The sequence below is a fragment of the Macaca mulatta genome, chromosome 17, assembly GCF_049350105.2.
Source record: "Macaca mulatta isolate MMU2019108-1 chromosome 17, T2T-MMU8v2.0, whole genome shotgun sequence".
NCBI lineage: Eukaryota > Metazoa > Chordata > Mammalia > Primates > Cercopithecidae > Macaca > Macaca mulatta.
In genome coordinates this window covers 31,040,646-31,112,188 of record NC_133422.1, presented here as the reverse complement: position 1 = coordinate 31,112,188, position 71,543 = coordinate 31,040,646, and the positions used below count along the sequence as shown (strand labels likewise).

At 44.7% G+C, this 71,543-nt stretch overlaps 2 protein-coding genes across 2 annotated transcripts; one reads left to right on the top strand and one right to left on the bottom strand.

Moving 5' to 3' along the window:
* Positions 1 to 13,030: 13,030 nt before the first annotated feature.
* CCDC70 (coiled-coil domain containing 70) lies at positions 13,031 to 15,148 on the bottom strand. The gene has a single exon (XM_077973836.1). The coding sequence runs from the start codon at positions 13,879 to 13,881 to the stop codon at positions 13,183 to 13,185; it is 699 nt and encodes a 232-aa protein (XP_077829962.1). The 5' UTR covers positions 13,882 to 15,148; the 3' UTR covers positions 13,031 to 13,182.
* A 23,383-nt stretch (positions 15,149 to 38,531) lies between these two features.
* Positions 38,532 to 70,686, top strand: TMEM272 (transmembrane protein 272). Its single transcript, XM_028837578.2, has 5 exons — positions 38,532 to 38,693; positions 45,148 to 45,228; positions 57,505 to 57,564; positions 61,995 to 62,077; positions 66,956 to 70,686. The coding sequence occupies exons 2-5, from the start codon at positions 45,171 to 45,173 to the stop codon at positions 67,316 to 67,318; spliced, it is 564 nt and encodes a 187-aa protein (XP_028693411.1). The 5' UTR covers positions 38,532 to 38,693; positions 45,148 to 45,170; the 3' UTR covers positions 67,319 to 70,686.
* Positions 70,687 to 71,543: the final 857 nt, after the last annotated feature.

Genomic DNA, 71,543 nt, shown 5'->3' with positions numbered 1-71,543 from the left:
GGTAAGAAAAATGCTAAAAGATCTGGTAGAATTGTCAATTTAGACACATCAGAAAATAATTTGGAGAAATTTACCTCTTGGTTTACTGTTTCTACTTTCTTGAGCCTAAAGAAACAATCCAAAATTGGGACAAATATATTCATTGTAGTGATATTTATAATGAAGCAAATTTTAAAACAAGTATGATGTTCAATTATTAATACATAGCTTAGTAGAATGACTTAGTAAATTATGGTTCATTCTCTCAAGCACACAAACATTCATTGAGCACCTATATAAGCCAGGCTCTATGCAAGGAGCTGAAGGTACAGAGATGGACAAGGCAAAACCTAAGCCCTGCCTTCTAGTGTAATGCAGTATATGACTTGGGGAGAAAAGGCAGGAAGTAGACATTTATTGAGGGACTCTGTGTGCTTGGCATTTTACCTAATCTTCTGAAGTGTTTAGTTACACAGCATTTAAATGGTAAGTTGGGACGGGAAGGGGCCTTCAGAGGGGGTCACATTGTGCAGGTTGGACAGAGCTGTGTGCATCTTGCCAAGTTACTTGTTTTCTATCTCTGGTCCTCAATCCTTGCCTCTCATGTCACTCCTAGGAGCACTGGTGAGTGTCAAGGTTTTGCTGGAAGAAGGGGCATTAGCTTTGGGTCTCCCTTCTAAGCAAATCTTCAATTTCCTGCAGTGTAGAAATTCTGGAATTATTGCCAGCTGGAGGTCCCAGATTTTTCCTACTGGTTTCCAGATTTCCAGAGAAATCCCCCTCTCCCCATCCTGCTCTCCAGACTACATCTCAAACCCAAGAAAGTATTCTTCAAACAGAGGATTGTCTGTTTAATGGAATCTCACCTCCTATAAGATAGTTGGGGTTATAAACAGCAAAATACGTGTTCACATGCAAAAACAAGTGAGCAAACAAAGACCTTTAATGGTTTCCCAATACCTAATAACAAATTTACACACCAAAAATTGATTTTCCAGACCCTCTAGTATCTGCATTCTCACCACCCATTGCTCCCCAAAACATCACCTGCCTTCAATGATTCCATTTTAGAATCATGAGGATATAAGACCACACAATAATAAAATCAGAGTGTACAAATTTAACAAAAGTAAATAATATCCTAAATGCAAATAATGTGAAAAGAAGTTAACTGAGTATTAACCAAGACACAGAGCAGTGTTTGTAGCATGTGTGAATCTGTGTATGTGTAATGATTATTGAGAACCTAACAGGATTTCTGTACCCACAGTTAAGCTTCCTTTCAAACTGGTGAAATATGTGCTAATGAAATGATTTCATGACACCCTGAGTTACCTGCCTGAAGATCTCTTAATAGACCACTAGGGGCCACATAGTGGTCTGCTGACCACGCTTCAAAGGAAAATCCAACAGGAGCTATTAAAAGAGAACATAATTTGGAAAGAGGTCGTGGTGGAGTCCGGGGAGTTTGTGGAACATGTTCCAAAAGCCAAGAGACCAACGCACCAACAAATGGTTCCTGGTCACCCTCCAGTGATGTTTGTTCCTTTTTTTTTCTGGGAACAGCCCCAGGAGAGCTGCAAAGAACAAACTGGAGGGAGGGCACAGGGCTGAGGATGAAAAGGAGCCAGTCAGTGAAGCCACAACTTTTTCTAAGTTAGGAAACCTAGCAGACCAGAGGCAGAGAGGGAAAAGTAGCTAGGAGAGAACTGCCTTGGGTGAAGACCCAGGAGGGAGGAAGAGCAGGGGAGAAGTAAAGGGCTTTGGTTTTGGAGTTGGAGTTTACACTGATCTTTATGGCTAAGGAGGAAAAGACAGCTTCTCCCACTGGAGGCCTTCAGTGAGGTATGTCAGGTGGTTATGTACAGGCAAGTGGGAGCTGAGCCTGACCAGGAGGCTGTATGTGGGCTTGTGCTCATGCCCTGATCAGCATCTCCTGCAAGGAGGTTCTTTTCTTCCCAGTTCTGTGCTCGTTGCATAGCCGCAACCTCTCATCACCCCAAGCCAGGTCAAGAAATGACCCCTGGGCCAAGTCAGAGTCTGATTGACACTCCAGTGGGTTTGGAGAGGGGTAGGTGGGTAGGGTTCCAAGGGAACTGTCATCAGAATATCTTCTTGGTCATGTGTCATGTGTGATAAAGGCCTTGGCATCAAAACCAGGTCATCCGTGGATGCAGGCATTTGCGGTGTAAGTAGTGTGTTAAACTCCTTCACTTTGCACGCTGGCAAAGAAGCAGGTCTGTCCATTGGTGAGCTTCCTGCTTTAGCTGCTTTAAGGGAAAGGCATTTGAAAGTGGCTGTTGAATGGAGTATTTTAACTTGGTTGAGAAAAAAAATGGGTTCTGGAGCCAAACAGCCTAGGTCCAAATCCCCATTCCACCTTTTACTGGTTGTGTGACCTTGGGCTCCCTGTGCCTCAGGTTTCTCATTTGTAACCAGAGCTAACACTAGCACCACTTCACTGGGTGGTTGTGAGGATTGAGATATAATGTAGTGCACAGCATTAGAACAGTGCTTAAAGCAGAGTAAGCTCTCAACCAACATGAGCAACTGTTCTCTCTTCTCAAGGCTTTGCTGGGGTCTTTGCTCTGCAGCAAAGGTTTAAAGCCGCATTGGTTAGGGAAATGTGAGTCTAGAACTAGTTAAGCCAGCATCTCATTTTGTTGCTAAGCAACCAGCTCTGAGTTCTGCAAATGTGCAGCTCGGTGTGCAGTGACCGCCCCTAGCAATCCAGCCCCAGTCAGGCTGTCACGAAGCATTGTTTTATATTACTTAAGAGCTCATTTCAAATTGTGGAGGAGGAGGGAGGGAGGCACAGACAGCACAGCCATAAAACACGAGCAGAACCAGTGCTTCTGGCTGAAGGAGCTCACAGTGGGCATAAAAATAGGAAAACAAGTGATGAAGTGTGCTGCTACCCACCTGCAGCCGTGAGAGGCGGAATTCACCCGTGTGACTCGCCCTTCCCTGGGATTAAAGAGGTGATCATGATCTTCAGGACGAGATCCTCCATGGATCAAGGGGGCATCTTTCCTTTGCCTGCATTTGGGTGTGGGGTTATAAGGCCTGGATACAAACCTAGATGTGTGGTTCCTCATCGGGAAGGGGCAGGATGAGAAGCGCCTACTGTGGCCTCACATTCCTTCTCTCAGGGAAGTCAGAGGTCATCCAATATTCCTTCCTTCATTCATCTATATCATTAAACACGTATTGAGTATCTGTTGCATGCCGAAGTTTGCTAGGCACTGAGGATAAAACTCAAAACAAGACAGTTACTCTCTATCTTGGCCTGGTTCTTAGTTAAAAAAAGAGAAAGAAACCCACTCTTGCTAGCTTATTAGAGATGGCATTTATCGAAGGACATTAAGGAGCTCAGGAAATTTCCCCCACAGCCAGAGAGTGAAGGTAAGTGACTTCAAAGCCAGGAACATTATGCAGAAAACAGTTCTGGATTGCTCCAAAAGAACCCTTATTGCCCCTGCCGCTGAGTGTGGGCTCTGGCTTACACTACTGTCCCAGGCAGGGACCCCTCTGACAGGGCCTCTGTCCCTGCTGCTTCTAAAAGCTTGAGTTCCTGCCCTCACACAATGACTTTCATGTGGCATCTTTTTCTTCACTGAGGTCTGGCATGGATGCCTGTGATTGGTGGAGCCTGGGTCACATGTCTGAGTTCTGGCTGTAGGGGAGGCTGGGAAATAAATTTCTGACTTTCACAGATGAGATGGGAAATTCCCCAAACACAGGAAGGGTGTTCCAAAGATGCTGGGCAGCCATAAAGCCTTTGAGCATTCCCTGCATAGTCTCTGCCCTCTTCACCTTACAGTCTGCTAGAAGATTCAGGCAGGGTGACCAGTGCTGCGCCAGGGGAAGTACAAGTAGAAGAGGGACCCCAGAAGGATCACGAGGTCGGGGAAGGCTCTTCACCGTCAGCCATATCTAGGCTGATACTTGAAGGATGAACATGAGCTCATCCTGGTGAAGGCTGAGGGAAGAACATCCCAGCTGCTGGAGCGACACATGCAAGGGTCCAACATCACAAGGGAGTTAGACACTGCAGGGAAGTGAGAGATGCTCTGTGTGGCTGGAGCAGAAGGATGGGGCAGAACAACTGGTGATTTAACAAGCCCTCTGGTTGATCCTGATGTATGATGAAATTCAAGAAACATTGCTTTAAGTAATATGCTTATCTTACTGCTTTAAAAATTTTTAGTGTTAGGCATTATATACTGACTTCCCATAATTAAAAAATGAGCAGATTTCCCATCCCGTCTCTCATTCCAATATTGTGTATTGTAACTTGGGTGGATCACTATTCAGTGGTATTTATATTTTACGTAACTACGTAAATGCCATTCACAGCTGGGTATGCAGTAGACCATACTATTCTTCCTTTCCTGCACAACTCTTTGTTTGACGTTAATATGTAACTGTTGTTTTTCTCTCAGTTGCTGAGTTTTCTCCATACTTGCTACTAATTCACTCTCAAACTGTCCTGCAGCAATGTTCATCTCCTTTTAACACTTTCAGTTACTTTAGGAGTTCCATTAATTTCGTCTCGTCTTTTTTAATGACTTCCGACTGCTCCAGTCTAGACTGGGATTCTCTCTGGGCCTGGGCCACAGCTGTCCCCTGGGGTCTCCCCTCCCCTAACCACTGTATTGGATCTCCTGCTTCCTGATGCCACCTCTACCCCCGTCTTGCTTAACCCCCACATTTTGGTGGGGCTTCCCAGAAAAGGGTGCATTCATGTAAATTGAGATCGCATGTGCCTGAAAAATGCCTTTATTCTACCCTTGTTCTTGATAATTCGTCTAAGAATAAAACTTACAGTTGAAAATCATTTTCTCTCAGAATTTTGACATCAATATTTGCTTGTCCTCCATTGTTCTAGCATCCTCCAGTGGTGTCATTGAGAAATCTGAAGCTATTTTTATTGCTTGTCTTATTTTGTATAACTTTATTTTAATTTTTGTTACTTGCTCTTGTTCTGTCTCAGTTCCTCTTTTTCTCTGTAGGAGATTTTAGGCCTTCTCTTTGCTCCCACTATTCTGAAATCCCATAGTGATGTGTCCTGGTTGGATCTGTTTTCATCCACTCTTCTGGGCACTCCTGAGCCCTTTCGATCTGCAAACTTGTGTTCTGAGACATAGTCTTGAATGACTTTTTTGAGCATGTCTTCCCCTATGTTCTTTTCCTTTTCTTTCTTTTTTGATCTCAGTATGTGGAGGATGGAACTCCTGGTCTAAGCCTCTCTCTCTCTCCTTAAACTTCCCCTATCTATGTTTGTCTTTTTGCTCATCTTTCTCAGAGAGTTCTTCAACCTTATCTTCCAACTCACTTCTTGAAGTTTTCATTCCTGCTGTCATATTGTCCAATAACTCTCTTTTTTTTTTTGGTTTTCTGAATATTCCTAGCATTTTTTTCTTGTTTCAGTGATGCAATATCTTTCTTATCTCTCTATGGATATTAATAATAATTTATAATCTTTTAGAAGTTTCTTTCTACCTGTATATTCTCTATTTCCTCCAAGCTACAGTTATCTGTTAATTTTAGGCTATGTCATATTAGAAGCTTTCCAAAAGTGCCTAGTGATCCTTGGACATCTGCTCATATTTAACAGAGGAGCAATAAAACAGTTATTAGAAGCCCTATGTGCATAGGCGAGTCCCTAGAGTTAGCACTTCTGGCCTGTTCTCCTGAGCTGGTCAAATTCCCTGAGTAAGATGCTTCCATTCTCCTGCTAGAAGGGACAAGTTTGGCTGCCAGCATTCTGGGAGCTGAGTGAGGAAGGAAGGCTGGAAAGCCTGTGGGCATCTCTCTCTCTCTCTCTCTCTCTCTCTCTCTCTCTCTCTCTCTCTGTGTGTGTGTGTGTGTGTGTGTGTGTAGGGGGAGATTACTATCTATTTTTGCATAACAAATTACCCTAAAACTTAGTGGCTTAAAAACATAAACATTATTTTACAATTTCCACGGGTTAGGAATCTAAGAACAGCTTAGCTGGGTAGTTCTAGCTGAGGTTACAGTGAGGTGTGGAACAGCTGCAACCATCTGGCTCAGTCTGGAGGCTCTGCTTCGCAAGTGGCTCACTTACATTCCTGGCAAGTGGCAAGGGATGCTAGTTATTGGCAGGAGGCTTCATTTCCTCCCCATGTGTCCTCATGACATGGGAGCTGCCTTCCTCCAGAGCAAGTGATTCAAGAGAGAGCAAGGCAGAAGCCACAGTGTCTTTTATGATCTAGCCTTAGAAGTCATACTCTGTCATCCTGGCTAACATGGTGAAACCCCATCTCTACTAAAAAACACAAAAAATTAGCCAGATGTGGTGGCGGGCGCCTGTAGTCCCAGCTACTCGGGAGGCTGAGGCAGGAGAATGGTGTGAACCTGGGAAGCGGAGCTTGCAGTGAGCCGAGATCGCACCACTGCACTCCAGCCTGGGCGACAGAGTGATATTCCATCTCAAAAAAAAAAAAAAAAGAAAAAGAAAAAGAAAAAAGAAAAAGAAGTCATACTCTGTCATTTTTCTTATTATTCCGTTGGTCACACAGATCAGCTCTACTCAGTGTGGGTTGGGGTGGTCCAAAGGTATGCATACCAGAGGGGCAGAATCACTAGGAGTCATCTGGGAGGTCGGCTCCTATGGTGGGAAGGGGACCAGGCGGGAGATGGGGAGGAGGAAGGTCTCAACACGTAATGTACAGTTTTACTTTTTAGCCAATTTTTTGTGAGGTATCACCATCTTCTGCAATATCTGATATCTGCAGTTTAAGGACCCTGAGTTTTGTCCTCCCCAAAGAATAAACCTCCTATCTTCTACAAAATGGAGGAGCAGTTTGGAGGGGAGAGAATCTAAGAGTTTGCTTCTTGAAAATGTAGTCTTCCTGTCCTTGGCTCCATCTATCCCCGTGCTTCAGGAAGCACCTGGCCTGCTAATTTTCCAGCCTTGGTGAGAGGAAGGTGGCTCTGCAGTATAGTTGGGTTGTTTCCTGGCTTTTCCCACTGCCAGTTTAGGATTCAGCTTTATTATTTTTGCTAAGTCCATTACCACTCATTCCTCAGATTTTCTGCTTTCAAAATTGCGTTGCTGTTGGTTTCTTTCTGATTCTTTTTGTTCTTGTGGATTTATTTCTGATTTTTAAAAACAACCCCTTTTCTGTGTTTTATTGGGACTTAGGGAGGAAGTAGAAGCCAGTGGATGCATTTGCTTTGTATTGTTAACTGGACAGCCCCTCCTCTTCTCTTTCATTCTCATTTCTTCTGGGCTTTGCCCTTTAATTTGAAAATTATTCTCTTTTTTTCCCCTTTTTTTCTCCTCTCATAAAGCTTCTGAAATGGGCCAAGAACCTATTTTAAAAGCCAAAACCTGAATAAAGACCCTTTCTATGTGTATTTTTAACTTGTCCTAAAATGGATGGCTCTGGTTAAATATAGTCACACGCACAAAACAAAGAACTTTTATATATTTCAAAGTATTATCCAACCAGAACAGCACTATCATCCTCAGTGAGAAAGGGCATCAGGCAAGGGAAGATGTAACAGAAACAACAAAACTCATGCTGCTGACCAACAGTAGTAGGATGGGTGTTCTTGCATTGAGTCAGTTACACTTCACCAAACCTCGCTGCTTTAGTTCCTATGTGAAGGACAGGGCATACCCCTATGCAAAGAAGTAATTTGTACTGATTGACAGTGAGAGCTCATCCTCTTATCTAATTGAGAGATCACTGGTTCTCAAATGGGACAGAAGTGTCTCCCTTGGGATGTTTGGAAATGGGTGGGGGTAATTTTTAGCTGTCACCAAAGATTGGGCAGCATTGCAGACATGTAGTGGGGCCAGGGATGCTAAATGTCCTGCAATGCTGAGAAAATACTGTACAGTGAAGAATCATCTTCTCCCAAATGCCAAAGGCACCTTCATGGGGAAACCAAGCCTGGGATGGTAACTTCAATGGAGTTGAAATTACCAATACAGAAACTAATCCATAAAGTACTAGGGCTTGGTTAAATACATGCAGATCTAACAAAACATTAGAAGGAAATTTTAGCTGAAGAATTGAGAGGTGCCAAACCATATGCAGAATTTACCAAGCAACTTTCCAAAAATCATTTACATAACTCTTAGACTCTCACCCACACTGAAGATACTAAAGGGTCAAGAGTAGGAAATTTCTGGAGAATTTTGGAAGATTTATTTATAGAGGGCCTATATTGTGAATCCTTCTACTCCCATCAAGGGGAAAGACTTGGGAAGGGGCTACATTCTATCCCAAGTCAAGAGAAAGAAGGACTTTAGTATTGCATATACAACTTAAAACATGGTACCTACAGTTTGGGTAACTGGTGTTTCTGTGACTAAGTCATGCCTGCGAAATCCAAAGGGTGAAAGGCTGACTAAAGCAGCTGCCAGTATCAGAGTAGAGAGTTATGGTTTGAAGGGTAATTGCATTCCAGAGTTTGTTGAAGCCAAAATGAATGAATGTATGACCGTGGAGAAGACATAGGCTTTGCAAAAGAAAGAGAACCAGTGTCTTAGATCCTATGCAAGAGGATCTTCTGGGGAGGTTGGGAGTACCATGACTGTGTAAGGCTTTGATAAGTGTAGTAAGCAACCAGCTGAATAGTTACATCTCATGCTCATGGATGGGAGGGCAGGTAAGAGTGTCCTTCCTCGTGTGTGTGTGTGTGTGTGTGTGTGTGTGTATGTGTTGGGGGCATCAACCTATTTTATTGACAGGACAGAGAGGCTCTGACAAAAAAGAGTTTATTTGATAGTGACAGGGGATTGCCATCTAGTATATGCAAGCCATGATGATCTTGGTATATCTGGATAAATTAATGTAAAGGGAAACTTTTAAAAGACAAAGAAGAGGTTCACATGGGCTATTCTGAAACAAAAATCATTGGTCACAGGGGCTTGTGGCAGGAGCTGGTGTTCACTTATTGGTGGAGACAGCCATTGCTAGGCAAGTCTTGTAAGAGCAGCTTATCTGGAATGCCACAATCTTGCAGAATTTCTTGTGGTAGCCCTGCTACAGACTTGTGTTGAACAGGATGTGCAGGACATGCAGGATGTTCAGGGATTTGTGGGTTTTTAGAAGGTCCTTGTGTTCTTATCTCGGAAATATGTGTGTGAGATCCCCTCCTTCTTGACCTCCCCGGCTCCACTTTGCTTGGGCCTGATGTAAGTGACTTCACCTTGGCATCAACGACTTTCACAGGGGAAGGGGTAACCAAGGAACCACAAAAGCCTCCATAAAGAGTAAGAAGAAGCAGCTTTAAACAGCTGTCAAATCCAGAGAAGGTCAAAGCTCTAGAATAGGATCAGTCGTGGAAGAACTTTCCTGCTTCTCCATCCCCCCTACTTCCACCTTGGAAGGATCCAAACCTACATAAGCATGACCAGGAGAGAAAAAGAAGTATCCAGCCGTTTCATCTCCTCTTCAACGGTGGGATTTCTCATTCCTGCAGAGCCCACTAAGGGTCCAGAGCTTTATTACATGGGAGTGGAACATCTTCATTACTGAATTGAGGCCAGGCGCGGTGGTTCACACCTGTAATCCCAGCACTTTGGGAGGCTGAGGTGGGCCGATCACGAGGTCAGGAGTTCGAAACCAGCCTGGACAACATGGTGAAACCCCGTCTCTACTAAAAATACAAAAATTAGCCAGGCATGGTGGCAGGTGCCTGTAATCCCAGCTACTCAGGAGACTGAGGCAGGAGAATGGCGTGAACCCGGGAGGCGGAGGTTGCAGTGAGCCAAGATTGTGCCACTGCACTCCAGCCTGGGCGACAGTGCGAGACTCCATCTCAAAAAAAAAAAAAAAAAAATTACTGAACGGGGACTGTTTTTTTTAACTTAAAGTGACTGGAAGAATCTATGGTGTCTACTTGAGTTTTAATTTAGGGACAAGGGTGGAGCTAGCCCCATTGATACGTTCAAAGGGACAAGAGAATTCTCGACAGCACGACGTCTAATGCTGGCACATAAGACCTTAGGAAATGGTCCACCCTCCTCGCGGCAGTGAGGAATAGCTTTGCTGAGGTTAATAATGTGAGGATGGAGAAAGTAATAGATGAACAAGAGTCAGACCTTGGTCATGACACAGCTCCACTCCTTACCACAGCCAAAGTCTCTTCAGTGAGCATTGTTCCTTCATCTACAAAATGAGGGAGTTCAACTAGACAGCCAGTGGGATGCATAAGTCTAGGGATGGCAAGGTGGAGAGGGGTTGGGTGAGTAGCCCCTTTCCTGGAGATTATTTAAACCACAGATGGTTTAAACCAGAGAAGACACTGGAGAACCCACTGCATTTCAAAAATATTTCCTTGACCTCCTGGCAGCTTTGGGTAATTTGGGTAAGTGCTTCTGGCTGGAGGCACAGCTCAGGCTTTGTGGGGAAGATGAATTTAATGGTGAAACAACAGTTGTGGCAATAGATGCTGTTTCTGGCGCCTCTGAATCTTCCAGTATCTGCATTATGATTTTGGAATAAAAGATGATTCATTTTGAATCTGGAACTCAGCTAAATGAGCAGGACTCTGAAACAGCATAAATGACATTTCTCCCTGCCAGGAGCTCAAAGCAGGGAGGCTGAGCTTCTCCATAGATATTTGCCTGTGCTTCATCTTACGAAAGACCCAGGAACTCTCTCAGGAGTTCAGCCTTGCTGTCACAGGTGCTGGCTAAGGGAAGCCAGCTTTGGCTGCTGCTGAGGTTGTGGAGAAATCTATCTGTGTTTGTGCTAACAGTATTAATAAAAGCCCAGAGGTTAGGAAATGTTTCTGTGAATGTTATCTGCACTCTCTCTGTCTGTGAACCAGTGCCGAAGGGCAGGTGATTCCCAGACATTAGTTGTACACAGCTTACTTATCCTTAGGTTTCCTTTTGGCTAAAACTCAGTTTCATTCATCTCTATGCATCTTTGCATAGTGACATGCACTGCTGTAGTGCTGTCTCAGAGAGGCAGCCCCATGGGCCTCTTCCCTCCTAGCATTTGCCAAATTTTCCAAATAATGACATTGTGATTGTGTGATTATCTGTCTCCCCCACTAGACGGGAAGCTTCCTGTAGGCAAGAATTAGCTCATTCCCAAACATAGCATAGTGTTGGAAGGCACAGTGGTGGTGAATAAATACATAGGTGGATGATGAATTAACTGATTTATGTAGCAAAGGAATGCTGGCTGCACACCTTCTTGTTGGATGGCAGGGAACAAGAAGAAAGGTTGAGTTCACCCAAGTGCTGACCAAGCTTTGAGAACTTCCTTTCCATAGCAGATAAAAGGAGTCTGCAATCGTGGAGGTCTAGAGTACACTTTTCATCTCCCTTCACCCTGAGTTTTGTCTTTGGCAGAATCCCTGGGGATTTTTGAATCTGCAGCTTTTCTCTGCACTGGGGTTCCTGCAGTGTGAACACCATCCAGTGGCCTACACCATCCAGGTCTTGAGTGTGGGCCCCTGGCAGCCCTCTTGAAATGGAATTCTCTCCACCCTGCATCCTGTGCCCCATGGTTTGCTGAAGTCCTTGCCCTGGGACCCATGGAGAGCTGAGGATGGGTGTGTGTGTGTGTGACCAAGGAGAAAGCTGCTCCCACTGCTGTGGCCCTGCTTTCTCTGAGAATCAGAGGACTTACAGGGAACCCAGACTTTCCCAGGGCCAAGTTTTCCGTTGGCCATGCAGTGACCCAGGCTTTCCCACAACCATCTCCTGGGAGTCAGCCCACTCTCCTGGCACCAAGGGTGTTCGTTCACCATTGACTTTGTAAAGATCCCTGTCCTCTCCTTTCCCTATCTCTCCACCCCCAAGCCACTGTGAAATCCTAGTGTACTTTAAGGCTCTCCCAGTATTGACACCACTATCAGCCAAGTCACTTTCCATGACCCAGGGCTGTATTAGGAAAGGGCCACAATACCAAGAGACAGACACTGTGGGTTCTTGTCCTGGCCCTCCCATTTGCTACTTGCTGGACCACATGCACTCACATTGCTTCTTTAGGTCTCTGTTTCCTCATCTGTACAATGGGTTTATGCACCTTCCTGCCAGCCCACAGAGCTGTGGTGAAGGTCACATGAGGAGGTGCATGAGAAAGTGCTTGTCTAGTAGTAGGGGACCCACCACGGTGAGGTAAGTTGATGTGTTAATATAACAATGAAGGCCAGGCCTAAGGAAAGGGGAAGCAAGACACATTTGTCGTGGCGTTTCTTACTCCCTTACTCCCTCACTTTTGGTCATTTGTGTAGCATTCCCCATAAAGGCCATCTAATCTCCCCACCCCCAGGAGAAAAGTTGGGCACATAAGTTGCTTGACCACATTCATGCACATTCATTCAATGTACTACTTCCTAGGGTATTTTAATTTTAAAATAGATGAAAACAGGAAGCCCCCCAAAAAGAATGTATAATACAGAAAAACAGGGACCATGAGACTTCTGTGAGTGGGAATATGTGAGGGCAGGGGCAGGGAGCATGCCCGTGCATTGCCCAGGCCACTCCATGGGTCAGCTTGACTCCCTCGTCAGGGGCGTCAGTGCTCTTGGGGGCCGCACTCTTGAGTCTCAGCCCCCACGCCAAGGCCCCATTTTCATGCTGCCTGAGTAGGGCTGCTGAGACGTTTGGTGGAACTTGGAACTACCAGTGAGTGGGTCGTGCAGGGATTCTGCCTGTGTCCTCCACATGCCTTACCAGGGGAGGAAGAGGCACAAACAAAGAGTTAACAGCACGGAGGCCTTTACTGGAATGCTGTCAGCCCTCTCCAGGCCTCCAAGACTGCCCCAAGTGAAGAAGTGACAGAGACAGTGTGCCTACAGTGTGGCAGAGACAGTGGTATCTCAGCCCCTCTCCGTCCCTGTGTGTCGCTAGCTGGCACAGCCCAAGCCTCTTCTCCCCATTTTGACTCTTTTAAAGAGAGCCAAAGCGTCTCTACTTCCAAACACCCGCACAGGCTGGAGTCACTGGGAGCTGGCTGGGGCCGAGCTCTGTGGCCCAGAGATGGGAATATGACCTTGGAGCATCACAAAACCTGGAAAAAAATGCAGCCAGCCTTCCTCAAAGAAGTTGGATTTCCAAACCTTGTCTCAGGACTTTATTGGATCTTTCAAAACAAGGAGACCAATGAGTATGTTTTTTCTCCAGCACATGAGTTCACCCTGGACTTGAATCCCAACCCAGGGGAGTCTGGACCACAGGGCCCTGCACCTGCATGCTGGCTACGCCCTGCCTCGGGAGAAGGCCAGCGAGCGCCGCCCTCTGTTGGCGTTGTGGAGCTCTTCGAGCATCTGCTCCCTGGCAATGTGGCCATTGCTCTCCACCCAGAAGGCCCTCTCCTCTTCCCAGAGGGCATTCTCTTCCTCCCAGAGGGACGTTTTATCCTCCCACAGGGCTTTCTCCTCCTCAAGGAGGGCTCTTTCCTCTACCCACAGGGCCTTTTCTTCCTCCCACAGGGCCTTGTCCTCCTGAAGAAGGTTCCGGTCTTTTTCCCATAAGGCATTGTCCTCTTTCCAGAAGGCCTTATCGTCCTTCCAGAAAATGCGGTACTTTTTCCAAAAAGTTTTCTCTTCCTCCCTGAAAGACTTTTCCATTTCCCAGAAGGATTTTTCCTCTTTCCAGAAGCTTTTCTCCTCTTCCCAGAAAGGTCTTTCCTCTTCCCAAAAACCCAGGATCTGGCCCCGGAAAGCACGGATTTTGCCTCGGAAAGTCCACATTTCTTCCCTGAAGTCCTCTATTTTCTCACGAAAAATTTTCATCTCTTCGCGAAAAGCCTTTTCCTCCTGCAGCTTGTGCATTAGTTTCTTCTGGCGAATACTGGGAGAGGATGTCACCAGGGACCGGAAGCAGGCAAGCCCCATCCATCTGCTCACCTTGAAGGAAAACATCTTCCTTAACAGTCGGAATGGTGGGGTGGCCATGATGACAGGACCCTTGGCCAGGTCCAGATCGGCTGGTCAGACCCTGTAGGGGGAGCAGAGAAGAAAGGTCTGTGAGTATCACATGCCAAGGGACGGCCCTTGGTTCTGTAGTACTGGATTTGAGAAAATGTAATCACCGTTCTTTGTCCCCATGGTGGTGTTTGTGAGGGACAAGCTTTGGTTGAGAAACATGTGGGGTGGTCATGGCTTTGAGCTAGAGAGGCAGTCAGTACATTCAAGCTCAAGGCTGCTAAAAACATAGACGCTCAGCCAAGAAGGACAGTGGCTCTCAACTAGGGTATCAGAACACACAGGTGTGACATGACGAGGCCAAGAAGAATTTATGTTTGTTTAGTCAACCTGAATGAATTTAGGTTTTGGTGTACTCACTTGGGAATTGTTCCTGTCTGCCTATGGTCATGCTCACATGTGAATGTCCTCTATTATGAGCCTGGGACACAGAAGATAGGCCCACTGACCTCAGAGGGGAGGAGGACAGTGTATATTAGGAGAGGAGTTTATTTTGGGAAAAGTGGTTTAAAACAAAAAGGTGAGAGACAATGGTGAATGTTGCCAGGATCATGGAACAAGAAGACCCTCACGCAATATTGAGTAATATGGAACAATAAGAAAGACACCAGATGACCCAGCAACTCCAGTCCCAGATATAAACCCTGAGGAAACTTAGGAACTGTGACTAGGATACATGTACAAGTGTGTTCGAGGAGCTTTGCTTATAAGAGCTCAACTCTGGAAACAATCCAGTGACCATCCCAATAGAGTGGAATAAAAAATGGCACTATATCCACATGGCAGACAGCATGGCTGCCTACAACAGCATGAGTGAATCTTATAAACACTCTGCTGAAAGAGAGAAGCAGGATCAGGGAATTTCAAAGAATGAAGTTCCAAACAAGCAGGACTAAATGCCATGGTCTAGGGGAACATACTTCAGTGTTAACACAGAAAGAAAAGCAAGGAAGTGAGTCCCAAAGTCAGAGTAATAGTTGCTGGTGTAGGAGGATTTGGGGTGTGGGATGAGGAGGTGAGACTAAGGATTGTGATTAAGTGAGTACTTGAGAGGGGCTTCTGCAGTGCTAGCAGCATTCTGTTTCTTTGCTTGGTGGTGGTTTCATGTGTGTTGTTATAAAAACGTGTTAAGCGGTACATGGATATTTTATGTACCCCAGTCAATACAGTATATATCACAATAAAATAAAAGCTGGGGAGAAGAAAGAAGGAAAAGAAAAAAAGAAAAGAAAAAGAAAGACAGAGAGGGAGGGAGGGAAGGAGAAAGATCTTCAAACATTGCTATATATCTGAGGAATCAGATAGCAGACCTATCCGTAACAATCCCTGTAACTACAAACATGAATCAAGGGATGAGAAAAAGCAGTGGACATAGGAAGGTGGTTAGGGGGCAGTAAAGAGCTGTGTTGTCAGATAAGTGGTGCATGCATATGCTGAGAGCGTTGTTTTCCATTTTGTGCTTTCTCGAGGAAGTTGCCAGGGTCTGGCCCTCACTCAGTGGACCTCACTGATCCATCATCCATGAGACCTTTTGGGGAAATTTTCGGGGCTTTCTCTGTGTTTTTCCATTTCTGGTTTAGGATCAGGGAGTGGAGGAGGAGAAAAGACACAACTGGGGGTGTGTGTGTGTGCACGCGCGCAACCATATGAAGAGACAGTGGCTAGGCTGTGGACAGCTGGTGGCATCACCATCCGTCAAGTCACACAAACCAGAACCAGGGGCACATCCTTGACCTTTCCCTCTCCCTCACCAGACTTCTCTCCTCAACCATCAAGCCCGCCTAGCTGAGATCTTTAACATTTCTTGAAACCGTGCCCCTGTTCCATCTCCCCAACCACAGCCGGGTCAGGCCAGGATGCCTGAAATAGCCTCGCTGCTCTCTGTATTGATCTTACCCTCTTATCTGCCCCTGCACTGTAGCCCTACAGGTGTTTTCTAAAACACTTTCTCGTCCTATCACATCAGTTCACACACCTTCAAAGACCTTGTAGCCCAACGATCAAAGCTGAATGCCCTAGGAAGGCCCTGTGCAGCCCAACTCCAGCTTGCTTCTCCCTGTCCTTCCTACCCAGCCTGCACCCAACTCCAAATCTAAGGCCCAGTATGAATGAGCTCTATTCAGCTCTTGGCACCCTGCCTCCAGTTTCCTGCCTGGATGCTGAAGCACATGCCGCATCCTCTACTGAGAGCCCCTTTTCCTCCTATGGTGGGCTTGAATTCCTGTTCATCCCTTCCCCTCTGAAAGCCACTCGGACCCTCCAGACAAAGTTCCTCGCCACCTCCACGATGCTATCTGTCTGTTACTCCACTGTTACTTGTCAGACTTGATTGAAATTAGGTGTAGACATGTCTTCCTGACATCTCTGTAACCCAGGAGCTATTATAATATAAAGCCGTCTATATAGGAGGGAACTGGTGAAAATGTTGGTTGAATTGAACTGAATTTAACTGCATTTTGGAAATTTGATTTTCTATGTTGTATGGCTCTTTGCCTGGAATCTGTCCAATATGCAAGGTCCTCCCTCACTTCCATGTCTTGCTGGCCCCCTCTCCCTGGATAGCCTTGCCCAAGCTCACTTCAGTTCACCTAGCGAATCCTTCAGCACTCAGATACCTCCTCCAGGCAGTCTCTCCTAAGCTCAGACTGAGCATGTGCCCTTTCTGTCCCACTAGAAACACCTCATCTTCCATCTCTATGTCTGGCATCCCGCGAAACGTCCTGCCACAGGATAGGTGTTCAGAAAATAGCAGCTGGATGAATGGGCGTCTACTGGGTTAGGATGTTGGAAAAAATTCACCTCCAAGTTTTTCTCAAGTGAACACTGAACTTTCTTTAAGAAAGAAAGAAAACAAGAACCATATCAAATATGTAGATGTGTGTTAAGATATAAAGTACAACATAAAACTGTAGATGTGTATCTGTATAGCTATAAAAATGCACATTAAATAAACATGCCTAGTTTTCAGTTATACTGTAAGACTAGGAACTTCTTTTTAAGGAAAATATTATATATGACCTTATGCTTAGAACAAATACTATACAATCTAAAGCCAACAGTTACTTACTGCTTAGCTGCTTGCCAACGGGGTAGATCCTGTAGCCCTCAGAGGGTACAGGCGGCCATTGTCATGTGAGATCCCCGATGACGCTGCTTGCAGGCCTGCCCCAACAATGCTGACTGTGACCTGTCTGTGCCCTTTCAGACCTGACTCACAGGATGGAGACTCTAAGAAGGAGTCCCCTATAAAAGACTTTAAGGAAAGGAGGGGGCACTTGAAAGGTCTGAAAGAGTTCCTTTTCCGTCTTTGACTTCCCTGATAGGGCAGTGCTGTTGATGACTCACAAGTGATTGTTACCTCAGATTCTGTCGGCATTGGTTCCAGGAGCATGGTTCTAGGAAGTCATGGTCTGGGGAGGGCTGTGTGTGGGATGAATCACTTCTCTTGCTGCTTTCCAGATTCTTTGTCTTTGGCTTTTGATAGTTTGACTAGGATGTGTCTTGGTCTTGAGGTTTATTCTACTTGGAGATTGTTGAGCTTCTTGGATATGCAGATTTGATAGTTTTTCATCAAATTTCAGAAGTTTTTGGCCACTATTTCTTCAAATATTCTTTCTTCCATTTTCTCTGTCTCCTCTCCTTCTAGGGCTCATATTATGTGAATACTGGTAGCGTGAGGGTGTCCCCCAGGTCTCTAAAGTTATATTCATTTTTCTTCATTCTTTTTTCTTTCTGTTGCTTAGATTAGATAATCTCAGTTAACCTGTTTACAAGCTTGTGGATTTTTTCTTCTGTCAGTTCAAATATGCTGTTGAACTCCTCTTTAATTTTTCATTTTCAACTCCAGAATTTTTGTCACGTAGTAAAATTTTTAAATAGTCAAATAAATTAACATATCCATATCTCATATAGTTACCCTTTTTTGTGCACTGTAGCAAGAGCACCCAAAATCTACTCTTAGCAAAAATCCTGAATACAATGTTATTAACTATAGTCCCCATGTTGTACCTTAGATCTCTAAATTATTTATCCTATATATCTGCAACTTTGTACCCTTTGATCTCCTTCTTCCTGTCTCCTCCCCACACCGAGCAACCACCATTTTATTCTTTGTCTATGTATTTGACTTTTTTCTCTCTTTTTCTTCTTCTTCTTCTTTTTTTTTTTTTTTGAGACGGAGTCTCGCTCTGTTGCCCAGGCTGGAGTGCAGTGGCGCGATCTCGGCTCACTGCAAGCTCTGCCTCCTGGGTTCACGCCCTTCTCCTGCCTCAGCCTCCCGAGTAGCTGGGACTACAGGCGCCCGCCACCACACCTGGCATTTTTTTGTATTTTTAGTAGAGATGGGGTTTCACCGTGTTAGCCAGGATGGTCTCGATCTCCTGACCTCGTGATCCGCCCGCCTCGGCCTCCCAAAGTGCTGGGATTACAGGCGTGAGCCGCCACACCTGGCCTCTTTTTTTTTTTTTTTTTTTTTTTAAGATTCTACATATAAGTGAAATTGTGCAGCATTTTTCTTTCTGTGTCTGGCTTATTTCACTTAGCATAATGTTCTCCAGGTTCATCTATCTTGTGACAAATGGCAGGATTCTTTTTTTATGACTGAATAATATTCTACTTTATATACATGCTACAATTTCTTTATCTATTCATCCATCAGTGGACCCCTAGTCCATCCAGAATTTCTCCAGAAATTTTCACTGTGTCTCCAGAATTTCTGTGTGGTTATATAAAGAAAAGGATATATGTACTTTTATATATATACACACACACACTTTTCTATAATATATACTTTTCTATATATCTATATAAAAGTATATGTATATAAAGTGTGTGTATATATACACACACACAACATATATATACACACACACACACACACACTTTTCTGTCTCTTTTTGGTAAGGCATAGTTTTTAAATCTTTCCTTTAATGCTTTTTTTTTTTTTTTTTTTGGAGACATCGTCTCTGTCAGGCTGGAGTGCAATGGCATGATCTTGGCTAACTGCAGCCTCAACCTCCTGGACTCGAGGGGTCTTCCCACTTCAGCCTCTCAAGTAGCTGGGACTACAGGCATGTATCACCAGACCTAGCTAATTTTTTTGTATTTTCTGTAGAGATGAGGTTTCTCCATGTTGCCCAGGCTTGTCTCAAACTTCTGGGCTCAAGTGATCTACCCACTTCGGCCTCCCGAAGTGCTGGGATTATAGGTGTGAGCCACCACACCTGGCCTTGTTTTTCTTTCATTCTTTAGGAATGGTTTCTTTTAGTTCTTTAACTACGTTTGTAGTAGCTGACTAAAAATCTTGGTTTAATCACCCAATGTCTGCAATTCCTTAGAGACAGTTTATAACCAAAAAGACAATTACTCAGAGAATAACAATTTCAGGCCAGGCGTGGTGGCTCATGCCTGTAATCCTAGCACTTTGGGAGGCCAAGGAGGGAGGATGGCCTGAGCGTAGGAGTTTGAGACCAGCCTGACAACATAACAAGACCCTGTCTCTACAAAACCAAAATAAATTAGTCAGTTGTGGTGGTGCATGCCTGCAGTCCCTGCTACTTGGAAGGCTGAGGAAGAAAGGATCATTTGAGTGCAGGAGGCTGAGGCTGGGTGAGCTTTGATTGTGCCACTGTACTCCAGCCTGGGTGACAGAGTGAGACCCTGTGTCAAAAACATAAATAAATAAATAAAATAGAATAACAGTTCCTATTGGCTGCTTTTCCCCCTTTATATATAACTCTGTTTGCAATAAGTTTCCTGTTTCTTTGTACGCCTCAAAAATTTTTGTTGAAGTTGGACACTTAATATAATATAGTAACTAAAAATGAGATTCCCACTCCCAAGTTGTGTTGTTGACATTTATTGTTGTTGCTGTTGCTATTTGTTCATTGAGCAAACAAATTTAGCGAAAAATAATTTGTTCATTTCTTGGACAAGTTCTATTAAGTCTGTATTTTTTGTCATGTGTGGGCACTAAAGTCTGCTTATTAACGATCAGCTAAGACTGGACAGAGATCTCCATGAACTGATGTCTCCTTTCCTTTGCTGAGGGTGTGTGTGTGTGTGTGTGCGCACGAGCATGTGTGTGTAGTTGGGGGTGTGGGGGTGCAGGTTGGGCATACCTTTAGTGATCATGCAGGCAGTTTACGATTCTGCCTAGCCTTCACTTCCTTCTTGTGAGAGCCTCAAAGTCAACCTGAGGTGAGAGATTATGGCCATCTCAGGTCTTTCTCAGCCATGTGCAGAGTCACATGCATGTGACCCAAATTCTCAGGAATATATCAAAACTTTTCAAAGTTTCCGTCTTATTCTCCAGTTTTTCTTTTTCAGTTATTGGTCAAGCCTCTGGTTAACCCCAACTAGTAATGCCAAATCAGGCAGCTATGATATTAAACAATTACCACTTTTTTTTTTTTTTTTTAAACAAATGCCCTGAGGATAGGGTTATTTGCACAGAGTAAGCTCTGAGTCAAGTCAAATAAAGACAAGTTCTGTGAAGGAAGCTTTTCAGTGAACTGCCAAACAGGTCAAATAGTAACAATTCTTTGAGGATGGAGAGAATCCATCCTAACCCTTACTCAGTCATTCTGGAAGTCTCAATCATTGGTTTTTAACCATTCTTCTTTTCTAATATGTGTGCTTAAGACTATCAGTTTCCGAAACAGCCAAGTGAAAAGGGCTCCTGGGAGAACCTCCGACCTGCCACTGGGTGGATGGAACGGGACCTCGGGAAGTACGCACTGTTTGCAGGGGGAAGGAGCTTGGCCTCTCATGTTTCTGGGTGGCAACCTAGGATTCAATCTGTGAGATGAAGTCCTGTTAACAGGAACCCATTTCACTTTGCTGAGTTTTTTTCCCTTTACACCCAATACGTTTCATTTTTCTTACCCTTCTATGTGTCCACAAGCCTAATCTTTTCCTGGTTATGTGACAAGAACCCAAAGAACCCGATTTTTAGCTGAACTGAGGAGAAAGTCCTACAACACTTTCATTTAAGTACACTTACCTGCATCTCACATGTTTTGATATGCCACCTTTTAATTACCATTCAGTTAAAATATTTTCTGATATCCATTGGAATTGCTTCTTTGATCTGTTGGCTATTTACAAGTACATTGCTTAATTTCCAAATATATGTGGATTTTCCAATTACCTTTTTGTTACTGACTTCCAGCTCCACTTCACTATGGTTTGCACAGAGTATATGGTTTGTATACTCTGATTTCAATCATTTCAATTTGCTAAGACTTGCTTTATGGCCCTGCATACATTCAATTGTGGTAAATGTTCCATGTCCACTTGAAAATAATTGGTATTCTTCAGTTGCTTGATGCAGTGTTCTCTCTCTAGATGTGTCTGAGTTAGGTTGAATCTTTACCTATGTTGTTCAAATCTTCTATATCCTTATAGATTTTTCTGGCTGCTTGTTCTATCAGTTACTGAGAGAGATGTACTTACAGATCTATTTCTTCCAGTTAGGTCAGTTTTTGTTTCATATACTTTGAGGCTATATTATTAGATACATGCATATTTACAATTGTTATATTTTCTTGGCATAATGACACTTTGATTTTTATAAAATGCCACCTTTTTATCTTTAGTAATACTTCTTTCCTTAAGTTCTACTTTGATATTAGTATAGGCACATCAGCTTTTATTAGTGTTTGCATGGTGTATCTTTTCCATCCTTTTATTTCAACCTTTCTGTGCCCTTATATTTAAAGTGTATTTCCTGTGATTAACATATGGTTGAGTTTTTGCTTTTTCTATCTGATACAATCTGTCATTTATTTGGTTTTTAAAAGTATTTAAACTTTATATAATTACTGATTTATATTAGATTTGAATCTATTTTCTTATCATTTTTTTCTAGCCCTACCTGTTGAATGTTACTTTTCCTTTTTTCTTTTTGATTAATTAATTTTATTATTCCATTTTCCTCTATTATGTCATAGTTATATATTCTTTTAGCAATTATCCTAGAGATTACAATAGACATCCTTGAGTTGTTAAAGTCTAATGGATTTTTATCTTTACCACTTCTCTGATAATGCTAGAATCTTAGATGATTTTAATTCTATTTATACCCCTTTTACCTTTCTCATTTTGTTGTCATAAATTTTAATTCTGCGTATATTCAAGACTCCACAAGATTTTGCTGTCAATATACATTTGTAATTACACATGTTTTTGCCTTTTTTCATACTCTTCATTTCTTCCTGCATCTCTGTGCTTCTGTTTGGGATAATTTTCCAGGTACTCAAAAAATCATGTTCTTTAGTATGGCTCTTGTGATGGAATCTCTCAGTGTTTGTTTATTTTATTTGAAAATACTTTTGCCCTTTTTTTTTTATGCCAATTAACAGGTGTTATCAGTAGAATGGTTTGCTTAGTGTGTTTCCTCTGCTGTGTAAACAAATGCCACTTTCATTTTCCTGTTCTTTACATTATAGAGAATTTCATAGTAATATGATTTCAAAACATAGATAAGAAATGAATTTTAATCTCTGTAAACGATAGCAAAATCAACAATTGTCTCTGATGAATTTGTATTATCTAATATTGGCTCTAAGTTTTTAATAGAAAGGAGCAAAACATAATTAGGTTCTACACAACATGAAATCCAAACAGAAGTGCCTTTGTTTTCTTATTCAGACATATGATCCTTTGTAATCCCATTTGCCTTCATTTTTGAAGCATATTTCTACTGGTTAGAGAATTATAGTTTATTTTCTTTCAGTTAGTCTGGTTTCTGTTGTTTCGGTTGAGAAGTCAGCATCAATCTAATTGTTGCTTTTTGAAGGAAGTATGCTTTTTAAAATTCCAACCGATGTTAAGACTTTGCCTTTGGTCTTCGGCAGCTAGATGTGCTTTCCTTTGTATTTTCATGCTTGGGATTTGAAGCATTTCTTGTATGATTGAAACCACTTTGCAAAATTATGACGGTAAGAGAAATCTGACATAGTTGACTCCATCTTGCTTCTGACCTCCAAGATGTTATTGGTCATTCCTGGGTGTAAACCCAGATAACTTTGGGAGGAATTTATACTTTAACTTTGAAGCAAGGATGATGATAATCCCTCCCTAAGACAAATCCCCTCCCTGTTGGGGAACTGAAACCACCCTTTGTAAGACTAATGAAAGGCCACAAGATTAGGATTATGGGAGGGGGCTGAGTTCTGATAAAATGTAGGTATGGTTTCTATAATCCCTTACTGCTCAGGAGTCATGTGGCCTGAGGCCACAGGATTTATGACTTCCCAATTGTTCCTGTAGATAACATCACTACTGTAGAACCTAGATTGGTCTTTTGATAATTTTTTTCAGACTTTCTGGCAATTGACTGATTCTGCCTGAATCCATGATTTATAATTCCGCCAGTCCTGTGGCCCCACCCAAAGGCAGACTCAGTGCATGTGAATCGTTTTCAACACCCCTATGGTTTCATCCCCAAGCAAACAGAAGGACTCATTTCCTAGTCCCCTGCCCACCAAATCATCTGTAAAAACTCTAACCTCTGAGCCTCAAGAAGAGTGATTTGAGTAATAACTCCATCTCACATATAGCTGGCCTCTTGTCAATTAAAGTATTTATTTACTGCAATGCTGTGGTCTCAGTGAATTGATTTTTCTGTGCAGGGGCAGGAAGAACCCATCGGGTGATTACATCTCTGTATCTTATTAACCTTCACTTTTAGGACATTCTTGGACATATTTCTTTAAATAAGTCATCTCATCTTCTTCTCTTTCTCACTTAACAGAATTCCAATAACATATATGTTAAAACATTTTCACTGGATTCCTTATATTAACATTTTTATGCTCTTTTCTAATTCTCCATTCTTTTGTCTCTCTGCTTTAGTCTGCATATTTTCTACTGTCCTATAGTCCATTTCACTATTCTTTCTTCAGCGGTGTCTAATCTACTGTTTTGATTCAGTCTTTAATTTTATTTATTAAATTTTATTCCAATCTAGGATATTCATTTGGTTCTCAATTTTTCTGGTACCAAATTTATCCATCTTGATTTTTAATTCCATGTATTAATTGTAGTTATTTTAAAGTCTATGTCTTATTACTAGTCAAGATCTAGATCTTCTGTGGATATATTTCTCTTGTCTTTTATTCCCTCTTGGTTTTCTGTCAAAACTTATTTTCTTATTGGCTTGTTATTTTGATAGAATGCCAATATTCTTGAGGCTCTTCAGCATGTTACCCTCTTCCAGAGGTATTTATTTTTGCTTCAGGTAGGCAGAGAGGCTAGAAATAAATTACTTTAATCCAGTCAGGAATTGAGATAATTCTAAACTGGGCTTCACTTCTTGTGCGATATGCTTCTTTAGTTGATGCTTTCTTCAAACAAAAGCTTGTGATGTTTTTCAGAACCTCTCCTCCCTGATAGATCCTTATGTACAGTTTTATCCCTTAGACTCCTTTACATTGCTGAAATCTCTGTTCAGACGTCTCAGCCTTTCATACACTGCTTTCAATTTGAAATCAACAAATGATTTGAGGGAAATGAATCTTCATCTCCACTGTCTTTATTGCTTGTTCAGGTCTTGGTCTCAAAATTTTTCTCCCTGCCTAGGTATCTCTGAGATGTCCAGTTCCTCAAGTTGTTCCAAATACAACATTTTGCCCAAAACAACCTAATCAGCCTTTACTTAGAGCAACACTTGCATGGGGGTTATAACCAAAAGACTGACATAATAGAACTTGAGAATGTTGACCTAATCAAAAGGCCCAAAGTAGCGGTAAATAAATCAATAATAATAATGAAAATAACTAGCATTTGTTGATCATTTCCTTTGCACTCAGTCACTGTCCTAAGTACTTTTGCATATATAGCCCATTTGATCTTAAGAATAAATCAATAAATTAGGTATTAATGCCATTTCCATTTTACATATGAAGAAGGAAGTGCATAGAGAATTTCAGAAACTTGCCTAAAGCTACACAGAAGTAGAGCCTAGATTTGAACCAAGGCAGTTTTGCTCAGAGATCATACCTCTCTAAAGTAGAAGGTTACTATAATAACGTAGGCATCAAATAGCCTGAGTCACAATGAGCATTATAGCTGGGGAGTCAGAGAAGAACAGATTGCTACAATAAATATTTTGAAGAAAGATGCAAAAGGTGATCAAAAGGTTGCATGGCATGAAGATGAAGGAAGTGAAGGAAAGGTTTCAAGTACCCAGCCTCAATACCTGGAAAGTGATCATGCACTGATAGAAATGTGAAATTGAGCTGGAGTTGATTTAGATGGGTTGGGGAAGTATTCTTACATGAAACTTTGGGATCCTCAGTGATTCACAATTCATAAAATGTTTTCTATTTCAGTTAAGCCTTATAGCCTCTGGAGGAAATAGCAATAAGATTATTATTGCTGAGCATGAATGGAGTACAGAAAATAAATCCGTTAACATCAGCGAGCTCATGGGATTGAAAAGGATATACTTTCTCCCCCTGCCACACACTTTGTACCAAATCAGTATTTTCTGTTCACTCAAGATAGGCAGTTTAACTTAAATATTTTAAAATCAGTCCTCGTGAGTGACACAAATTTACTTAATTTTTTTCAATGCTATTATTTTAAAAAATAGTTTACCATTCTTGCCAATGTTCAAGGTAATGCATGTTCATTGTAAAAAGAAATAGAAAATAGAGCAAAGATGAAGAAGAAAATGAAAATCAACCATATCCCAATACTCAGAGGTCACCAGTATGAACATTTTGGGGTATATTCTTCTAATATATTTCCTATGCTTATGACTACATATATTCTATGCAATTGGTTTTATTCTGTGTATGCTGTTTTGTGGCTTGCTTTTTCATATATCATTCATGCTTTCCAATTTCTTTACACATTTTTGAGAACACAGTTTTTAATTACTGCCAGAGTGTACATTCCCCTATGTTGGAAAATTAATTTATTCCATTAGGGATATATTATGGTTGGCCCTTGAACAACACAGGTGTGAACAGTGAGGGTCCACTTATACATGAATTTTCTTTCGCCTCTGTCACCCCGAGACAAGACCAACACCTCTTCTTCCTTTTCCTTCTCAACCTACTCAATGTGAAGACGATGAGGATGAAGACCTTTATAATGATCCATTTACTCTTAATGAATAGCGAATATATTTTCTTTCTCTCTTTCTTTTTTTTTTTGAGATGGAGTCTCACTCTGTTGCCCAGGCTGGAGTGCAGTGGCACGATCTTGGCTCACTGCAACCTCTGCCTCCCACGTTCAAGCGATTCTCCTGCCTCAGCTTCCCAAGTAGCTGGGACTACAGGCATGCGCCACCAAGCCCAGCTAACTTTTGTATTTTTTAGTAGAGATGGAGTTTCACTATATGTTGGCCAGGCTGGTCTCAAATTCCTGACCTCAGGTGATCTGCCTGCCTCAGTCTCCCAAAGTGCTGGGATTACAGGTGTGAGCCACCGTGCCTGGCCTGGGATTTTCTTAACATTTTCTTTTCTCCAGCTTACTTTATTGTAAGAACGCAGTATATAATACATATAACATACAAAACATATGCTAATTGACTATGCTACTGTTTCTGGTCAACATTAGGTTATTAGTAGCTAAGTTTTGGGGGAGTTAAAAGTCACACATGGACTTCTGACTATGCAGAGGTTTAGTGCTCCTAAGCACTCTTTGTTCAAGGGTCAACTGTATTTTCCTGGAAAAGTAGATCAAACTGGAAAATTGCTCAAAGATGAAGACAATGACAACATAATAATCACTGCTTGTGGCCTCAGTCTCTGTATTGAAAGAAGGGAACTGCTTCTAGCCACACCAGCCATAAAGGAATCATGCACTGAAAGCAGGCTTCGTGAAAGAAGAGAATTTGTCTTGTTCATTGCTATATCCACAGTGCCCATTTTATAAAGAGCTTCTGAAATTGAGCAGAAAAAGACCACCAACACAACAGATAAATGGCCAAAGGATGCGAATAAATTGGTTGCAGACAAATGCAAATGGCTCTTAAATGTATGAAAAAAAAAATTCAACCATACTTATAATTAGAGAAACGCACTTGATTAAGAAAACCATTGCATTTCTCATCTGTCAAACTGGCAGAAATCCAAAAGTTTGACAATACACTCTGTTAGCAGAGTTGGAAGGAAGTAGGCCCTGCTATACAGTGCTGCTAGGAATACAAACTGTTATAACCCCCATGTGTGGGGATTTGTCAGAAACTAAGAAAATTACACATGAATTTGCCTTTTCACCCAGCAATTCCATTTCTAGAAATTTATCCAGCAGGTACATCTACACAATTACAGAAATATACTTGTATGGATTATTCATCGGAGTATTGTTTGTAATTCCAAAAGACTGGACGTAACTCAATTTTGTAGCAATAGTGAACCACTTACATAAACTGTGGCACATCCACAGAGCAGAGTACTGTGCAGCTGCAAAAAAAAAAAAGTGTAACAGGCCAAGTGCGGTGGCTCACGCCTGTAATCCCAGTGCTTTGGGAGGCCGAGGTGGGCGGATCATGAGGTCAGGAGTTTGAGACCAGCCTAGCCAACATAATGAAACCCCGTCTCTACTAAAAATGCAAATATTAGTTGGGCATGGTGGCATGTGCCTGTAGTCCCAGTTACTCGGGAGGCTGAGGCAGGAGAATCGCTTGAACCCGGGAGGTGGAGGCTGTGGTGAGCTGAGGTCATGCCACTGCACTCCAGCCTGGGTGACAGAACAAGACTCTGTCTCAAAAAAAAAAGTATAACAAAGGTCTTTTCGTGCTGATTTGGAGAGATTCCCAGGATACCTTATTAAGTGAAAAAAAAAAAGACTACAAATGTAGTTCTTCTTATTATTATTCCTTTTCTTCCTCTTCTTCCTCTTCTTCTTCTTCTTTTTTTTTTTTTTTTTTTTTTGGTTGCGGGGGAGGCAAGATGTCGCTCTGTAGCTCAGGTTGGAGTGCAGTGGCATGATCATGGCTCACTGCACCCTCCACATCTCAAGCTCAAGTGATCCTCCCACCTCAGTCCCCCGAGTAGCTGGGACTACGAGTGCATGCCACCACACCCAGCTAATCTTTGTACTTTTTGTAGAGACAGGGTCTTGCTATGTTGCCCAGCTGGTCTCAAACTCCTGGGCCCAAGTGATCTGCCTGCCTCGGGCTCCCAAAGTGCTGTAGTACCTCTTCTTTTAAACAAATCTTAAAATTGGAAACGAACACATGAACATAGTCATACATCAAATATATACCATACCCCTACAAAGGAAGGATTATTTCACATGATCCTCGGGCACACTTCTTTGAGTCACCCTCCTTAGCGGGATATATTCTAAAGAGGAAAAGAACTTCAAATATATTTGAAACTTCAACTCAGTCATTTTATTTTTGTGGAAGTGCTGTACTGTTACTTTGAAACATTTCTTTTTATTGTATGACAAAACATATAAATAATTATGTTAATGTTAGGAATCAAGATTTTCAGTATAAAAGAAAAGATACAATGATAAAAATCAAATAAATTACACAAAAGAGTATAGTATGGGATTTAAATTTTAAATATCAAAAAGTACTCGTGATTTTAAAAATAGATATGGTATAGCTTTGTTTATTGAAATGGACTGGTAGCAACAGTATCACAGAAGCAATGCATACCCCTATCCACAGATCTTAGTCTCTAATACTATTCCCCACGAAGAGGAGCCAGGACTCCACCGATAAGTGACTATTTTCTAGGCACAGGGGTTGGAAAGTATAAAGTGAACTTGTGATATATTTTTTTAGAAGGCAAGGAAACTTTTATGTCACATCAAAAGGACACAGGGGGCCGGGCATGGTGGCTCATGCCTGCAATCCCAGAACTTTGGGAGGCCAAGGCAGGCGGATCACTTGAGGCAAAGAATTCCAGACCAGCCTAGCCAACATAGCAAAACCTGTCTCTACAAAAATATAAAACTTAGTGTGTGTAGTCCCAGCTCCTTCGGAGGCTAAGGCATGAGAATCACTTGAACCTGGGAGGCAGAGGTTGCAGTGAGCTGAGATCATGCCACTGCACTGTGTGACAGAGAAAGACTCTGTCTAAAAAGAAAAGAAAAGAAAAAGAATAATGTTTATAATTGCTTGAAATCCATGGAATCTCTAACAATTCATGGTACTAAAAAACGATAAAGAAAAAACTCATTTGTCACCATTTAAGGTGACAATTAAGGCTATTAAGTCAGTTTCTTTGAAAATTAAATGAAACAGAATGAATAATGTATCCTGCCTCTTCTTTAGAAACTGTACACCATGACGCCAAAGCCCCAGTTGGTGTGGGAAAGCTTTGGAGAAGAATGCTGATGGATCTCTGTAGAAGGAGTGATAGAATCAGAAAGCAACTGCCATTTCACATTCCTACTTCAGTGATTAGTTTGGCAAGTTGGTTCATTGGTTTTGAAAGCACTAGAAAAATGGTTGATGGGAAACCACATAGTGTCTCAAAATAACACCACATAGATTATGCTCTGTCTCTAAGTGGAATGTATCACTGTATGATAGAGGGATTGGGCTATTATCTATATAATGGTTAATTTAACACCAGGAAGTATGGGTCAGCCAGATATCAGTGCCTCTTGATGTAACGCAATGTGACTGTTTTTACAAGTCTCTCAAAGCAGCACCTGTGATTTACTGGGGGAAGAGGAAGGCTCTCTGGAGCAGGGGAATGAAGGAAGCAGGAGAGGGCAGGGGAAAAGCTATGTGAGGCTGGGTCCCAGCTGTAGAAGAGCAACACCCCAATCCCATGGGTAGCTCAGGAGCATGACCTGCTCCACAGAGTCTCCCCGCGTCGAGGAGCATGCTACTGCCTGCAGGCTTCCCTCTGGGTGCGCCATTCCCCCCTATTTCCCTTCTGCTTCAGCCACGTGATGTTGGTAGAAAGGCATCCTGTGAGGTGCTGGAATATAACCTTCGTGGAGGCAGGTGACGGGGGCTGAGTTGTGGCCCCAAAAACTCATATGCTGAAGCCCTAACCCCCAGTCCCTCAGAATGTACTAACTATATTTGGAGATAGAGCCTTTAAGAGGTAATGAAGTTACTATTATTTTCCAAGACAGAGTCTCGCTTTGTTGCCCAGGCTGGAGTGCAATGGCATGATCTCGGCTCACTGCAAAGGAGGTAATGAAGTTAAAATGAGGTCATTAGAGTGAGCCTTAATCCAATCTGAGTGGTATCTTTACAAGAAGAGGAAATCAGGACATGGAAACACGCAGGGTGAAGACACAGGGAAGGCAGCCATCTGCAAGCCTGGAGAGAGGCCTCATAGGAAACCAATCCCACTGACGCCTTAATCTTAGACTTCTAGACTTCTAGCCTCCAGAACCATGAGAAAATTAATTGCTGTTATTTGAGCCACCTCATCTTTGTTACTTTGTTAGGGGAGCAAATGAGTGCACCAAATGAATGTAGCAGAGATTTTTATTTTGTCTACTGTTCCCAGAACTTGGAACAGTGTCTGGTACATAATACATATAGTTACTGAATGAATGAATGAACGAATGAATGAACGAACGAATGAATGAATGAATGTTCTATTTCTAGAGTTTCAAGTAAAAAGCAGGGGGAAAGAGCTCTACTTTCAGATTTTCTCTATATATACCTGGTTTCTATTCTTTTGCCTCTCCCCATCATACTTTTTATCCCAGCAGAGGTTTCATCCTTGCCTTCTCCTACCATTTTCTTCTCCAGTGAAGAAAGAATTTTTCCTCACCTTGCCAATTTCAGGGGACTTTCTCTACATTCCATTTTCTTCTGTGCATTCCTTTGGATCTTTGTTCTTGGTGATTGTGGCAGATTGGATTTTCCAGTGCCGGCTTTAACATCTCCCATCCATATGCTTTTCTTACACTGTGACCTGTCCAACCCACCATCAAGAGGCAGAGTCATCCCCTCCACTTGAACCCAGGTGAGCCTTCTGTTGCTTCAACCCACAGAGTGCAGGGAAATTGATGTTGTGTAACTGCCGAGGGCAGCCAGGTGCTGGAGCCCTTTCTACCGGCTAACCAGAGAATGCTAATCTTCTCGCAGCTCTATGCTCACAGCCTGAAAACAACCAAAGAGAGATTATCTATATCATGGGATCCAGCAAATCTCTCTCTCTCTCTCTTTCTCTCTCTCTCTCTCTCACACACACACACACACACACACACACACACACACACACACACCCCTGGTTGATAAATAAAAGCGCACCACTGTTTCTGAAGCTAGATCATAAAAGGTGAATGGTTTCCTGTGGATCTCTCTTAGTACACTAGCTCTTAAATCCCAGCCCCTGTGCTGGGAAGAAGCCCAGGGTACATGAAGAGGCTACATGTAGTGTTCTGGCCCACAGCCCCAGCTGAGGTTCTAGCCACAGCCAGCATCAGCTGCCACTATGCATGTGAGTGAGGATGCCTTCAGATGACTGCAACCCCAGCCATTATCTGTCTGCATTCGTATGAGAGACCCAAGTGAAAACCTCCCAGTGGAGCCCTGCCAACCCCTGGAACTGAGAGACAGTATAATAATTAATGGTCGTAATTTTTCATACTCCTTTGTTTGGCGCAGTTATGCTCCAATAGATCATCGGAACAGTGATATTTGCTCTTTTCTTTACCATGGCATCAAAAGTTAAGGCAAATGAAAATGCAACCATTTAACATTTTTAAAAATATTAGTTTTACATGATAAATCTTTGTGCTAAGAGTGACAGTCATTTACTTTTTCATTCATTAATTTATGAATTCACTCAACAAATATTGGTCAAGTGCTAATTAAGCATCAAACCTTGTGCTCGGTGTTAAGAAGCGCTCACAGTCCACAAATGCAGAAGAAATGGAAACAAATGCAAATATAGTGTAAAAAACACCATACTAGAAGTGTATCCAGGATACACTGAGGGTGTGCAAAGGAGAAAGGGACCAACTCTTTCTTGATTGGAGTTCAACTGATTGCACAGAAAGCAGGAAATAGCCAAAGAAGACTTCAGAGAAGATATGGACCAGGCCACGTCCTGAAAACTGGGGGCTTTTCCAAGTTATTAGTGGGAAGGGTTTCTCAGACAGAGAACATCCCACGAGAAGGGCATGGGAGCTGCGGCGATCAGATCTGGAAATTCTTGTTTCACATAACTGGGCATTTCAAATGCTGGACAGTGGCTGAAGGACTTAGTGGGGCTAGGTGCCTGCTGAGCCATGTTGAGAAATACCAGACTGGAAAGATAGGTCCAAACCAAGTTATAAAGACCTTTGACTCTATCCTGAGAAAAAATCATTGGTAAAATAAGAATTAAAATAGTATTTAAAATTTATTACAAATCAGCAAACATTATGCTTGATGACAAAAGACTCAGGGCTTACTGTGTGCCCATAATTGCACATTGATGTAAGTGTACCAGCTGACTGGTGCCTTCATTCTGACTGGACAGGGCACTTGTCTAGTTTTTACTTTTTTTTTTTTTTTTTTTTTTTTTTTTGAGACAGAGTCTGGCTCTGTCGCCCATCCTGGAGTGCAGTGGCCGGATCTCGGCTCACTGCAAGCTCCGCCTCCCGGGTTTACGCCATTCTCCTGCCTCAGCCTCCCGAGTAGCTGGGACTACAGACGCTTGCCACCTCGCCCGGCTATTTTTTTGTATTTTTTTTTACTAGAGACGGGGTTTCACCGGGTTAGTCAGGATGGTCTCGATCTCCTGACCTCGTGATCCGCCCGTCTCGGCCTCCCAAAGTGCTGGGATTACAGGCTTGAGCCACCGCGCCCGGCCTAGTTTTTACATTCTTTAAAAACATCCCAGAAGACATTATTAAAATAAAGAACAAGACAAAGTGGATAGCACTCACCGTTTTGTAAATAATAGCCAATTAATCAGGCAAAGAAATAAAACAAGTATTGGCCGGGCGCGGTGGCTCAAGCCTGTAATCCCAGCACTTTGGGAGGCCGAGACGGGCGGATCACGAGGTCAGGAGTTCGAGACCATCCTGGCTAACACGGTGAAACCCCGTCTCTACTAAAAAATACAAAAAACTAGCCGGGCGAGGTGGTGGGCGCCTGTAGTCCCGGCTACTCGGGAGGCTGAGGCAGGAGAATGGCGTAAAAACCCGGGAGGCGGAGCTTGCAGTGAGCTGAGATCCGGCCACTGCACTCCACCCTGGGCGACATAGCGAGACTCCGTCTCAAAAAACAAACAACAAAAAAAAGAAAACAAGTATAAATATTAGAAGGAAATCATTATTACTTATAGGTGATTTGGCTGAATACCTAATAAAGAAGAGGAGAGAGAAACAACTTACAATTGTAGTTGATAATAGTAGAATGCCATTCTCCCCAAATTTATGTATAAACTTAATGCTATCTCAAACAAAATTACAGAAGAGTTTTTCTTTCTCCAGGGGAACATTTCAAGTAGCTGGGACTACAGGCACTCACCCCCATGCCCAGCTAATTTTTTATTTTGTTCTTTAGTCTCAATACGTTGCCTGAGCTGGTCTGAAACTCCTGGGCTCAAGCGATCCTCCTGCCTCGGCCTTCCGAAGTGCTCCATCACAGGCCTGAGCCACCGCGTCCATCCTGTTTCTGAAAGAGACGGCCCAGGTCCCACCGAGAGGCCACAGACAGCAGGAGGCGGCAGGGAAGGAGGGCAAAGAGGTGCCAGCAGGTGGCGCTGTGAATTTTCCCAACCCCGACACTCGCCCCTGGGAACTTAGACCCTCGGGCTTGGAGCGTAGGTTAGGGACACGAAGACCGGAGTTATTCCTTTCCTCACGCCTACTCCAAGGCGCCACTTTAGACCTGAGTAAAAGGGTTGAGGCGGGAAACCTCACAGTGGCGTGTCCGCGCATCCTCCCTCCCACAGTGCCTCTGTGACCGCTGAAATTGGGGCTGAAGAGACCCCGGGATTTTCCGGAGCACCTTGGACAACTATCCGGTTCCACAGCGCCCTTAGAATGTTAGGGCTTGACTCCCCCAGCCTCTCAGATCCAGGAGTTTGTTTGCTTATTAAATTGTGCTAAAATACACATAACATAAAACTCAACATCTTAACCACTGAAAAATGTACAGTTCAGTAGTGTTAAGAATACTCATATTGTTGTGCAACCAATCTCTTTTTCTTCTTGCAAAACTGAAATGCCACACCCCGTAAAGAGCAGCTCTTCCTGCTCCCCTTCCTCCAGCCCCTGGTGACCACCAGTCTACTTCCATTTCTATGAGCGTAGACTATTCGATATGCTTCACGTGAGTGGAGTCATACAGCATTCGTCTTTCTGTGGCTGGCTTATTTCTTAGCATAATGGCCTCAAGATTGCAGCATGGGTCAGGCGTTGCCTGTCGTTTAATTCTTCTTCTTCTGGACTGTGAACTACTTTTGGGACCACACATTCTGTTTCTCTTTTTCTTAAATTGTCCTCCGGAAAATTAAAATGCTGGGAAAAGTCAAAAAGAAAATGAAAACTTCTATTGAAATGCTTTTTGACTCAGGTAGAAGTCAAAGTGAGGAACCCTGAAGGTTTTCTCCCAAATTAGGAAGCCGCCAGGATGAATAGATGGTAAATATAGAAAAGGTGACTCAAATAGAAGAGTGACATCAGAATGGAAAACTTCCAAAGAAAGCATGAAAAGAATTAGGATGTTTACATAGAATTAATTTGTTGAGGAATAACACACAAGCAAAGATGAAGACAAAGACAACCTTTTGTGCAATCTTGGGAAAAAGTGAGTGTGAACACTCATCAGTGTCCCTCGGCTTTCTGATTGCTCCTTATGGGGTGCACAATCTGGTCTTTGGGCAACTTTAGTATCTCCCTTCATTTCTACAGCTTCCATCAAGAAGTCAGGCCTACCTTCATTAACTCACAGTTGCCTTTGTAATTAAACTCAGGCACATGCTCATTCACTCACTACTCTTTTGCATCAAAATTACTTATGGGATACATTGAATTTTATTAAGTAATCTTTTTACTTACAGTATCTGACTTGGAGTCAGCAGTATTCATTCAATGAATGAATGAACTCGCTTTTACCAGGAGAACCACCTCAACTAAAACCAAGCATTTAAAAATTTATACTCTGGGTCGGGCGCGGTGGCTCACCCCTGTAATCCCAGCACTTTGGGAAGCCGAGATGGGCGGATCACGAGGTCAGGAGGTAGAGACCATCCTGGCTAACACGGTGAAACCCCGTCTCTACTAAAAAATATAAAAAGTGAGCCGGGCTTGGTGGCGGGTGCCTGTAGTCCCAGCTACTCGGGAGGCTGAGGCAGGAGAATGACGTGAACCTGGGAGGTGGAGCTTGCAGTGAGCTGAGATGGTGCCACTGCACTCCAGCCTGGGCGACACAGCAAGACTCTGTCTCAAAAAAAAAAAAAAAAATTATACTCTGAATTCAGCTTTCACTCAATTCTACCGTCATCTCCCCCCATGTGCCCTTTATTCATATGGCAGTAGTGTAGTGGTGCTATATGTGGACTCTTATCACATGGTCTGAGTTTAAGTTCATTACACACTTAGTAGCCATGTGCCTTTAATCTCTCCGTACTTCATGCTTCTCATCTGTGAAGTGGGGGTATTAATCGCACCTACTTTGCTTTGGGCAGCATTTCCAGTGGTGGTCTTCCACTCACATCTCTAGGGTTAGCATCTGCTTCCACTCTCAGTTGCTAATCTCTGGGTTACTCCACCATAACATTGTGCGTGATTTTTCAGCTCTTCTGTGGCTCTTGTATCCCTATATTAAATTCCCCCTGTTTTCCTAACTGATACAGCTATTATTATTACTATCATTTATCATTAGCTTTGGAGTCTCATAATCACTTTCCAAAGACGACTCCTACTTTCTCCCTGACAAAAATCTCCTATTTCTATACTCACAAATACAGTTGTCTGGTTTGGCGGAAAAATATTCTTTGATGTTTTGCTGCATCTTCAGGGACATGTGGGAAAGCTCCTGAGTGACCTGCCATTATTTTCTCCCTTCCTGAACTCCCAGGAAGACTGCCTCATCACCCGAAATTTTGTTTGTTTTGATGTCTGGGCTAAAATGTGCTCAAAAAGGACTACTGTCCCTTTGGCCACGTCCACGCCAGGCTAATGGTCACTCTGTGCTCCCAGACCCCCACCATTGTAGCAGGGAAGCCTTAAGGCTCTGACCTCGCTGCTCACAGTCACTCTGCTTCCACTCACTCAATGTGAGATAAGAGAAGATTCAAGTACCGTCATGCATCACTGAACAATGGGGATATGTTCTGAGAAATGTGACATTAGGCAATTTTGCCATTGTGTGAACGTCATAGAATGTACTCACACAAACTCACATAGTATAGCCTACTACACACCCAGTGGTCCCCAGTCTTTTTGGCACCAGAGACCGGTTTCATGAGGGTGGGGATGGGGAAGGTTTTGGCATGAAACCATTCAACCTCAGATCATCAGGCATTAGATTCTCATAAGGAGTGTGCAACCTAGATTTCTGGCATGCACAGTTCACAATAGGATTTGTGGCCCTGTGAGAATCAAATGCCACTGCTGATCTGACAGGAAGTGGAGCTCAGGTGGTAATGACTATTCACCTGCCACTCATCTGCTGCTGTGGGGCCCAGTTCCTAAAAGGCTAGGGACTAGTACTGTTCCTAAAAGGCCAGAGACCATGGCATGTTATTGTATTGAATAATGTAGGCAGTTGTAACACTACAGTATTTGTGTATTTAAACATAGAAAATACTACACATAGTATTTGTGTATCTAAACATTGTGTACAGTAAAAATATGAAGGATTAAAAAATGGTGCACCTGTATAGGGCATTTACCATGAATGGAGCTTGCAGGACTGGAAGTTGCTCTAGGTGCAGTGAGTGAGTGATTAGTGAATGTGAAAGCCTAAGACATTACTACACACTACTATAGACTTCATAAACACTGTACACTTAGGCTACACTACATTTATTAAAAATATTTTTCTTTAATCATAAAGTAACCTTAGCTTACTGTACCTTTTTTACTTTATAATTTTTTTAAAAAATTTTGACTCATACATTAGCCCATACATTATACATACATTACATTAACCTAGGCTTACACAGGGTCAGGACCAACAGTATCACTATCTTCCACCTCCACATCTTGTCCCACTGGAAGGTCTTCAGGGGCAATAATAGGTAGCAGCTGTCATCTCCTATGATAACAATTCCTTCTTCTGGATACCTCCTGAAAGACCTGCCTGAGGTGTTTTTACAGTGAACCTTTTTTTTTTTTTTTTTTAAATAAGTAGAAGGAGTACACTCTAAAATAATGATAAAAAGTATAGTGTAGTCAATACATAAAGCAGTGACTTGGTTGTTTTTTATTACTGTAAAGTATCATGTGCTGTCCATAATTGTATGTGCTATACTTTTATGTGACTAGCAGTGCAGTAGGTTTGTTTACACCAACCTCACCACAAACACATGAGTAATGTGTTGCACTACAACATTAAGACTGCTACGACATCACTAAGTGATAGGAATTTTTTAGTTCCATTATAATCTTAAGGAACCACCATCCGTGTGGTCCATCATTGACTGAAATGCTGTTATGTGGCTGGTGACTGTGACTGTATGTCCTTTCCTCCAGCAGGTCTCCTCCCCTTGCTCCTCTGCCTCACCCTGTCCTGTGGTGTGAAGTGGTCAGCTTGAATTCAGGACTGGGAGAGTGGCAGGGCCAGCCCTAGAGTGAGCCCAGAGAGGTGCCCTCCCAGGGGCATGCAATGCAGGGGTAGCTTCAGAGGGAGCAGCTCCTTACATTTTGCATAATAGGCTCTTCTCTTGCCTCACCCCAGTCCCTCCCCAGTAGACTGGCCTTTTCCACCAAAATGACAACAAAAAACCTGGAATGTCAGGGTTGGAGAATGCCTTTAATGTCATGTGATGCCAGTTTCTCAAAGTGTGGTTCATGGAGCACCTACAGGAAACTTAGCAGAGTCTAAACTGCAGATTCCTGGGCCCAGGCCCAGATCTACAGATTCAGAATCTTTGGGAGGTGGTACAGGAATCTGCATTTCAATAAAGAATCTCTGGCACTTCTTACACATCAGCAGTTGAGAACTTCTGCTAGGTGCTTGCTTACAACACCAACACACAACAGCCTCACAAAGCAGCCTGCTTCAGGTCTAAGAAGGCCACTGTTACAAAGTTTATGACATGGGGCACAATTCGGCCTCCCTGTAACTTCATTCTGCCTCAGATCTGTCACCGGCAATGACCGGGAATCAATTTAATCCCTTTTCTAGGTGGCAGTCCTCGAGTCCATAGGGCACCTCTCATATCCTCAGCCCACTTTGAGTACTTTCACCCTATTTCCTAAGCAGCCGCTGTTTGGTCCTCTCGTCCTTGTGTGCCACCAACATGCAGGAAGAGCAAGGGGTGAGAAGGGGCTCGCACCAGAACTAAGTCCCTAGGCTTAGGGCCTAAGGGACTGAAATGAAATGTTTCCCGTGGGAATTCCTAACTCCAAGGGGTCGGCCATCTTTCCACAGCTCCCGGGGTCGCTCTGCTGCCCCCCTGCGGGCCTAGGGAACACTGCAGGGGTATGAGCAGGCGGAGGGGCTGCTCACCCCACACGTGGGAGTGGGAAATGGAGAGAACCCGCTCCTTAGAGGAAAAGCCACGAGTTGCTGTTGTGCTGCAGGAGAGAAAGGGAGAAAGAAAGCGTGCGACAGGGAGTGGGAGCCCCAAGTGAAGAGGAACCTCACAGAGTCAGGCCTGAACACCGGGACCACAGAGGTGCTGAGTGCTGCCCGATTCTGGATCCCACCCTGCTCAGCTCAGGTGAGTCCGGCAGCCCTGGACAGCCTGTGAAGTTGGGGAGAGAGTCCTAGCAGAGGGTTTCTTGAAATCATTCCCAGGAAGATGCCAATGTGCTGATTTATGCTTCCTGGAAAGAAAATGACTGCATTGTGGAAGTGCTTTTCTTAATTGTGTGGCGGGAAAGAAAACAATCTTCACTGAGTCTAAGGCAAGTGGGTTTTCTGGAGAACAGTTGTAAAGGAATAATGACTGCAGGGCGAAGGCACGTTGTGTGGGACTCTTAGAAACAACCTGCCGGCTGCAGGACAGCGAGTGGGGACCACAGACGTCACCTCCGTGTCTTACCTGTTGGGGCTCTGAGCAAGTGGCTTTGACTTGGTCATTTTAAAGGGGTGGTAGAGCTAAAAGGAAGTGCATTTTTCATTTCCTAGGAGCCAGACAATGAAGGCATCCTAGGGAGGTTGTGGAATGACCCTGAGACACAGTAGGTATGCAATAACCTCCACTGAATTCATGCATTCGGGCATAGTTAGGAGAGAAAACAGCACAGGTTACATAGAGAGCTACAAATAAGAAAGGACTGTGTCCTGAGCACCCAAAATGTTTGTTGGAAATATTCAACAATACTAGTTAACATCTGCTTTGAAGGAACAGGTATGGGGATGGTTAATGTCTAATATTCAATGTTATTCAAAACCAAGAGTGAGTCGGTCCTCACAGTTGATTTAGGAATAAATAGTTTAATTTACCAAGCCAATCAGTAAAAACACAATATATATATGTGTACACGCACACATATATATATGTTTACTGTTGGTTCATGACACAACTCGGAGGTTAAAAAAAGGTAGAATTTTACAAATTTGAACTGTAAAACTGGGAACATTAGACAGACATAGAAAGTTTCTCAGATCTAGTCCTATTGGCATTTTGGAGCAGATAACTGTGTTGTTGGGGACTGCCCTGCTCCTTGCAGGATGTTTTTCAGCATGTCTGGTCTCTTTATCGACAGCCCTGCCCCAGCCATGACTATTAAAAATGTCTCCACATATTGCCAAATGTGCCTTGGGGGTCAGATCACCTCTGGTTGAGAACCACTGAGATATATCAATTGGATTGAAAATTGAAAATGCATTGAGCATGTCATTTGGCAAATATTATTGATTAATTCCCATCGTGCCCTTTATTATCACTCAGCTGCTAGGATAGGAAGCGGCAGGAGCTATTATCACTGCCCTTCTAGGTGCAGAGGCAGGTGTGAGACACACAGTCCTATCACAGCATGCACAAGGATGGACTTTTAAGTCACTGCCTGTTCACACTGGAGAGAAGGTACTGCCCAGCCTGTTACCCCAATCTCTTCCTGTTTCAGATTTCTAACAAATAAGAAAACTTTCTATCAAATAAGAAAAAAATGTCCATTTTCTTAGTAGAAGGTATAGAAATTGACTAAAATCTGTGTCATTACAGATTTTAGTCAATCATTAAATGAATTGCATTGACGTGAATCCATCGTTAGTACGTATTTGCTCTATTGGGCATCTCCTGCTGTGGAGGGACCCTCTCCTGGAAGAGCTGCCACTTCAAAGGGCTCCAAGGAACATGCAGTTTTTTGTGAGTTGTTCAAGTCCCCACCATAGTAGTGAATAGGTCTTTTGTAGCATATCTGAATCTGCAAATTCACACAGTGAATTCTGTGAATCAAAAAGCAGATTCACTGCTATTTTCTCAAATTGCAGCTTTCTTTGTGGGCTTCCTCTGAATTGAAATAAATCCGTATCATGGGTCATAAAAACCAAATCACAAAGGGGAACATACAACTGGGAAATGAGTCTAGAAAGAATTGGCAATATCACTGGCAATCAAATATGTAAATTAAAATAATTAATTTCCACTTTTGCCTATGAGAGTAATAAAAATGCATTAGTCTTTCAGCCACCCAGTGCTGGTTAGGTGTGGTGAAACTGCCACTCTCACATTGCTAGTGGCACTGGAAATGGATACAACTCATTTAGAAGTCAATTTTACCTCAAAGCCAAAAAGTTGCTTATGCTTTTTAATTAAATAACTATTCCAAGAGATCTATATGTGCATAAAACAAAGCACTTTTCATGGAGAGACATGTGTCTTAGGATTAGTTATGAGTGGAAAGTAAATATCCAACAAGATGTAGAGAAATATAGTTGGATATAACCTACTCTGTGGATTATAATTCAGCTGTGAAAATGAGAGTTCTGAAGACCAAATGGTGACAGAAAGAATGCTTATGTCAAAATGTGATGTGTTCACTTAATGTGCCCGATTATTGCAACCATGTAAAATTTGTGTACATGCACATATGCATATGTATATATGCATATACTTAAAAGAAAAGCTCCAAAATACTAGCAGTTGTTGGGCTAGAAGTTCTGCCGTTGTTTATAGTGACTAATGATTTTCTTTTCTCCATGATCTAATTTTTCTGTGAATTTGCTTTTGTAATTTTTAAAGAAAATATTCCAAAAGAGAAAAATATTGCCTACCACCATCACATCATCTCTGTCCTTTTTGTTTCTGCTCCCTGGTGGACTTACTCCTTCCTGCTCATCTATCCCCTACATGCTACTTTTTATAAATCTCTGGACTTCTGGAGAGCAAACTACTTTTCATTTCAAATAATACTTCTTGAATTTTAAGAAGTTTTAAAAAGAAGTCTAAAATTATAATGGTAAAACTTGCTAATGGGGGAAAAGGCAAGGCAATATTTGAGTATAAAGTGGAAATGAAAATACTTCCCACGCCTGCCTGCGGCACATTCCTACCTACGCCTACCCCAGCCCCAGTGGCCCCATATCTCTGTACCTGCCTTCATAGGGAACAGTTATTCACAGTGGTTTACTGTTTATGCTTCTGACCTTTTTCTGTGTGTTTATATAGATCTGCAGACATTATTACATGCATGAGGTCATATGATTGTGTGTGTATGTGTGTGTGTGTGTGTAACACTGTATTCCTTGTAAGGGACGTTGAACACAATATGCAAAGTTTGTCGGCCAGCATTTGGGACTGTACCTGGGAATTCTGTCCTCCCTTTCTGGCTGGTTGCCAAAGCTGAGTTCTACTGCCGCTGCTACCTGTCTCTTAGGGAACATTCTTTAAGGTGTGACAGAATTAACAGCACATCATTCTTTTTTTAGTTCTCATCCGTCTTGCCAGTTTATGAAAATAACAAGCTTGAAGGAGTAAGAGTCTCCTCATTTATAAAATGGATCTAATACCTGCACCTTGTGTTGGTGTGTTCTATTGGCTCCCACATCATGTGGTCTGATATTATTATCAATGAAGATATCACTGTTTTTCAGATTGATGTTTCTACCTTATTCGCAGTTAGTGGCTAAAGGGATCAGCCAATTTAGGATATTTGAATTTAAAAAAAAGTATATGCAGCTCTATATTACTTTTTGTGGTGAAACATTGTTCTTCAGGATTCACAGGAGGCTAACGTGTGTGCCTCTTACCCCAGGGAATGGCCCAAGATAGAAATGTGTTGTTATAATGTGACACAGACAAATCTCGTTAGCTTCTGCAAAGCTGCTGTGGATTTGAAGACTGGAATGTCTTGGTTTGTAGGCACTGATGGAAACTGTTCAACACATTTCAAAGGAATTTTCTAAATCAGTGGCAACTCCACCATGCAAGTATAAAGAGATGGCTCCTATGTCTCCTCCCTCTGTTTTATCCCTTCTGTGATCCAGGAGAAAAATGCTGCGGTTCGTGAAGTGCACACTCTCCCTGTTATGTGAAGTGCACCCTCTGTGTTCCCTAAGAAGGGTGAGGAAAGGAGCCGACCTTCCAGGCCTTTAGGAGCCATGATGGGCCATGGCCCCTTTAGATAACTGGGCTTATCATTGGGTCCAGGAAGGTTGTTCTTCCAGGCACGGTTTTAAGTGGCTTAGCTTCTGTGACACCCCTGTGGCAATCAACCTGATGAAGTGTGGACATCAGCAATAAATCTGTAATTCATACAGTAGCCATTTGTCCATGGCTTGGGGCCTACTTGCTGTGTAACAAAAGGATGTGCACCTGGCAAACCCCATTAGGCCAGAGAGCTGGTCTCATTTCACCTTGATCGGTAGAATGTCAGAGTCAAAGGATGCGGAAGGAGGCTGTGGTTTACTCAGGGCTGCAGTGTTCCTGGATTTTCTGTGTATAAGGACACCACAGCCACAGTTTTTGCAAGGACATTGTGGGGGAAAATGGAGCCTTGTGAAGAGACATTTGAATAGTAGTTAATGGAATTATTCATTAAACATACTGAAGACCTACTGCGTGCCAGGGAGACAAGGACTCATGTGCATTCTCCACAGTTGCTTCCAGGAGAAGAGTGGGCGGGGGAGCCTGTGTCAGGAGGCAGAAACAGCAGAGGGACCGCGTGAATCCCAAGCGCTGCATTTGGGATTCCCAGGGTTTGGGGGGTCAGAAAACCCTGGGTGCTCAGCCCTGCCAGTCTGTGTCCTGTCATCTCACTGCAGTCAAGACTGTCAAAGTCCATTCTGGTTAACAGAGAGTAGGCACCTCAAGTTTGGCAGATCTCAAAGCACCTGGATTCCAATCTGGCTGTGTGATCTTGGGCAAGTCCTTCACTTTTCTGACCCTCAGTTTCTTCATCTGTAAAATGGGGATAAGAATCTTTGCCCGGTTAAATGGGATCAAGCATGACAGGACTGACCACCATGATCTCCTTGCTTAGTCCCTGACTCACTTTGGGAAGCCTCTCTTTTTCAGGTTTCTTCCCCTTTATATTCTTGCTCTGGGGTGAAAGTGGAGAGACTGTGGGCTTTGAAGGCACAGAGTCCAGGTTTCAGATAGAGTCTCTGAGGCCTCATTTCAACCCCAGTTCTACCACTTACTGGCTGGGTGACTCTGAGCAAACAAATTGATTTGAATCTTGGTTTTCTCTGTAAAATGGGGCATACTTGCCTCTGGAAGAACTAGGAAAACTAAATGAGGTAACGTGGAAGACCTTGGCAGGGCGCTGGTGATGTGCCTCTGGTTGGGGACTGACTATCTCTGGCCACACTGCCTCCTGCTGTAAAGGTTCTGCTGACACAAAGCCAGATTTTGAGCATGACATGTCCTAGAAGGACAGTGATGGGCAATGAGAACCCCGAATCTCAGCCGAACCACCCTGCCTGTGCGCTAGCAGTGGATCAGCCACAGAGAGAAGCTGCGGGCTGCGTGGCTCCTGCCTGCAGGCCCATGCTGACACTGGCGGTGGAATGACTCGCCTGCTATGAGCCACAACTCTGGTCAAGGCAAGCTCTCCTTCTGTCATCATGACCACCTCTGTCCTCAGACTACAAATCTTCCTCATCACAGCCTGTTCCCCCTGCCCTAAGCTCTAGTTCACCCAGGAGGGCCTGCAGGTAGTGCTGCTAAAATGCTGTGGTCCCCTGGTTTGCAAACCCCTGCAATATGAGAAAAAAGGACCCTGTTAAATCGTGCTTTTAAATGGAGCCACGGCTACTCTGGACAGGTTCCTGGGGAGACTTTGTCTATGAAGTAAGGATGTCTGCCCCAGATCCTGCCTGGATCAGCCAGCCGCCATGGAGGCCCTACTCCCAAGCACCGAAATGGTGGGAAGTGGTAGAACTACGCACACCCAGCCTCAGGGACAAAGTGACTCCCTTCCTCTCCTAATGTCTTTACAGGGCTACCTCATTTTACTGGACAGGAAACTTTGCTGTCGATGAGCTGGAGTTTTTCTGTGGATTTAAAATGTGTTTGACTATTTCTTCCAAGGAAGGAAAGTCCTTTCTCTCAGTGTCAACCAATTTGCCCAGACCACAGCAGGTCCACAGGGGAGCCGGGGTGGCGCTCCAGGCCGCTCGGGTCTCGACCCAGGCCGCCCTGGTCAAGGCCATGGTTCCCCTTCCGCTTGGACCCTGGGAGAGTGCAGCGGCTGCATCAGGAAGTGAGGGGCCCCTTGCTCTGTACCTGGATCCATGCCTGGATCAAGTTTGGGCTCTGCCAGTTGCCAGCTCTGGTCTTAGGGTGAATCTTAAGCTCTCAGGGTCTCTAAGGTGCCATCTGTAAAACACAGTCAGTAACACTTCCCAGATAGGATTGTTGTGGGATTCAATATGAGATGGCCTATTTAAAGAGTTAACACAATGCCTGGTGCAGCCATTGCTCAGCAAGTGAGAGCTCTTACCATCTCCCCCTCCAGGCCTTTCTCTAGCCAGTCTTCCTGGCTGGTATCACTGGGCAAGCCTCTTAACCTCCCTGAGCTTGGTTCCCTTGTCTGTGGAATAGGGGGTCTTTTCCTCAGCCCCGCTAACCACTAACAAGGCCACACCTGACACTGGCACCCAGCCCCCCCAGGCTGACTGAGACCACCCTGCAGGCCACCACTGCCATGCACAGAGCGCGTTGGTTATTGGTGCTGAGTAAATCCTTCCACCATCCTTTCTAATGAATTATTTTTGATCCTCAGAACTTTGTCAGCAAGCAAGAACAATGCCAGGAGGTCTGGAGAAAACGTGTCATCAGTGCATTTCTAAAATCGCCAGCAATGGTGAGTCACAGCTCTGAGAAATGCCCTGGTTTTGTAGGATTGGGAGCTCTGGGATCACCCGGTGAGCTAAAGCTGGAGTGGATCATATGGGTGGCGTGCGCTTGGTTTGGGGTGGCCCCAGGGTGGTAGAACTGGGGAAGACAGTGTCCGGCCCTCGGTTGGCTGCCTTCTCCTTCCATTCCTTACCTATTCACCTCTAGCTTTCCATAGTTCACTGTATGTGTTTTCCGTGTAATATGTGTTTGAAAAATATGTGTGTGAATGGAGTCACTGCTACAACCAATGTGTGATGGCAGCTGTGCTGGGCAACGTGGCAGGGCAATGTGATGCTTTGGACCTGGGTAGCTTTCCCTTACTCCTACCTCAACCTGTCCCCTTACTAAATTGGACTTTCCCCCACTATCACCTGCTGGGGCCTTTGTGTCCAGAGGGACTGGACCATATTTCAGAAGGCCCAGTCTCTCTTGTGTTTGGAATATCCCGAAAGTGATCCCAAAATCAGATCCCAGGCCTTGGGGGTTCCTGGGATGAAAGCTTTTATATCATGGTGAGATGTATGGTCTTTTACAGATGAAATGTGAATAAAGGGAACATTGTGGGAAGCCTTAAGCAACTCATCTCCAAGCACTAATGTCCGGAAGCAGCAGTCAGTGGATAATGGTGGACTAAGGTGGGGGGTCAGCAGCCAAGGGGCTGACACCTTTCCTTACCTGTACTTACCATGTCCTAGCACACACTGTCCACCTCCCACCTCTCCTCCCATGACGTTTCCTGCACTGCTGCATGCCAGCACCTCCAGCAGTGCCTGACACACAGTAGGAGCTCAATAAATAGGCACTGATTGACTAAGCAGGTAAATGAGTGAAGCGCCGGCTCCCAGATACAACTGGCCTTCTCCATTCGCCAATGGGCCCGGTGCCCACCTCATTCTCCTAAGGCACAGCCCTGACATTTTACTCCCAGGGACAGCTCTAAGGGCCACCCCTCTTTCACCCCTGGAGCACACCTACTGCTGTGGGGGCCAAAGTGGGACAGTGGTGCTGGAGCCTCTGCCCAGGGCCTCTGCTGCTCTGGCAGGATGAAAACTCATAGGTTTACTGCTGGCAGGGAAAGGAGACACCATCAGCTATATTGTTGCTCTATATCTTCCGGAAATTAACCACCACCACCTCCCCCAACACACATCCTACCTGTTTATGCAACAGAAGTGCTGATGGCAACAGCAGGTTGGCAAGAGAGGAAGTATCATGCTCAGGGTTTCCCAGAAAAAGGGATGTTTCCTGACTGCACTGTAAATCTGCAGGTCAAGGTCTAGGCCAACCTTGGTCTAATGATGGCCTCCTTGATTGTTGAGATTTCTGCCCTCGTTGTATGAATAACTCCATCTTCAGTCAGCGCAATGGCAAGGCCTCCTAACTGCTCTCACTGCCTCTTGCCCATCCCCGCAGCACCTCCTCTGAGGAGGTCCTTCACTGCACAGTGACTCCCCATTCCTGCAGAATGAAACAGAAGCTTCTGCTCTCTTGCAAAACCCTTTGTGATTGGGTCCCTGTTTACCTCTTGAATCACTCCTTCCCTTCTCACTCTGGAAAATCCAGCCAGACAAAAACATTTTAGGTTTCCTAAATATAGCAGCTTCTGTTTTCCCCGTGGGGCTTCCATCATGTGGGTGAGAGAAAAAGGGCTGAACTCCCCCTTTTATAATGAACCCACTCCAATGATGACATGGACACACTTACTCTGCTCCTAGGGCCTGATCACTTCTCATTTAGGCTCCACTTCCCAACACTTTTGCATTGGGGATTGAGTTTCCAATACATGAACTTTGGGGGACACATTCAAACCATAGCACACAAAGGAGATATGACAACAGAATGCAGTACTTCACCCTAGATTGAAGCCAAGGGCTTTATTAGGTCATGAACATTGGAATATGGATGGCAAAGTAAACATTGTGTCAATGTAAATTTAAGAAGCTGCGACTGTACTAAGGTACTATATTAATAAGAGAATATCCCTATCCCCAGGAAATGCAAACTGGGATTATTTCCAACTAAAAAATTTAAAAACTTAAAAAGCATGCAGATGGAAACCTGAGTGGCAAGTATCTGAATGTTTGCTCTATTACTCTCTGTATTTGTATGAATGTTTAAGAATTTTCATAATTAATATGTCTTTTAGAATTCAGGCTGGGAAAAATTGGCCTCCTTGGCCTGATCCCAGACCTGATAAAATAGTACATAGATGCAAATGCATGTACCAGAGTGTTTTCCTTTCAAGTGGCTTCTAATTTTTCTTCTGTCTGGTTTTCTACATTTTCCACATTTCCTATAAAGCTACATACTTATGTAATTAGAAAATAAAAGTTTTGGCCGGGTGCAGTGGCTCATGCCTGTAATCCCAACACTTTGGGAGACCAAGGCGGGCAGATCACGATGTCAAGAGATCGAGACCATCCTGCGACATGATGAAACCCTGTCTCTAGTAAAAATACAAAAAAAAATTAGCTGGGTGTATTGGCGTGCGCCTGTAGTCCCAGCTATTCAGGAGGCTGGGACAGGAGAATCGCTTGAACCCGGGAGGTGGAGGTTGCAGTGATCCGAGATCGTGCCACTGCACACTCCAGCCTGGTGACAGAGTGAGACTCCGTCCCCAAAAAAGAAAAAAGAAAATTAAAGTTTTATTTTTACTTTATCTTATGCTTTAAGAACAATCTCCAGATATCCCCCTTAGATTGGTTGGTGCTGTCCCTATCCACATGTGGAGTCTGCTAAGTGGTGGCTGCCTCAAAGGAATGGCTTGTTTATCTGGTCGTTCATCCAGGGAGCAGGGTGGTCTCCATGCTCTCAGACCCCAGCAAGCCACCTGCGGGAGCTTTCTGGAGCTCTCCTGGGCCACTGTGCAGCCCTGGCTCTCAGCCCCACCATCTGGCACTCTCTCTGTCAAGCTCTCTGCTGCGGGACGTTTGCTTCCCTGCGGCCTGCTGCCACCCTGGAGGATCACTTCCATCCCCGGGCAGCAGTGAAATCTTGATGAATATGTGTGCAGTGTGGGCAGCGGCCTCCAGCCCTCACAGGATAACTCAATTAAACAGACAAGTGCAGTGAATCCAGGTCATTGCACCTGTCAGGGGGTCCTGGGAAGTCCCCTTCAACTCCACTTAGAGACAACAGCAGAGAAGGGCCCAGCAAAGTCCATGTTCAAGGGGGACACCAGGAGAAAGACCTTCTGCTCAGGCCTGGATGAAGGAATCGTGACTCTAGGTGGTGTTTGCAGCCCCCCAGCTATGAGAGAAATTTACGCAACTCAACATACCAAACAGACAGTGGCAGATTTTATTCTACAACACTGGCCAGGAGAAATAGCACATTAATTTATTTTTAAGGTACTTTTAAAACTTTAAAACTTCTTCCTCTCTAAATAAAATTAATTTGACTCTGAACTCCTACTTGCCAGAGTACCAGGAAAATCAGTCCTGGGCTTTGTGGGTCACACAAGAATTCAAGTGTGGGAGTTGGAGAGGAGGAATCACGTTTTCCTCTTTTGGGGGTCTGGGGCAGGGTGTGCTCCTGCTCTGTGGTGAGCCATTATTTCCTCTACAGACCCTTTGTGCAATGTTTAAAAGGTGGCCCCCAGCAGTGGTAGCTTCCAGGACACAGTTTAGGAGTAGATCGTGCTTTTGTCGGAAGAAAAGTGCACCCCTCTTCCAAGCGAGAGGATTTCCAACCTTCACTCAGCCCCGGAGCCTCACACAGGCCCTCTCTTCTCTGCACAAACCACACAGCAGCACGCTCTGTCCTTGCTATCAGCCCAGCACCGGTGCCAAGCTTGAGATGTCGGGGTCTTTACGAGCCTGGGGACCTGGTGCCGCCTCCCTAGGTGCTTCTAGTAGCAATTCCTTTTGAATATTGCAAGGAAGGGGCCACCAACCCCAGGTTCCACCCTCAGCAGCCCCCTCTTCATTGCTCCTCCTCTTTGGGGGACTTCCCTGCATCCCTTTTTATTGGGACAATCCCATAGAATTACTCTTCGTGGGCTTCAAGAAACACAAGGTTGCCCTCTGTTTTCAGGGATTAGAGAAGGAGATGGCAGCATCAGTATTGCGGAAGTGTCCGATATTTCTTACTAACTCGTCCTGTTATGTGAACAGCTGAAAAATCTCAAAAGCAGGCAGTGGAGGTGGTTTTAGAAACCCATACTCCAGTTCATTCCCCTGGCACATTAAATGCAGTGAATTCTGAACCAAATACATCCTTTTGCTAAAGCCCCTCCTCTTTCTGTCCCTCACATTTCTCTCAGTGCCTCCACCATGCTTGTCACTGAAGCACAGCACTTCAGTCATTCTTTTCTCCTTTCTTCCCTTCATTCCCACACCTAGTGGGTGCTCAAGGCCCTGCCAGAGCCTCACAGTTGCTCTCCAGGCTGAGTTATACAACAGCCACTTCGCTGGTCTCTTCACCCCTAGAGCCACCCCCTTTAGTCCCCATTTTCTCCAAAGGTTCAGCTTTGATTATGCCGCTTTCCAATTCCAAACCCTACAACTCTCTTTATCTTCCTAATAAAATCCACATAACCATATGCAAAACAGAAACGCCCTCTCTTCTCAATATCCAGTTTCCATCTGATCTCTCTCTGTTTTGATGGATGATGGACGCTCAGTTCCATTTCATGATTTGCCACTCCCCCAAACCACTCTGAGTGTCTCTGTCTCTCAAATCTTTTGTTTCCTCTGGGTTTTTTTCCTTTGACTGAAAAGCCATCTTCCCATAACTCAGTCCGTCAAAAATCCTACCCATCCATCAATACCCAGTACCAATATCACCTTCTCCTTGAGGCCTTCCTTGATTTCCTGGGGACTCTTTCCTCCTCCAGGCTTCCTCACTGCTTCATGCACTGCCCCTGCTGGTCCATTCCACACACTGATTTGTACTGTCCCTTGGGTGCACATCTCATCTCCCTTAAGAGGTCATGAAGTCCTCATTGCCGAGGCTTCTCATGCTCACTTTGCATCTACCCAAACCTTAGTCAAATGCAAGAATGAATAGCTGAATATCTATAAAGAAGTTCATCTCTGTTCAAAGTAGATGAAGTGCTAATAAAAATACCCCCTCATGCAAATTGCTATTAGCTGTGACCGCTGGGGATTAGCGGGTGGCTGTGGCAATGCAGGGTGCTGGTGCAGGGCTGGAGAAGAGGAGTGGGTGGAAACATGAGGCAGAGACAGAATGACTGAATATACCAGGAGAGGGCAGAAGTGGTCTGGGTGACTGGGGTTTGGGCACTATTACGGATACAGGGAGGTGGAGCGGGCAGTTTGGAAAGAGGAGTTTAGTTGGAGTTTCTCTTCCTGCGCTCTTTGCCAGTTGCCTTCTAGGTGTTTGATAGCTCAGTGGAACCCCGAAGGGTGGTGTTGCAGAGAAAACTGCTGGGTCCTGGTCTCAGTTTCTGCACTAAACTGTCTAAGCAAAAGATCTGGGGATACATTAATACTTGCTATTCATAGGAAACAGACTCTGGAGATCCTTGAGAACAGATGAAAAGCTACCCACTTTTCCTACCAAGATTACCCATTTAAAAATGCATTGAATTCTCCCAGCTTCCTATTTTGACTGATAACTGGATGGCAGCGTATCTTTAACACCTGCTACCATGCCGCTCCCTCCAACAATCATGGGCAGCAGCAGTCAACAGTCGTGAGAGCAGCCCACCCTGAAATGCACTGCAAGAGGGGAGTGAGGATCTGGAGCCAGCAACCCAAAAGCCACCCTGAGGAGGGCACCCTTCTCAAAGTTCTGTCTTTTCCCAACCTTCAGTAAATCAGGAATCAGCTTATCTGTGTTCTTGGCATAAATAATGACTTGACTCCAGCGTTTTCATTCTAATATCCTCCCACTATTGCTCTAATTTTGAATTATTTTCTCCTTTGGGACCCTTAAGTTGAGTTTTTTTTTCACTCAGCTCTTTCAAACTGACTTTCTAGATGGAGACTCTCATGGTATCAGAAGCCAGAATGTCGCACTCTGAGTTGCACTGGAATTGGTGCTCAGTAGACCAGAGGCAGTACAGTATTAACTAGTGGTGGTCACTGCTGTCAAGCCACTGCCATCGCAACAGCGGCATCACCCGAAAGCTCAGCCTCTGTTCCAGAGAGCTCCAAAGACTGAGGATGGGTAACCAGATGCCCCAGGAGGCAGGGAGATCAGGCGAGAGTGGGGCTTCCCGATTCCTGACGGTGGCTTGGGTGTCCTTATTAGGACCGAGGGGTAAAGAAGGCCTCATGCCGGTAACTGCTGATGACTTCCATCCCAGTGGATCCTACAACCTAGCCCAACCCCAGCACCTCACACCACGTTGAGCAGATGACTCTAGGAAGCCCCTGAAGATTCTCTAGCCAGCTTACAGAAACAGGCTACTTCACGATCACCTGGGAGTTGCTTTTATTTTATTTTATTTAGATGGGGTCTTGCATTGTTGCCCAGGCTGGAGTGCAGAGGTGGGATCATGGTTCACTACAGACTTGAACTCCTGGGTTCAGGCGATCCTTCCATCTCAGCCAGCCTCCCCAGTAGCTAGGACCACAGGCGCACCACCACACCTGGCTAATTTTTGTATTTTTTGTAGAGACAAGGTTTTGTAATGCTGCCCAGGTGGGTTTGAAACTTCTGGTCTCAAGAGATCCACCTGCCTCAGCCTTCGAAAATGCCAGACAGGTGTGAGCAACCATGCCAGGGTGGGAGTTGCTTTTAAATGCAGATTCCCAGGTGCCATTTGTCTGATCCTGGTTTGTGAGATCTAGAGCGGCCATTGAGACCCTGAGAGTCATGGCTCTGAGGTGCAGTGAGCAAAAGTGAGCCTCATTAGACTTCGAGCAAGAGTGAGCCTCTTTAGCCCTAGACCTCAAGCAAGAGTGAGTCTCATTAGACCTTGAGCAAGAGTGAGCCTCATTAGACCTAGACCTCGAGCAAGAGTGAGCCTCTTTAGAGCTAGACCTTGAGCAAGAGTGAGCCTCTTTAGACCTAGACCTCGAGCAAGAGTGAGCCTCTTTATACCTAGACCTCGAACAAGAGTGAGCCTCATTAGACCTTGAGCAAGAGTGAGCCTCGTTAGACCTAGACCTTGAGCAAGAGTGAGCCTCTTTAGACCTAGACCTCGAGCAAGAGTGAGCCTCTTTAGACCTAGACCTCGGGCAAGAGTGAACTTCATTAGACTTTGAGCAAGAGTGAACTTCATTAGACCTCGAGCAAGAGTGAGCCTCATTAGACCTCGAGCAAGAGTGAACCTCTTTAGACCTTGATAAGAGTGAGCCTCATTAGACCTTGAGCAAGAGTGAGCCTCTTTAGACCTTGAGTAAGAGTGAGCCTCTTTAGACCTTGATAAGAGTGAGCCTCTTTAGACCTTGAGCAAGAGTGAGCCTCTTTAGACCTTGATAAGAGTGAGCCTCATTAGACCTTGAGCAAGAGTGAGCCTCTTTAGACCTTGATAAGAGTGAGCCTCATTAGACCTTGAGCAACAGTGAGCCTCTTTAGACCTTGAGTAAGAGTGAGCCTCTTTAGATCTTGAGTAAGAGTGAGCCTCATTAGACCTCGAGCAAGAGTGAGCCTCTTTAGACCTAGACCTCAAGCAAGAGTGAACTTCATTAGACTTTGAGCAAGAGTGAACTTCATTAGACCTTGAGCAAGAGTGAGCCTCATTAGACCTCGAGCAAGAGTGAGCCTCATTAGACCTCGAGCAAGAGTGAGCCTCATTAGACCTCGAGCAAGAGTGAGCCTCATTAGACCTCGAGCAAGAGTGAGCCTCATTAGACCTCGAGCAAGAGTGAGCCTCATTAGACCTCGAGCAAGAGTGAGCCTCATTAGACCTCGAGTAAGAGTGAGCCTCATTAGACCTCGAGCAAGAGTGAGCCTCTTTAGACCTTGAGCAAGAGTGAGCCTCTTTAGATCTTGAGCAAGAGTGAGCCTCTTTAGACCTAGACCTCGAGCAAGAGTGAGCCTCTTTAGACCTCGAGCAGGAGTGAGCCTCTTTAGACCTCGAGTGGTGATCTAGAGAAGTGAACTCACTGGATGAAGCCAGGGTGCAGCCTGAGAACAGGGCCAGGGAGTAAGACTGCATCCACATGGGAGTTAAGGTGTAGAACAGTCTCATCTCTGTTCAGAGACCATGAGAACCACAGTGTATACCTCACCTGTTGTTTTCTCGATTCTTCATTTGATTCCAAAGTAGGGGCTGAAATAAAGGGGAAGCCTGGGTCTCCTTCCCTCAGGAATGGAAAATAATAATAGTAATGATAATGGCCAGCATTTATCAGTGTTTATTATGTGGCAGACCCTGCGTTTAGTGCCCTACACAGATTATGCGGATTATGACATTTGATAATTTTGGTAAGTCTGTTAGGAAAGTCTTGTAATCATGCCCATGTTTGCAATGAGGACATTGAAACCTCAGAGGTTAAGAGTCCTGCAGTCCATGCTGCAGGTGGTGAGGAGCGGAGTGGGCTGTGTCTCAGGTGGCCTGGCTGCAGGTGGTGAGTCTTTACAGCCTCCTCTAGGTGGTCATTAAGAATGTTCTGGCCCTGGCCATCTCTCTCAGCCCTGCCGGGAGGTAGTGAAGGGGAGGTAACGTTTTGCTTCTCCACTCTTAGGGCTTTTCAGCTGGGCCTGAGAATTAAACTCACATAAGACAGATTAACAGGAGAAAAGCACACTAATTTAGTGCAAGTTTTACGTGACACAAGAGCCTTTATAAGAAGTGGAAACCCAAAGAAATAGCAAAACCCAAATGCTTTTATACTTGGCTGAACAAAGAGAGGTAATTGCAGGAAAGGAACCAAACTATGTGGGGAGGCTAAGGGGAGATAAGAATGATTTTGACAAGATCTGTTTGTACAGAATTCTTGTGGTCTCAATGTCCCATCCTTGATGATAAGAATGGTGCTTTTCTCTGGTATAGGGAGGACATCCTCTATGTGGGGCTTTTATTTCCCACTTTTAAGAAGGAAAAGGGGAGGGTCAGGGCACCTTTCTTCCATCTGCTATTTTTTAAGTGCCTTTAGCTCCAAATAGCCTTTATGCCACAGCTGCATAGTTTGGGGTGGCATATTCTGCCATGCTTCAGTAGGGAGCTTGGGTGACAGGTGCCTTCTTGGGGACTGCTCCATTTCTTTGTATCACTCACTGCCTGGATTATATATGTGGCCAGGTGGCACCATCTGCCTTAAGCTTGCAGCACAGGGAAGGATTTTCTGGAATCCCAATCACTTTTGATCATCCTTATAACAAGCTCCAAGGTCAGAAATACAGAATGGGATTCAGCAACCCCTTGACTGTCTGTCCTTTGCCAGCAAGAAATTTCTTCCTTGACCCACACTCTAAGTTGAAAATTAAAACAGATGTGGCTAGAGTAGATTAACTGAAATTCTCTCTAATTCACCACACCTGCCAGCAGCACTGTGTCACCCGTGACCAGCAGGGCCCCAGAGCAAAACAAAAATGCAAAGTACCTTGTTCAAAAAGCAGGAAAGAAGCACTGTTCAAGGGACTAAAATATAAAAAGCTTTTTCCTTTCTTTTGCAGTCTCTCTTTTGGCCTTTTTATTTGCTATTTAATGTCATTTTTAAGTAGGGGGAAATCAAAATGTGTAATTATTAGTATATATTTTATCATTCATCTTAATTTTGTGTAATGCCAGGTTTAAATGCAACTGTAAGAGCATTTAACTCATATGTTGAGTCACTGAAGTGACACAACTTGTGTTTCATCGCTCTTATACGTATTTTGTTTTTACTGGAACATTGGAAACATTGTACAAAACTAACAAGTCTTCATTTGCTTCTTGATATGGGCGCATTCTGTCCCCATTCTCCACCTTCTGCTCACAGATGGGTGAGGAAGGTCTGAGAGGAAAAAGTAGACTAATTTAGGGGTCAGAAAGGGGTTGGTGGGGTTCCTTGGTTGTTCCTGTTTCTTAGAACATCATTGCCTTCTGTCTGCATCTGAAGCAAGTTCTGGTTCAAATGAAAGTATATCTTCTCAGGACTGTCAGCCCCCTGCTTACTTGGTTGAAGACACAACACGCTTCCCTCGTATTGGCTCCGAGTCTCACAGAGTAAATGTGAATATTGGCGGTGAAGAGCAGCAGACGCGAGCATTTCACAGGCTCCCTCTGCTCACACGTATGCCTCACTGTCCTGTCCAACTTCACTTACAATACACGATTTCGAGAGAAATTTATTGAGAATTTCAAGATGGCAACAGAAGAGCGTCAAACCAGATGCTGGGTCCTCCCAAGCATGGGGCCGTTAAGTTGCATGCCTGTGAAGCTGGCTCTGGTGATAGCATTGTATCCAACTCAGGGATGTTTTGAGGGGAGGAGTGAAATTGGGGCAAATCACTCTGCGTGCCTGCCCGCATCAACATTTCCTGGAGGTGAAGGTCAGGATGGGCATGGAGGGCAACTTCTGGGGTCTCTTTGAGAGAGGGGCAGACCCTGCCCTGTGCACCCTACCTGCTGTGGGTAGCAAGATCAGAGCTGGCGTTTGGTGGTGTGCACGTGAGGCTCCCAGCTGGAGGCACTTGGCAGCCTTAGATCTCTTCTCTAGAGAAGACAGATTCCCAGATGAATCCTAGATCTTTGACAATTCAGAACCGCAAAGGACCTTGCAGATGAAGCCAGGTACAGTGGACGCTGTATAGTATAGAAAACCCAACTCAAGCTGGCTAAAGTAATAAAGGGGATTTATTGGCTCCTATACATGACAAGTCCAGAAGTAGTTTAGCATCAAGGGTAGTATGATTCCATGGGTGACGAATGTCACTGAGAACCCAGTTTCTTTTCACCTCTCCTCTTGCCTCTTGGCATTGGTCTCATTCGCAGGCTGGCTTCCCCTCATGGTGGCAGGAAGGCTGCCAGCCACCCCTGGAGTGATTCAATTCCTCACCAGTGGCCAGGAAGGGAGAAACCTTGTTTCCGGAAGTTTTGTCAGCAGAGTGAGAATGCTTTTTCCTGACTCTCAGTAAATTTCCCAATATAAGTCATGAGCCCACCTACTAATAACATATCTGGTAAGTGGGGCTCTTCTGGTTAATTGAGGGTGAAACTTAATGCCCTTTTCCATGGCCAGGGTGGGGTCAGCTTCTGCTAGAGCACATAAATGGCACAGGAGAATGGGGAGGTAGGGAGGTGGTGGTACCTGAAAATAATTGAGGTGATGACCTAGAGAGGAAGGAGCAGATGCTGCAGAAGCTACCATGACGTTCACTCAGAGATCCTCTGTCAGCTCTCAGCATGACAACGGGACTCAGCAGAAAACACAGATGTGTGATACTGTCAAGACTCTGACAGTGGGAACTGGGGGGCAGGCCTACTCAAGAAGCATTCAGATTCACACTTTCAAAAAAAAAATTACTGGCCAAGCAAAACTTATATCTGCAGTCCGTTGAACAGATGAGAAAACCAAGAAGCAAAGTGGTGAAGTAATTGCCTAATCATAAAAGTTGCCCCATACACTGAGGTCCTCATGCATATATCTGTCACCACCTTTTACAGAAGAGGAAAATGGTTTCAGGATGTCAATGAATTTACCCAAAGCCACATGGCCAGTGAGTGATAGGGCCAGGATTTGGACCCAAGCCTGTGTAGCCCCCATTCCTTTGTTCTTTCCCAATGTCTAAAAGTTGAATTGGTGGCATTAACAGAAAGAAAAACCCAAAGTCAATTCAAAGCTCTATTATACTGTGTGTCAGCAAGAAGTTTTAGGAGCCCACCTAATGTCATGGGCTATGGAATATATAACCAAATGAATGGAAAGGGAAAAAGATTTTGTGAAGCAAATACTTAAAGTGATAAAGTGAGTTGTCAGTGAATTTTATCCAGGGAAGAGAAGAACCATCTGCCCTGGGTACAGGAGCCCAGGAAGCACAGGGTGAATCCTGCCCGGCTCAGTGGATGCCGGCAGCTTCTGGCGTCCTGGCACAGGCACAGTGGCAGTTTATAAACTCCTTTTCTATAAGCTGTCAGACTTGGAGAGGTCCTGCAGGAAATCTGGGCCTTGGCATCAGCAGAGTGATCACAAGAGATGTTCAGCTCTCTGAGAAATGCAAGTCTTGGCTTGCATCCACTGTGTGGGAGCCCCAGGCGAGCTGCGACCTTCTCCTCCTGTCTGCTGACTTGCCTCTGGAGAGAAAGTTAGGTTTCACAGGATGCTTAAGAAACTGCAGTAAAGAGGAAATGCAAGGGTCTGTGTGTTTCTAACCCAGTGCCTGCCCCTTCTTCTCCTTGCAGCCTGCTTCGTTTTTGTGCTCTGCGCTTTCCTGGCTCTACCTCTGTCCATGGCCTTCATAGGTAAGCTGCCCGCCGAGCTGCTGGACACCACAGGTCAGCCAGGTTGGGGCATGGACCCAAGGTGTGTAATCTCTAAACATTAAATATGTGTTTAAGAAGAACTGGCCAGCCCGATGATTCCTAGACACCTATGTGCCATCTCAGAATGACTTGGTGAAGATTTAAAAAACACACATTCCTGGGCCCCACGCTGGGAGATATCAGTGCAGTATATGTGGGTGGGAACAGACACCCTCTTTTAGAAATCTGTCCCCAGATGATTCTGATCCCTGTAGCCCAAGTTTGGGAGTGACTGGGCTAGAGGTTTCCCAAAGTCCTTTCCCAGTTCCTATGTTCCCTTGTGGAAGCAGGATGCGAGCAATACAAAAAATGCACCTGGCGCTAGGTGACGTATGGGTACTGTATACATTTTTTTGCTGAATGAATGAATAAATATTTCCATAAATCATGTATATTAAACAACCTCATAATTCAGAAGTGTGATGTCTAGCAGAGGTCAGGGGAGGGGCAGGATGGGGGAAGCTCCTTGAGTAGCTAAGAATTGTTATCACGTGTCAGTGAAATTAATCTCATGCTCCTGAACACTGCTAATGGGAGCCCCTGAGGCCTGCGTACAGGACCTAGCTACCCCTATTTACCTAGAAGCCCAGCATGGCCTGGCACAGTGGCTCACGCCTATAATCCCAGCACTTATGGGGCTGAGGCGGGCCGAATGCTTGAGCCCAGGCATTTGAGACTAGCCTGGGCAACATAGTGAGACCTTGTTTCTACCAAAAACATTCAAGTCTTGACTTAAAAATTAGCTGGGTGTGGTGGCGTGCGCCTGTAGCCCCAGCTACTCGGGAGATTGAGGTGGAATGATCGTGCCACTGTACCTCCAGCCAACTCCAACAAGAGTGAGACCCTGTCTCCAAAAAACACAAAAACCAAAAAACAAAACAGAAAAGCAGCTCAGCAGGCCCAGTGTTCTAGGTCCAAGCTCACAGCATATTGGAGCAGTTGTTGCAAAACAACAACGAAACACCCAGTACCCTAATTGCTTAATGGGTAGGAGCCTTCCTTCCGAGGTGATGAAAATGTTTTTGAACTAGATGGAGGTGGTAGTTGCACAACATTGTGAATCCACTAAATGCCACTGAATTATTCACTTTAAAATGGTTTATTTTGTTATGTAAGTTTCACCCTGCCACTCCTGCTGAAGCCACAATACTAAAAATGGAAACAAAAACAGTATCCTTAGATCTGTAAGACATGAAAGCTAACAGCCTGACAGGAAATAAAAAAGAAGATAAGATTTTAAGGTTTGCAGAGAACTAAAACAGCCAAGCAGTCTGGGGCCATTTAGTGTAAGAGTGAACAGTTCAGTCACTTCAGTAGGCCCTGGTGCTGTGATTATTACAGTGCAATTCAAAAATTAACATTTATCATGCGGCTCTGTTCTTCCAACAAGAGTTCACAGATGTTAGGCGTACCCAGCTTAGGAAGTCAGGAATACTCTCCAGAGGGCATTCTATGCAAAATCTGTAAGGGAAGAGAACCCTAGCCTTTGGACCCTCGGGTTAGTTATCTTTCTTTTTCTTTTCTTTTGAGACAGGGTCTCACTCTGTCACCCAGGCTGGCGTGCAGTGGAACAATCTCGGCTCACTGCAACCTCTGCCTACCCGGCTCAAGCGATTCTTGTGCCTCAGCCTCCCAAGTAGCTGGGATTACAGGCGCCCGCCATCACGCCTGGCTAATTTATGTATTTTTAGTAGAGACAGGGTTTCACCACGTTGGCCAGGGTGGTCTTGAACTCCTGATCTCAAATGATCTGCCCACCTCGGCCTCCCAAAGCGCTGGGATTACAGGCATGAGCCACCGCACCCAGCCAGTTACCTTTCAAATGAACTTAACTGCAACAATTCATCCACCAACAAGGCTGCATAAAAGAGAGAAGACCTCACAAGCCAATTCCCACGGATATTATATTAAAATCACCACATCCACTGCAGAAAGAGGGTTTTGGAGGTCTTGTTGCTTCTAGAGCAATATTGGTTATAGAGTTTGTGTTTGGGGTGATGAAAACATTTTGGAAATAGATAGTGGGGATAGTTGCACAAGATGATGCATGTAATTATGCCGATGAATTATACACTTAAAAATGATTAAAATGGCAATTTTTGTTGAGATATTTTATCACAATAACAAATATTTTAAAAATCACTACATCTGGTAGTTGTTATCAACTGAACTAGGGAGAGACCTAAAGCCAAAAAGAATAATCGCGATACTGCAGATCAGACAAGAAAGAAAATCTAGAGTTTAGGTAGGTCCTAAGCAGTACGTGAGAACCAAGGGGGAAAGACGGCTTTTATTAAATTTATTAGGATCGTTTTAAGCCATCTGTGCACTGATTGACTCTCCTGTGAACAGCAGCTGTTTTTATTCACTGGGAATGAGCAGATATCTAAGCCATTACTCAGTGTTCATTTCACAGCTGGCTTTTGAATTGAAAGGCGGTCCATGTCCAAAAAATTTGGCACCAAGTACTTAAAGGTCTTTGTGTGAAAAGGCTGTGTTGAGACTTGGAAAGTATTTCCATTTAATAACAAATTCGGCTACACATCAGAGATAACTAAAAGACAAGCCTCCATAGGTTGATGATTGGATCAATGTGTATATTTGACTAAATTCTGTTTGGGCTCTGAATTTATAGCTCTCTGTATACCTAGAGAATTTTGTTCATTTCAGTGGAATATGGTGTAGTCATAGAAAAACAGTTTACTCCCTCTGCTTAAGTATCAGGCATTTATAGGGAATAAAATGTCAAATCAAAGCTAAAAGTCTAAATGTCATTTAAACAGGAGGCTTTGGTTCTACAGTAAGAATTCCCTTTCTTGGAATCTGTTGACAAATGTATTAGCCAGGGTAACTTAACTGTGCTGCAGTCACAAATTAACCCTGGAATCCCAGTGGTTTAACACTATAAGGGTTTATTTCTTGCTTATGCAAATTCCATCATGGGTCAGTGGGCATGGGGACTTCCCAGGCAATGTGATGACATAATATTCCAAGCTGCTTCAATCTTGAGAACAATCCATCTCCACCCATGGCTTCCAGGTGGTCAAAGCAGAGGAAGCAAACAACGAATCATGTATCAGTTTTTAAATGCTTTGGCCTGGGCTGGGCACAATGGCTCATGCCTGTAATCCCACACTTTGGGAGGCCCAGGCAGGAGGATCACTTGAGCCCAGGAGTTTGAGAACAACCTGGGCAACATAGCGAGCCCCCTTCTCTACAAGGAAAAAAGAATTAGCTGTGCATAGTGGCACATCCCTGTGATCCTAGATACTCAGAGGCTGAGGTGGGAGAATCGCTTGAGCCTGGGAGGTTGAGGCTGCAGTGAGTTGCAACTGAATCATGCTACTGCACTCCAGCCTGGGCAACAGAGCAAGACTCTGTCTCAAAAAAAATAAACACATGCTTTGGCCCCAAAGTGTCCCACAGCCCACTGGTCAGAACTGGTCACACTGCCTTGCTACTCAACAAGGGAGATGGGCAATGTGGGGGGGGGGGCACATGCTGGGCAGTCAGTGTCTCCCATAGCAAAGGTGTCTGTTAGAATTCATCTGGAGCTTGGTCATTTGAGCCAGACTGGTCCCTGAGGGAAATGGGCATTTCTTCTTTATATTTTAAATAGACACATTATATCATTGGTTAATAATAGGTCTAGAGAACAAAGACCTGAGAAAAGTAGACAGAGCATTGCTTTGGGGAGAAAAATTACCGTTAAGAAAGGGTAGGCATCTGGGCAGGCTGGCTTGGTAGTACTCTGTATCTGGTAGCTAAGGATATGTGAGCACACGCGTGTTTCCCAGCGTGGGGTCCAGTGAGTGACATGGTCAATGGTGATCATATGGTGACTGTGACTAACACAGCAGAGGGCTCGCTACACAAGGAGGAAGAGCGGCTCCTCCCTGCCACCTGGTCCCTGGAAACAGAGTAGATGAGAACCTCATTCACAGAGTCACATTTTGGAAATGTGACTCATAAATTAAATCTTATTTTAAGCATATCAAGAAAACTGTATATTTAAAGGGATCCTTTGAATTCTGAATCCTTGAAAACTTGAGTTCTCATACACTGGCTATTCAGAAAAGCAGAGTGCAACCCATAGCCAGTTAATACCCAGAAAAAAGGTGCACTGACACCTGGTCCCTGCCCTGTCCGCGGGAGTATTTATCGCCACTCCGCTGTGAGAGTGAGTTCTGCAGTGTCAATCCACTGAGCATCCTGGGGATCAGGTGACTGGTGAGGCTGAGCAGATCCCACAAGCATATGGTTTGCATGTTTAACATTTTGGCTTTTGAAGGTGTTCCACTCGTTTTCAGAACCAGGCTTTGTGCTCTTGAATGTATTTCTCTCAATCATCTTCTGTTTGCCCTATGTAGGAATGAAATTTTTGGAGGACTGCCCTATACAGCCCCTCATACCTTTATATTTGCTAGTGGGTGGCATCGTCGGCACCTTAAAGGTAAAGTATCTTTATCTGTTGTTTGTAGTCCTTGTAGAAACTTAACTCACAGCCATCCTGGAATGCACCTGTTATTTGCCTGCTATTCACAGGGGAGCCAAAACAACTTCCCCCTAAGCGTGGTTGCTGAAGTGATGGGGCTGGCTTCAGAGACACAGATTTTTCCAGATGCAGGGCATTTACCCAGGGCTGCGCTTCTTTGCAAGAGCTTCCTTCTTGCTGTCGAGTTCAGTGTGCTAAGCTGTGGCTTTGGTCTGACAAGAGTTGATGCAGAGGAGTCCCTGACTGCCAGTTATACCATTGAATTCAGCCAGTGAAATCATGGTCTTTCTCTGCACTGCTGCTTTAAAAAAGCTTCCTGTTCAGGCAGGGTTTGCATTTGGTTAAAATATGTTTGATTTAGCAGTTCCTATTTCTGCTTTTAACTATACCTCCTAGTTCTCAATTGACTAACATAGGATTAATTGGCTGCAGTTATCAATCAACTATTAAAGTATTCTTATGCCTGGGGTAGGAGTGCTTCTCTGTGACTCTCAAGGTTATGTAGTTAATCTGCTCCTGGGCTGTACTGACATTTGTTTAAACAGAAAAAGCAACTGAAGAAGAAATATCAGGGGCATGCATAGCGTGCAGTTGTTTTCAAGATCCCTGGCCCACAGCAATGTTACACCTACCAAGAGAAGTTTCGGTCAGCCTCCATCTATCAACAACTCTTCCCAGCCTTCCAAGCCCACCTCACCACTTTCTATATCAAAGCCAGAAAACACAAGCATCCATTTCCCCAAGATGGTTCCATAAAAACAAAGCCGTAACACAAGAGAAAAGTGAGTTAAGAGTGCCAAGTGTGAACTTTTATTCGGAACCACTGTTGGGTTTCTTTGCCAGCTGCCTTCTGGTGCGGGGATCCTTGGAGCGATCCTGGCCAGTGGAGCGGGTCATGTTGTTGATCTAAGACATCAAAGGAATGTCTTGAAAATTGTTCTTATATGCAACTGGTAGCCACAAGCTCCACTCTGTCGTCGGAGACGTCTGATTTGGGGCAAACCTTTGGAGGCTTTTGTGTCTGAGGTAACCTCCCTGATAAATGCCCCCATCTCCTAATAGAAGTCTGGTGGGCAGTGTCCTAAAATGTACAAATACACATGATGGTCCCCATCACAGTATCCCCATGGGATCTACCTGGGACTCTGTTCAGCTCCAAGAAAACCCAAAGGCTCTTGGCTCAGCGGGGCCACATTTTCCCCATGGCCCCCACAGTGTTAAGGGAAGGCTCTGACGGTTTGAGTGCCACAGAGATGCTTAAAACAAGGGCAGCATTTTTAGCAGTAATTACCTCTGCCTCTCCTGTTCTCACTCGACTACCTCATTGTGAAGCTGCCCAGTGGAGCTTTCCTTTAGAGATGCTGCTGTCCGTGGGGTCTGTTCCTCTTAATAACAGCAAACTTTTCCTTTCTGAAAGCCAACCCAGGACCCAAAGGTAATTTATTTTAATGAACAAACTAAGGCCCTAATAAGCAGCATTGATTTTTTTGCCCTGGCAATCTAAAACCGTTTGAAGCCAAATTAAATTTTTGTGCTCATGATGGCAAGGTAATATACAGTGAGTCCATAACCATTAGAGCGGCGGCAAACACGATTAGAGTCCCCAGAGGCAGAAGTTTACCTGTAATAATGATGGTTCGTATTCAACCTCAAACCTGCTGAGGGGGCCCCAACATCCTTCCTGAAATGCATCAGATAGCTTCACAGTATTGCACTCTATGGAGAGAAACGAAGAGATGTGAGCTGACATTTCATGGAGCTACCAAAAAGAACTGAGGGTTATGAAGATCAGGAAATGAATTAAGTAGGCTGTGACCTGCTTTTTAAAAAATAAAGTAGAAAATTAGAGTGCCTAGTAAGTTAAGTATTGTGTGATGCTTACATATGAACATGTGTATTTGGGTGAGTTGACCGTATAATTTATCATCCTAACTGGGACACGTTTGAGAGTACAAAGCGGCTCTAATAATCATCCTGCCAGAACAACAGCATAAACCAGGACTTCTCTAAGCCAACAAGGACATGCAGTTACCCGCTGCCTAGGACTTGGCATAAAATGTATTCGTTACTGAGGGTCGTGTTAAAAGACAGTTTCCAAAACATGGATTCAGTGACCATCGCCTACCCTGCACTCCCCTCATCTTCCCACATCACCCTTCCTAGTGGCGATTGCTACCCTGGTGAGCATGTGCTTTTTGCTGATGCCATGCTGATGACTCTGCCCTATTTGGAGCTCATTCAGTCCTCACCGTGCCCCTTTGAGGCAGGTACTTGCTTCAGGAAGGATTCTTTGACTACAAGGAACAAAAACTCAGCCCTGGCTAACTTAAAAGGTCATTGATTGGAAGAGCTCACAACCTCAAAGGTTAGTGGGAGAGAAGGGGGCCAGGTGGCTCCAGAAAGTCTGGGCAGTGGGACCCACTTGCCACGGCTCTCTCCTCAGGCTGGTTCCTTTCTACTGGCATCATTGTAGCCGAGAACCAGTCCTGGGAGGGCAGCCAGATCTGTGGACACGTGGTGGGTGGGGGAATTCCTCCAAGGAGTGGGACCCTGCAAGGAAGGGAAATGCATCTGAGTGATGGAGACTTGAGCTGGATTCTCAGTTCCAGCTTACAGTGAGGCAACAGCAGAGCTGGTGTTCAACCTGGGCTTTCCCAACCACACAGCCACGGTCAGCCAACCTACTACCGTCAGTTGGTTTTTTCCCCCTACCCTAAACCCACCACCCTTCACCTTTGCCACACCACTCCCCCTCAGAGAGGACCCTCGCACCTCTCCTTGTGCATAGGGGTCCCAAGTATGCCCCTTCTTCCAGGCAGCCCTCCCTGGATGAGTCAGCTCTACTGTGGGTGTCTCTCTGAAGTCCCCTAAGGTCTCACTTTCCTTTTCTTATGGAGATGTTCTGCCTCCCAGCCAGGCTGCAAGTCTTAGGAGTGAACCCTCCAATTCAATTTCCTCTGATTTAATCATCGGTGTACTGTGGTGTAGACAGTGGTCAAAGAGGTGTGGATCACTGCCCTTCTCATTCTCTTACTCACTGTGGATCTCACTGAAGCGACTTAACTTCTCTGAGCCTTAGTTTCCTCATTTGGGCAACAGGGATAATATGCAGCCCCAGGCGAGGATGGACATTAAAGATCACACATACCAAGCATTGAACTAACCACCCTCCTTAGGTTTTGTAGCTTTACATAAGTAATAACTCTCCATTGTGGAAAATCAGAGAATGCAGATAAGGACAAAGAAAAAAATCAAAATCATCTGTAAATTTCACCACCCAGAGAAAATCGCTATTGACATTTTGGCCCAATGGCTCCAGTTTTGGTCCTGCGCCCATGTTTATTTAGTACCTCTTGCCTCAGGCTGGGAGAATTCATTGAGATAATGTATGTCAAGCACTTTGCTCAGTACTGGGGTCTATTTTTGTACAACACCCATTCCCAGAGTCACTGTCACCTCCTCACAGGTAGCTCCCAGATCTCCCGCAGGAGTCCTCGCCTGTCTCTGTTCACCTCCAGGCTCTGACTCCGCCCCCTGCGGGCCACTAACACCTGCATTTCCATCCAGAATTTTAAATGGAACAAGTCCAAACCTGGAGTCATCACCCACCCAAAGGCATGGCTTGGGGTTCGCTATTCCCATCTCTCTGTCTCTTTATTTTATCCTTGCTTCTCTTCACAGTTTGGAGCCCACTTAGCTGCATCTCTTGGCTCCTGCTTGCCCTTCCATTTCACTCAAGCTCAGAATCTCTCCCCGCCTCTGCCAGTCAGCTACATCCTCCATCATCCGAGGATCCTTTCTAATGCCCTGCTCTCCAGGGTTAGGGGTGCCATGAGCGTGGCCTCGGGAGAGGTAGGCAGCTTAGGAAGCCGGAGAGAGCAGATACACAGGCCAGGCTTTCAAAAACATCACAGATCAAGTTGCTAGGCAGAGAAGACAGGGAGCTGCTAAGGGATTCCTTAGCAAAGACCACCTGTGTCCTTCCACCGCTGCATTTCCAGGGGAAGTGTGCTCCCCTGTGACAAAGGCATCTGTGGCCAGTTAGAGTTGGGTGGGTTGTGGTGCTTTGTGTAACCAAGTGGGAGCAGAATTTCAAAGGCGTGTCAGGTTGGAGTCAGGGATCATCTGCCAGGGGCCCAGATGGTCTTTGTCCCCCAAGAGTATCAATCCAAGGACAAGGGTCTGTGCTCTTGACTTGAAAGGTGTATGAGGACAAGAGAGACAACACTCTCAGTCCACAGCCCCACTTGGGAATTCCAGATGCCTGAGATGGGGAGTGGTGCAAACTTCCAAGAAGAGAGAAAGCAGGCTGGGCGGGGCTGGGGTGGGGAGGAAACGGCTCACAGTACCTGGATTTGGCCAAGCCTGTTACATGGCCTGGAAGTACCAGGGAAAAGTCTGCTGGGGGTTTCTGCCAAGAGAGAGGGATCTATTTCAAGGCCTCTAGCATGCGGACCAGGTGTCATTTTTACATTATGTGTGGGTGCAAATGTGCTAGCACAATACAGGGGAGAGTCAGTCTGAACCTTGATGCGGAGACAAGTCACCCCAACTAACCCCTTGTCCAAACCAACTCACACATCTAAAAGGAAGACGCCACTGAGGATGCTGGCGACGAATTAATGCCTTCATTCTTGCCAGTTTTAATTCTCATTCTTCAAATTAAATTTTGCTGCTTGGTGGCATTTCTAACTCAGTGTGTGCACTTTTCATGACACCTTCCTCTCTCTCCTCTTTCTCTCTCCCCAACACCCCTGCCACCGCTACCTTCTATCCCCTCTCTTCCCCTCTACTTTGCTGCTCTGCCCTGCCACCCGGCTCCCCACCACGCCCCAGGTGTCTCTCCTGTTGTACGACTCCACCAGGATGAGGCGGCTGCTGTCCAAGGCCGTGGTGATCGATGATGATGACGATGACGAATACCCCTGGAGGCAGAATGCGCACAGATACTACATCCACCTCCTGCTGAGCCTCTTCCTCTTCCTCTGGTTCATCCTGGGAAACTACTGGGTCTTTTCTGTGTACCTGCCTGATTTTCTTCCCCCTTTCCAGCAGCCTCAGGACTACTGTGACAAAACCCTGTACCTCTTTGCAGTTGGAGTCCTGGCACTCAGTCACACGGTGCTGGGCTTGCTCCTGCTGTGCAGCGGCTGTGTCTACCTGTGCTCCAGGTGGAGACTTGCTGCCGATGAAGACTGACAGCTGCCTTGTCCAGCATACCATGTATGCATGTACGCACGCGCGCGCACACACACACACACACACACACACACAGGTTCAGGAGAAGGGCATAAAGGTAATAAAATCTTCCCTGAAGGTATTTAAAAAGCCACCCAAATGCACTGAATATGATAGTGGACTAAAGAAACTCTTGCCTTCCTAGACATGGGGAAATCACTTCTGCTCTTTTCAGAGTAGGAATTTTGTTCTCACAAGAGTTTTCAAAGTGATCATTGTTTTTGAGGGGATGAAGTGTGAGAGGCAAAGAATAGGAGACCTTTTCAAATCATAGTGCAGTTTCAATGACTGGTACAAGAACAAGGCTGGTTGTTGTTACTGCTGCTGTCATTCAGTCATGGTCACCTTGAAGTTATAGAAAGTGCACAGACTTTCAAACAAGATATATCTTAACTTCACTCACTATGATGACTTTTGTTATTAAAAGGAAAAAGATAGTCTTTTAGTGACTCTAGCTGCCTTTTGGGAAAGCGAAGGTGCAGTCTCTTCCAGCCATGTATCAGATGGGTTTGATGTGATGGGTGGAACATCCCAAGGTCAGCTGTAAAATCTGCCAATGTCAAAGCAGTCGCTTCCACCTAGGGGGCGGGCTGGCCTGCTAGCCAGGCATTGCGGAGTGCAGTGCCGTGTGCACCGTGTGCCGCTGCTGCAGGTTCTTTGCTTGGCCTTGAGTCTGTCTCTGCCCCTGGCTATTTGTGTACCTCTCTATGATCTGCGGCTGGCTGGGTGGCATAAACCAGTTTTGTATGTTTCTGGACAGGTTGCATGAGTTGGGTTGCCGTCAGTGTAGCTGTTTTTGGTTTCTGAGCTTAACTATCAAATAATAGCTCCTCAACCTAATGACCAGTTAGGCTTTGGAAGCCTTTTGTAAATTGAGATGTCTGGAAGTCCAGGATGACACCAAACAGTGACCATTAACCTTCCCTCTGGCTGTTGCTGTCGAGAGATGAAGTCCAGGTCTGTTGTCAGTGCTTGCTGGGGAGCCTCTTTATGAGCAAAGTCCCACGCTTTAGAATTTTGTATGAAGACGCTGTCATGAATGTTTCTAGGGCAATGCCCAGGGGTGTGTGGCACCTGCTTAACTGTGCTTCTCTCAGCCACATGCGTAGCCTTTCTGTATATTTACACACTGCTGAACTGTGTTTATTTTTTAATTTTTTAATTTTTTCGTTCTTTCTCATCAAACCAATCCCTGAGTGGCCATGAATGGAGGTACCTCCCTTCATCAGAAGTGTCAGCTCAAACCAAGAGGCTCATTCTTCTCTGTGGCTTTAAGAGAAAGGCCCTGTGAATCCCATGGGGTCTTCCCATTTCAGTTTAGAAGCTCTCCCCGGGCAGTCACCATTGGTCCCCCTTTCCTCCCAGGTGAGAAGAAAGTGCTTGGTGTGCCATCTGCTGGACAAAGGAGGAACAGCCCTTTTTTTGCCCCTGTCTCTAAGGGCAGTTTCTGTTTTCATTTTCACTCGTGCCATGACAGAAGACCAGCGGGTGTGCAGTTTGCAGATCCCACCTCATCTATGATGCCAGATTCTATCCTCACTGTGTCCCATGTTTCCCTCTCTGTGTCTGGGGAGAGTCTGTGGGCTACGATACTGGGGTGGACAGGGGTTTCATGGGCTCCCCACCCACCCTCCTTTCCCCAGTCTGTGACTCGTCAGCCACTCCCAGTCACTTAGCCAATGCTTGGACATCTGTGAGCAGCAAAGATCTGGGCCCAGGGACGCCTGCATGACTCCCACGTGAAAGCCTCTGAGGCTTCTGTTGCGAGGGCCTTGGCGAAGGCGGAAAGAGCTGTGGACAACCATAAGCATGAGGATTTCTGTTAGCAGATGGCAGGTACTGGTTAGTGCTTTGGATACATCATTAGCTAGGTCTCAAAAGTTGGACATTCCCAGTTTCTGGTAGGCATGAGTATCACCAGAGTGTTGCAGAAATCCTTCCCAGAGGGAGTAGTGGATGGAGTGAGCTCATTCTCATATGCACCCCCCCAGCCCACCCCCAGTTGCAATGGAGAATATTGGTCATAGGTCCTAAATAATTGCTAAAATCTGGACTATATTTTTGGCTTTCAGTTTCCTTGTCACCAAAGCAGTAAGGAAGAGGTGATGATCTCTTCCTATAAGTCACACATCTTCCCTGGTTTGAGGTTACAGTGAGCTATGATTGCGCCATTGCACTCTATTCTGGGTGACAAAATGAGACCCTATCTCTAAAAGACAAAATTACCCCCTTCTGGAGAAACAGGTTAGATCCGAAAGAAAATGTTCATGTGCGTTCATTCATAGAGAGGACACTGAGTGGTTCAGTGGGTGACATCTTCAGCGCAGCAGGCTTTGAATGATAACTGACTAAGACCTCCCTCAGGAGATGGTGAGATGGTTATGATAAGGCACATTTCAAGAAAGAGGCTCTGGGGCCAAGGCAAATGGTCTATAACCATGGTTCTTTGAAGTCTGGCTTAATCCAGGGATGACATCCAGACTGTCTAGGAAGGGCTGAGCTGCGTGCCCTTTAAGTGACCACCTGTTAGTATAATTTCACTCAGCTGGAGGTGAGTGTAAGAAGTTCCTGGTTATAGAAGAAGTTAGAATCCTTGGCATGGCCTGAAGTAGGCATTCCACACTGATGTGAAATGTGCTGTGTATACCTGCAGAATGAAAATGCCCATCTAAGACTGGCCCAAGACCTGGGCAGCCTTCCTCCATGGGAACCCGGCAAGGCAATGGGAAGTGGACATGGGAGCACCTGAACCTTCCGGAGGCTATGAAACCTCAAGGGAACAAATTATGTGGCAGAGAGGGATGATCAGTTCTTCCCATCTGAGAAAAGACTGCAGCAAAGATCAACTCTATGTTGAGGTCATTTTATCTGCTACATCGGGCATCATGCTAAAAACCATTCTTTGCCTGAATTTGTATAAATGACAGTTGAAAGCAGTAAAAGTGGGACTGTTTCACGGAAGTCAGCCACACCAGTGGTTCTCAAACCTTGGTGAACCCTCAGAGCTACCCAAGGACTTGTTTGCAATGCAGAATCACAGCCCCCAGAGACTCTGACTCGTGGGGCCTGGCTGGTTCTGATTCAGTGACCGGAGAACCACATGTGTGCACTTGGGCCACACATACAGCCTCGACTGGCTTATGTCAGGCCCATCTTGGTTGTCACCTTGAGGACAATATAATGTCGTTTCCAGTACTTCGTATTATTTCCTTCTCTTTTAGTATGAGAAGTGGCCAAGTGGTCAATAGCTTTCATTTTTGTGTAACTGAATCTTGTGCTTCATTTCCTTCTGGGCATTTTTCATTGTTGATGAAATAAACTTTGTTCAATTTGTTCCCTGGTGTCTTCCTTGAATACCCCGGGGGAAGAGAATCCTCCAGTCCTTGGGATGCTTCATTTGTTCTTTCTTCCAGTGGGATACCCGAGAGTAGACTGTGTCCACAGAAGCTGACAACCTGTTCTAGGCAAATTTTGCTCCATAAAACTCAAAACCCTCAGGTGAGCAGATGAATCTACAGTGGAGATTTGAGAAAAATGATCTAACACAAAATTCTTCTTAGTAATTCTAGTGATAATTTATCTTTTATAAGTATAGAACTAATAAGACAACTAATCTGTCTTTTCTAGAGACAGAATTTCAGTAGTTCACTTTCAGGTTAGCCTAGCATCACAGCAGCTAAGTTATCTTGGATATCCCAGGAGACAGCATTTTGCCATTGCAAGCAGAAGAGAAATAAGAGAGGAGTGTTTCCAAATACATCTGTTGTTTTATCTCTCTCTCTCAATCTCTCTCTCTTTTTTTTTTTTTAAGAGATGGGGTCTTGCTCTGTCACTCAGGCTGGAGTACAGTGGCACAATCAAAGCCCACTGCAGGCTGGGTGCGGTGACTCAAGCCTGTAGTCCCAGCACTTTGGGAGGCCGAGACGGGCGGATCATGAGGTCAGGAGATCGAGACCATCCTGGCTAACGCGGTGAAACCCCGTCTCTATTTAAAAAAATACAAAAAACTAGTGGGGCGAGGTGGCGGGCGCCTGTAATCCCAGCTACTCGGGAGGCTGAGGCAGGAGAATGGCATAAACCCAGGAGGCATAGCTTGCAGTGAGCTGAGATCCGGCCACTGCACTCCAGCCTGGGCGACCAAGCGAGACTCTGTCTCAAAAAAAAAAAAAAAAAAAAAAAAAAAAAT

Bases quoted from the DNA above. Each gene is read 5' to 3' on its own strand.
- CCDC70 (XM_077973836.1), bottom strand. From the start codon at position 13,881: ATGGCCACCCCACCATTCCGACTGTTAAGGAAGATGTTTTCCTTCAAG.
- TMEM272 (XM_028837578.2), top strand. From the start codon at position 45,171: ATGCCAGGAGGTCTGGAGAAAACGTGTCATCAGTGCATTTCTAAAATC. The intron at 45,229-57,504 runs GTGAGTCACAGC...TTCTCCTTGCAG, and splicing joins TTCTAAAATCGCCAGCAATG to CCTGCTTCGTTTTTGTGCTC. The intron at 62,078-66,955 runs GTAAAGTATCTT...ACCACGCCCCAG, and splicing joins GCATCGTCGGCACCTTAAAG to GTGTCTCTCCTGTTGTACGA.